Source organism: Hypomesus nipponensis, chromosome 22 (assembly GCF_054491055.1).
Source record: "Hypomesus nipponensis isolate SF chromosome 22, ASM5449105v1, whole genome shotgun sequence".
Taxonomy (NCBI): Eukaryota; Metazoa; Chordata; class Actinopteri; order Osmeriformes; family Osmeridae; genus Hypomesus; species Hypomesus nipponensis.
In genome coordinates, this window is record NC_140382.1 from 17214058 (window position 1) to 17284897 (window position 70840).

The 70840-nt window shown below is 43.1% G+C and overlaps 5 protein-coding genes and 1 pseudogene across 6 annotated transcripts; 4 read left to right on the forward strand and 2 right to left on the reverse strand.

Annotated features, from left to right (window-relative positions):
* Positions 1–1883: 1883 nt before the first annotated feature.
* On the forward strand, positions 1884–10673 carry cabp7b (calcium binding protein 7b). Of its 2 annotated transcripts, none has more exons than XM_084687412.1 (5): positions 1884–1992; positions 7522–7665; positions 8299–8411; positions 10187–10347; positions 10550–10673. In XM_084687412.1, exons 1-5 carry the CDS (start codon positions 1884–1886, stop codon positions 10671–10673), a joined length of 651 nt encoding a protein of 216 aa, XP_084543538.1. The 2 variants fall into 2 exon arrangements, with proteins under 2 accessions (XP_084543538.1, XP_084543539.1); XM_084687413.1 differs by having other exon boundaries at positions 10187–10334; positions 10546–10673.
* A 7923-nt stretch (positions 10674–18596) lies between these two features.
* zmat5 (zinc finger, matrin-type 5) lies at positions 18597–20590 on the reverse strand. Its single transcript, XM_084687896.1, has 6 exons — positions 20451–20590; positions 19983–20131; positions 19763–19825; positions 19593–19673; positions 19038–19146; positions 18597–18926 (listed from the first exon to the last, which is right to left on the reverse strand). The coding sequence occupies exons 2-6, from the start codon at positions 20107–20109 to the stop codon at positions 18770–18772; spliced, it is 537 nt and encodes a 178-aa protein (XP_084544022.1). The 5' UTR covers positions 20110–20131; positions 20451–20590; the 3' UTR covers positions 18597–18769.
* uqcr10 (ubiquinol-cytochrome c reductase, complex III subunit X) lies at positions 20563–21422 on the forward strand. The gene is made up of 2 exons (XM_084687897.1): positions 20563–20746; positions 21082–21422. The coding sequence occupies exons 1-2, from the start codon at positions 20606–20608 to the stop codon at positions 21127–21129; spliced, it is 189 nt and encodes a 62-aa protein (XP_084544023.1). The 5' UTR covers positions 20563–20605; the 3' UTR covers positions 21130–21422.
* Positions 21423–23345: 1923 nt separating this feature from the next.
* LOC146236954 (scavenger receptor class F member 2-like) lies at positions 23346–31189 on the reverse strand. The gene is made up of 12 exons (XM_084686415.1): positions 31090–31189; positions 30029–30915; positions 29645–29706; positions 29439–29540; positions 28689–29208; positions 28002–28220; positions 27673–27801; positions 27349–27452; positions 27029–27143; positions 26729–26832; positions 25808–25960; positions 23346–24699 (listed from the first exon to the last, which is right to left on the reverse strand). Exons 2-12 carry the CDS (start codon positions 30127–30129, stop codon positions 23555–23557), a joined length of 2754 nt encoding a protein of 917 aa, XP_084542541.1. The 5' UTR covers positions 30130–30915; positions 31090–31189; the 3' UTR covers positions 23346–23554.
* An 86-nt stretch (positions 31190–31275) lies between these two features.
* prodha (proline dehydrogenase (oxidase) 1a) lies at positions 31276–43670 on the forward strand. Its single transcript, XM_084686416.1, has 14 exons — positions 31276–31720; positions 32527–32735; positions 35567–35601; positions 36989–37138; positions 37500–37564; positions 37730–37846; positions 38164–38243; positions 38502–38583; positions 38898–38990; positions 39851–39997; positions 40578–40753; positions 40951–41049; positions 41469–41557; positions 42413–43670. The coding sequence occupies exons 1-14, from the start codon at positions 31361–31363 to the stop codon at positions 42601–42603; spliced, it is 1893 nt and encodes a 630-aa protein (XP_084542542.1). The 5' UTR covers positions 31276–31360; the 3' UTR covers positions 42604–43670.
* Positions 43671–70655: 26985 nt separating this feature from the next.
* The window catches only part of LOC146236956 (reticulon-4 receptor pseudogene), a 2038-nt pseudogene continuing 1853 nt past the window's right edge, over positions 70656–70840 (forward strand).

The window sequence follows — 70840 nt, forward strand, 5'->3', positions numbered from 1 at the left end:
GTCACTGTTGGAAGCAGGAGCCTGCCAAACTGGGTCTGAGGGGATGACTCAGTCTCGGAATCTTCACACATCCAATCGAATGGTGCATGAGCCTGGGCAGGAAAGCCTGTTATTCAGGTCTCATGAAGCATGCTGTCAGACTCTGAGGCTGGTGCCCGGAGAGAGCCTCAGGTGCAGTGGAGAGAAACGACCCCCCTGCATTGTGAGGAGAATAGACCTGCCAGACCAGCCCCGCGCAGGAACAAGGAGATGGCTGAGTGGTGGAGTGTCAAACTGCAGATCAAGACGATGCAGGTCTGAGTGTTTTGTCTGATGCTTCAGACGAAAGCTAAATAAATGCTAAAGAAGTTTGTGAATCTCTCTGTGGAGCCCATGCACCACTGTACAATGATCTTCCCAAAACACAAATACATTTTACAAAGGCCCCATTTAAGGTCCACATCTAGATCACATTGAACCAGCAGAGTACATCTGGTAATATGATGGAGGCGCAAGGTTATCTCAACTTGTGTCAAGCCATCTTCTATTCCTCTTACTGTGACAGTAGACTCCACCATCATCCTGGTTCTCTAAAAAAAGCATATTTGTCATTTCTGTCAGACCCGCTTTGGATGTCATTGCCCTGGAAGATCGACTTATTACAAACGTTCCAGGCAATTAGTTAAAAGCTGGAATTCAAGTGTGTTCAAAAAGTCCATTACCACCCATTTGCAGCAACGAGATCATCTTTTTTTTCATAAAGGAAGCATAGGCTTTTGCGTATTGAACCAAGCTGATTGTGTCTGAGTTGATTTCATGAGCAATCTGTTCAGCACTCAAAACAGTCTCATGCTTACATGACAGGCAGCCTGAGTTATACCACTCGTGCGCTATTTTGTAAAATAATTTAGAACGTCTTGGATAGGAATGGGAGGGGGTGGGGGAGAGATAGGTGGAGGAGCGCGTGGCTTTTGGAGTGCGCGAGCTGAGAGTGAGCCAAAATGAGACAGCGCGCGGAGAACAAGACTGAATCAACCTGCGTACGGAGAGTGCAGGCTACACCTCAAAAAACGAGTCGCCGGGGAAATCTCTTGAACATCTAATCGGAAGACATCCGAGAATTTTAAGGGTTTGGGTTTCCCCCCCTCTTTTTTTCAGCTAAAAAACAGGCAACCTATAAAACAACCGTTTGCTATTTCTGCAAGATCATTTAACTGGTTTTGAGTAGGCTAAGCAAGACGCAAAAACAATGATGTGAAAGAAATGTGAGATACAGATGACTCTTTTAAATTATTTAACCCAAAAACCTGAACCTATAGGATCCAACTTAACATATTTCGGTCCTTTGAAATGCGCCTTCTTGTAAATTAGTGACAACTTTGACAGAGAAGCCCTCGGTGCAGACTCGGGTTTCAGTTTGACCTGTTTTTAATGCATTTTCGGAATCCTCAAACGCTTCCTTCACGGATGTGCTAGGGTCTTGTGGAGGTATTTTCTTGTGAGGTCTCAATAGAGTGAGTTTATGGCTTGAAGGAGTGTGTCACCAGTTTATGATGATTATTGTTTTAGATAAGACAATGCGTCTCGTTTGTTCAGCCTGAACAAACTGTAGACTGTAGCCTGTTTGTCTTGACTATTTTTGCATTCGGGATGTAGCTTGTGTGCATTGAAACCAAAGGAGTACAGCTTACACTTTGTCACCGAGCTCGACGTTACACGTTTCTGTCGTTGGGTTTCTGAATGAACTAAAAGAACGCAAAACAACCAAGAGCACTTAAATATTTAGTTTCTGTGGACTTTTTTTCTCTTCGAAAAGCGGACAGCCTACCGAGTGGAGTTTCCATCAAAAACCACGGGGAGCTATATGACGATCGCCAAACAGGTGTTGGTTTTCCCTCGCAGAAATGCCAGTGCGTGCTGTAACTACCAGGTTCATGTACAAGGGACTTTGCACAATTCCAGATATCCTATCGTATCGAACACCCGTTACCTTGCCTGAGGATGAGGTGGAAGGTGAGATAATTACTAGTTTATTGTTTCAAACCAATACCATTTGCATGTGCATTTAGGTGAAAGTTGAGCTTTGACATCATTAATTTACTGCCACCATGAGTTCAGGACCTTGGATAGCGCCCCATCGCCTCAATAGATGTCGACCTGAAAAGGATAAATAGAATGTCTACCAACTCCCGTTCAGTATGAAACATTCTCACTTGCCCTGCTTTTATCTGTTGCAACCCAACATGTAACCGATTTATAAATGGGGATATATACAAATAAACCATCTGCTCTCTGGAAGAGAATTCCAAAAATCACTCCAATGTTTAAATAGGTTCCTTGACATATTTAATGACATGGGACCAATTGTAGTTGGTTGTTGGCTGTTGGTTTGACAGCTAAAATAGAATTGACAATTTTAGATAACATAGTCATTTTGAATAATTCCTTATTAGTTTATTATATAATTCCTTGTTTATATAATGTCAGGAAATGTTCTATTTCCGATCTTGTACACGCACCAGGTTCACAGTATGTCACTGAGACAGGTTGTCTTGCCTCTTGAAAGGAATGACTCACAGAAGCCAATTAAGTGGGACTATATTCATGGTTTGCCTTTTGCTGGCGTTTTTTCTTGCTAAGTTTATTCCTGATTGATAGCCCAAGTCACAAGGAGGTTAAAGGATCCAAATAATAATGTATCATAAAAAGCCTGTGATGGACTTATTTGTAAAAGCAGCAGTCATTGAAATTATGAAAAACCTATGAGTTAAAACAGAATGAGTTGTTTACTGTAGGACTGCCCAGTACAGTGTATCAATAAATGACAATGAAATGTAGAAGCAAAATAGCTTTTTCCTCATTGTAACCAACTCTTACTGAGTTGAGATTGATGGATACAGCATCACATCATTAAGCTCTTCTCTCTGCCCAGGGGAACCATGCCAGAGACCATTACTACACCTGTCTGAAAAGTGAATTGGCAACATACCAAGACACACATCTCCATTCACACCCATGCATTCAAACATTAATCTCCATTTGAGATTTTTTACTTAACACTAGAAGAAGAAAAAAAGACTAGATGAAAAGGAGTCGCTGGTCAGACATAAAATAATGGCACAGCTAATGTTTCTGCGGCCTGAAGACAATCAAACCTGACATCCTTTCATGGCGATGATGAAAATCAATTTTTGCCTTCAGCTGTTTGCGGGATTTCCAGGCCCCGTTTCCTGATGACCAGGCCCCCTTCCTGCCAAGCTGTCTCACCTCCCCAAAATATTTATTGCTTTGAGCAATTCATTTGTCATTACAAACCCCCATAGGGGGAAATGGATCTCATTAAAAACTCGGCTAGGAGTGAACTTAATTCAAAGAATGAGATCAAAACAGAGGCTGCCGTGGCTCCATGTGTTGCTGGTGGAGAGACTGCCAGGCCAACGGCACTGTCCCGACCGTAGCTTTGCTGCACAGTCGTTAAAACATGGAGAGGAGGCTGGCTGGACTGCTGGATGGAGAACATGAGGTTCCCCTGTGGCCCAGGAACTTATTTATGTCTGCTATAGTGGATATTGGTTTTGGTCTAGGAACTTTGGAACCATACTGCCCTCTGTGTTCGATTGTTTTGTCTTGTCCAATTGAGAGGACATCCTAAAGTGAACGACCTCTGAAATTGTAAGTTATACAGACATACTGTATAACAAATTAGAAAACTACGTGTGGTATGGCTTTCTCTTGAAAAAAAAATGTGTTAGCAAAACCCAAACACCTATGTCCAAAACCTTTTCACTGGATTTCAGGAAGTTAATTTCAACAAAATGGCCAGATAGGCTTTTACGGACATCTGTTATATTTCAGAATGTTTCAGATGTGTTTCTCAAATACCTCAAGCATCCCCTGCTATTGCATACTGGCCAAAATGTCGCAGCTAAGTGCTTCATATCCCTGCACAAGAGAAAGGCATGTCTGCCGAGATAGATAAGACTGTAGTTCAACATAAACTTCCTGGTTTTTCAGTGTAATGTTCTTCCTGTTGCTCGGTGCCTAGGAGCCAGAGAATGGTATTTATAGATCCCAGTGTGTAGAAGGATCCCCCAGACACCTGATGTAGTAGTGGGCTGCCGATCTGCTTTCATTTAGCATGCAAAGCTGTCTTTGTCACAAACAGAGGGATGTTACACAATGCTGTTCACACAGAGACGAATGAAGACGTATAATCATGCACCAGTCTTTCTTTCTGGAAGCTGAAGGATGGAGGCGTCTGAATAAAAACAATATTGATTCATCCTTCTGAGTTTACAGTAGAAAATAACATAACATAATTACATGGGGAAACTTTCAGAATGCCACTGTAAATTGTATTTAAACAAAATAAATATGCTTAAGAATCTGATCAAATGTCAACTATTCAGTTCCTCTCTGTCGCCTAACTGGAGGCCTAGGCTATGGGTGGATTTATTCCAAAGTGGGAGAGTAGTATTACAGATAAGCTTAGATTTTTACAGAATGGTAATCAGCGAATTCCCTCTGGAGACTCAGGCAGTTTAAATGAGCTCCACTGAGGGTTTGCTAACAGTGATAAATCATACCTCTCATCTTCAAGAACCCACATAACTGTGACCTAAGAGAAGCTGGGCATTCACAAAGTTAGTTACAAGACCTCCTCTACTGAACCAAATACACCTGCCTATAGTGCAGCAATTCTCCTAACCCATCAAAAGGAAGTGAAATATCTACTTATTATCTGTATCTTCAAGGGGATTTAAGACCCAAAACACCAAGAGCAAAGCTATCAAGCAAAACAAGGTCATTCCTGGAGGGAGATCATTTACTACCTGGGAACCAGTAAATACACAGAATACCTGTCAGTCAAGTTTAATAATTCTTGTTGCTAAAGCCTGGAGTGTTTCACTTCCCAAAACACAGCAGTATTATCTTGCCAATGGCCCAGACGAGCTAGGATCACATGAAAGATGAGACAACAACATAATCACAATGCAGAAGTTCATATTTCACTACCTATAGCAACATAACCTCAAATACCTAATAAGCTAATTAGCTATAAGTTATATGATCAGTTATTGCGGGGAGTCAGGTGGCTGAGTGGTTAGGGAATCGGGCTAGTAATCAGAAGGTTGCTGGTTCGATTGCCGGCTGTGCCAAATGACGTTGTGTCCTTGGGCAAGGGACTTCACCCTACTTGCCTCGGGGGAATGTCCCTGTACTTACCGTAAGTCGCTCTGGATAAGCGCGTCTACTAAATGTAAATGTAAGTTAGCCAAATGAGCACATACGTCAGTGTCCTTGAGTAATATACAATCGCAAAACGAGTTAAGGTTCATGGGTGTCACATTCGCTGAAGTGTCTCACCTTGATGTTGATCCTAGTGGGCGAGCAGGGAGTACAAAGTCCTGAGCGTAGGAATCCATTGTCCTCCGGTTAACAGTAGGACTAGGACACAGGAGAACAAAGGTTCAGAAGTTCCCATTACCTCAGGGATGACAGTGCGATCCCCTGTGTAGCTGTCTTCTATTCGGAAGACTGAACAGAACTCAATTTACCTGGAAATTAATCTCTAGTCCAAGCTTTACCAAAGTTGTTAACATGAAGGTAGTTCTATTTATGCAAGCAGCTGAATGTTTGAAATGGATTTGGACTTACAGTTTTTTTTTGTAATGGGTTTCGATTGTAGTTTGATACATTTTCCGAGAGGAGTGTTGATCCTTAAGACCGGTAAATGGCCTTGGATATATCAGACATTTATCTTGAGCACTAACAATGATAGCTGACATGCAATTTCAACTGTGGTCAAAGATCTGGTGTTGCACAATTACTCTGAAGTAAATTGACTTCGGCAGTTGGAAAGAATGTCTTTGTAGTATTCAATTGTCCAAGCACTAGAGCATGGATTCCAAATCAAATGTCTACAGCAACAACATAACTATTTTTTTTTTTTTTTTTTTAAACCTTCTGGACTGACCTTGAAAAGACACTGAAGGCTAGAATGAATGATGGGCTATTGAACCAAAAGGGGTTCCACTTTAAGTCTGACAACAGAACAGCCTGTCAGTGGATGAAAGTATATATCACTGGTGCTGAATTAATGATCTGTCACTAGTATCTGTCTGACAGTGTTCCTTTTGTTGAATGGCATAATACTGTCCCAGCTGTGAGTGGAAAGTATTAGCTTGTTATTTAAAAAATACCACTTACTGGTCTGAAAGAAATGGAACATTTGTTTTTAATGGCTGTTTCAAACTGTATTGTGCAGTGTTTCTAGAAGTCTTGGGTACTGTTTCTAACAGCATTGTGCAAGTTTTTAGCAAGAGAGGTAGAGAATGTGATTGAGAAAGTGGAGAGAGGATGGAGAAGGAAAGAGAGAGAAATGGGAGAGAGAGAGAGAGAGAGAGAGGAGGGGAGAGAGAGAGAGAGAGAGAGAGAGAGAGAGAGAGAGAGAGAGAGAGAGAGAGAGAGAGAGAGAGAGAGAGAGAGACAGAGGGGTGGGGATCACAGCTCTGCATAGATGTACCATGGTAGACAAAAGGTGAAAACCTGACAGCAGATCAGACAAAACAAACATGCCGCATGCCGGAGGCTGATGATGTCCCAAAAAAAGAGAAAAGAATCCGGGTTCTAGAATGGATCCGTGTTCTAGAATGGATTCTCAGCAAACATTCTATTGCTGTCTGTTTAGCTGAAGCAAATTTCTGCTTTGATCTGCAGCACGCTCAAGACATTGTTTAGTGCTCTGGGCCTCTGTCATGAGTAGCTGAGTCTTCCCCCGAGAGTCCTGCAGACACTTAGTGCTGCATTCAGCTTGCATTCTGATCTTTATAATGACAAGGATTCACATGGCATAGATGAGTCACTCGGGAATCGTTTTAGCTCACTAAACAAATGCCCCTATGGGCATAGAGTCATCCATTCATTCATGGGATTCATTCAGTTCTTGTGCGAAACCCATTACCACCAGGGAATAAAGAAAATAAGTAATTCCTTGAAACACGTGCTGCTCCACTTTTTAGTTAGCAGTGTGTAAGCCCCAGAGCCTTGTTAAGATTTAGCAACAGGCTGCTCCCAGAGTATCAGATGCTAAATGTGGATTAAAATATCACTGGTTAGCATTGGTTTATAGCATTGATTGGTGTAATAGCCCACAGTGTCTATTAGCGTCTATTAGGCCAACGTTTAGTTTGGTAAATAGCTTTCAGATTTCCTGTCTTATACCCAGTGCATATAAGGGTATAATAAAAATGGGCTCGATCATGTAAGTAACATGGCAAAGATGTAAAGAAACTGCTCAAAAGGGTTTGTGTAAAAAAAAAAAAAAGAATGACTCTTGACTTTTAATGACTCTTGGGTGATGTTTCGTTTTACACAAATAGCTGTCGGGCCATGAAGCATTTCATCAAGCCTGTTCACGTGATACTCTCTCATCCCTCATCCCCCTCCCCCCTATCCCTAGAATCAATAACATACTCAACCTAGCCCAATCCCTATGTCACTTCCTTTCTCTTCTCCTTCACCCTTCCATCCGACCCGCAGAGATACGGGAGGCTTTTAAAGTGTTTGACCGCGATGGGAACGGCTTCATCTCCAAGCAGGAGTTGGGCATGGCCATGCGTTCTCTGGGGTACATGCCCAATGAGGTGGAGCTCGAGGTCATCATCCAGAGGCTGGACATGGACGGCAAGTATCTCCCAGTCGCTCATCGACACACCTACAGAACATGAACTAGTTTAAAATGATTGTTACTGTGAAATATTTTACTGTTGCTTGCTTTTCTACAGGTACACTCTGTCACTTTTTGAGGTTCATGTTGTGTAATTGTAACTTGTTTAACGACATGCTCTTAGGGTTCTTCCCTTTGGCACTTATTTGGTTTTACACAATGTGTGCTTCATGTTCTGGCTACCCGCAATGTTTGGAGCTGTCTTGTTGTTATGATCAGTGACCTATGCACTTTTGTAAAACTCTCTCTTGGAAGTCGCTTTGGATAAAAATGTCTGCTAAATGAATAAATGTAAATGAGCACACAGCACAGGATGCCAAAAGTCACTTTGATTACTGATTGTACGTTTACTTACTGTGTATTGTCAAAGTGGATTTACATTTATTTTTTTCTTTATTTTTTGTTTCTTTCCTGTGTGTTGTGTATTGTTGCAGTGGATTGCATTTATTTTTTTCATTTTTTTTGCAGTATATTGGTTTTGTTACATTATATTTTAATGTACTGTACTGTACTTTGTGTGTACTTTCATGTATTGTGTATGTACCGTGTGTATCTGTTATGTGTTCATGCCTACACACTTGTTTTTGCAGGCGATGGCCAGGTTGACTTTGAGGAGTTTGTGACCCTCCTGGGGCCAAAACTATCTGCAGCTGGAATGCCCGATAAGTTCCATGGAGCAGATTTTGACTCTGTGTTCTGGAAGGTATACAAATAAGTTATCAATTTTCTTTTTTCTGTAAAGTCCCCGACATTATATCAGGGTTAATTATGATTTAGTGAAATGATTTTCCTGAGGGCTTTGAAACTATTTGGTGATAATAAACCATTTTAATTAAAATGCCCATGAAAACATGATAGGAGTTAAATATTGTGGCTGAGCAGGTTTTCCTCTGAAGTTTTTGAAATCGATTCTATTTCTTAATCAAAGGCGGTCCTCGTGCAATGTTCACTCAATTAACAAAACCCTTTTTATGAGTTCATTGTTTACGGCCCGTTGGTCACCAATTTCAGTGATGAATCAAAGACAACACAGAGTGCAAGACATTGGCACGACAACGGGCGTTTCTATACTAGTTATACTTTACAGTATTATAAATATAATGTTATAGTATACCATTGATTTATAGTCAATATTGTATATTAATAATAGTATATTATTTATAGTTTATTTCAGCATAGTGTGTAATCTGTGCAGTAGTATAACACACTTTATCCTATACAGAACTGTAGTACAAAGTAGTCTACACAGTCATATAAAATAGTTTATAAACCACAACTAACTTCAGATTTGACACATGTAACATATTATCATCGAGATATGTTGAGTTTATCACCCTGACTTGACAACATGAGCCACACATTGTCATGTTCTCCTCTGTTGCCCCAGCGTAATATTATATTATAAAGTAGTGTAGTCTATACAGTTGCATTAAAGACAGTGTTCTAAACAGTACTGTAGTATAAAGTACTATAGTACTGTAGTAAAGTAGTAAAAAGGATTGTGTTCTATACAGTACAGTAGTATGAAGTACTATAGCATAGTAGAATGACAACACTGGTTCCCGTGCCCCAGATCTCACTGCTCATTCTTGCTCTCCTGCCTTAGTCAGTACTGCAGTCAGTACTATAGTCAGTGCTGTAGTCAGTCCTGCAGTCAGCAGGACTGTTTCTCCTGTCCTCCCTCAGTGTGAGACTGTTTCTCCTGTCCTCCTCAGTGTGAGACTGTTTCTCCTGTCCTCCTCAGTGTGAGACTGTTTCTCCTGTCCTCCTCAGTGTGAGACTGTTTCTCCTGTCCTCCTCAGTGTGAGACTGTTTCTCCTGTCCTCCCTCAGTGTGAGACTGTTTCTCCTGTCCTCCTCAGTGTGAGACTGTTTCTCCTGTCCTCCTCAGTGTGAGACTGTTTCTCCTGTCCTCCCTCAGTGTGAGACTGTTTCTCCTGTCCTCCCTCAGTGTGAGACTGTTTCTCCTGTCCTCCTCAGTGTGAGACTGTTTCTCCTGTCCTCCTCAGTGTGAGACTGTTTCTCCTGTCCTCCCTCAGTGTGAGACTGTTTCTCCTGTCCTCCTCAGTGTGAGACTGTTTCTCCTGTCCTCCTCAGTGTGAGACTGTTTCTCCTGTCCTCCCTCAGTGTGAGACTGTTTCTCCTGTCCTCCTCAGTGTGAGACTGTTTCTCCTGTCCTCCTCAGTGTGACACTGTTTCTCCTGTCCTCCCTCAGTGTGAGACTGTTTCTCCTGTCCTCCTCAGTGTGAGACTGTTTCTCCTGTCCTCCCTCAGTGTGAGACTGTTTCTCCTGTCCTCCTCAGTGTGAGACTGTTTCTCCTGTCCTCCCTCAGTGTGAGACTGTTTCTCCTGTCCTCCTCAGTGTGAGACTGTTTCTCCTGTCCTCCTCAGTGTGAGACTGTTTCTCCTGTCCTCCTCAGTGTGAGACTGTTTCTCCTGTCCTCCTCAGTGTGAGACTGTTTCTCCTGTCCTCCATCAGTGTGACATGCAGAAGCTGACCGTGGACGAGCTGAAGAGTCTGTTGTACGACACGTTCTGTGACCACCTCACCATGAAAGACATCGAGAACATCATTATGACCGAGGAGAGCCACCTGGACAGCCCAGAGTGCCAAGTGGACATCGACAGTATGACCTCAGCGTTATCTATCCATAGATGTTATCCCTAAGATGTTATTCATTGATGTACTGCATGCATTTTAACATTGACATTGTGGTAAATTCATTTAGAAAAGCACGTACACATTTTTTTCTCACTTCCTCCCTCATGCTTTCTCTCTTTCTCTCTCTTTCTCCCTCCCCTCAACCCAAACCCTTCCCCACACACACACTCACACAGCAAGCCCAACACAACAGGTGAAGCATACGTGCGTGCGGAAAAGCCTGATTTGTGCCTTCGCCATTGCTTTCATCATCAGCGTGATGCTCATCGCAGCCAATCAGATGCTCAGGAGAGGAATGAAGTAAACACAGGAGCTCCATCCTCTTCCCAAACAAGTGTTTTCTTTTTGTTTGTTTGTTGTTTGTTTGTTGACATTCAACTTAATGTGTTAGAGGGAAGAAATAGAGCTGTGACCCCATCACCACATTTTAATCTGAAAAAATCTGGTCTGAAATCCATTTTAGCGTTTTTGGTATTAACAACTGTCAAAAACAGGAGCGTAAAATCTGTAAAAAAAAAAATACAAAAGTAAAATACAGATGTAAAATACATTGTTGCTTAAAGGGCTGGTAAGAATATCAGTCAACAACCTAAACACTCATGGACTTAGAGCTCAATAATAAGCCAGTGTTGTGGAAGCATGTCTCAAAGTGAACCTGTGTGGTCTGTGTCATGATAGTAACCATGTTCTCTCTATGGTTCAGAGACCAGGGGTTATTCCAGAAAGCAGGTTATGCAACACAACCGGGTAAATTAACCCACCAACTGATTCACAATGTTGCAGCAACCTACTGGCAATGTTGCTACAATGCTGGGTGTCAGCTGGGGAGTTAACATACCCGGATGTGTCAGATAACCTGCTTTCTAGAATACCCCCCAGTATGTATTAGATAGTCGGAGCAGGGAGTCAACAGTGAATAACCTGCAACTACCTGTTGTAACAGGAGTTACGCTCCTACACGCAATGTGTGGAGGCTCATAATTTGCACTATCTTTGCATAACAGTTTTCGATGAGGTGTGTTTGAGCTAGCTGCAGGGGTAACCTCTGTGACCTCATCACTTCCAATATTGCCACCAATGAGCTACTGACGTAAAACAGCAAAATACTGTACATTATTTACATTTAGCAGACGCTCTTATCCAGAGCGTCTTACAGTAAGTACAGGAACATTCCCCCGACAATGTCATTTGGCACGGCAGGGAATCGATCTGGCAACCTTCTGAGTACTAGCCCGACTCCCTCACAGCTCAGCCATCTGACTCCCTCTAAACCCCTACTCCCTCATTATGATGTTGACAGACAGTAATAATTAACTATTTGGTGTTTCCTGACCCACCACGTTGTCCCAGTAGTCACACACGGTACAGTGTCATGTAAATATGTTCAAGATAAATGTGTATTCTTAATCTATGTGGTGTCAAATGTCAAAAGTTTGATGTATCTATCCAAATAATTATGCAAATGATATGATTATTATAGCAAAAAAAAGTACTTAGTACATTAACGACTTTTGTAAATATCAGTACTATGTAAATGTGGAGACAATTCCAAAAGCTCTACATGTCTTGCAGTATTCTGTGATGGACACAAACATATCAATGTTGTTTTCTTTTTTGACATTTATGTAGAACACCAAAACAACATATTTCCACTATTGTTTAATTTGGTCTATTTTCTTATTGAGAGGAAGGACACCTTATATCTATGATTCTATTAAGAATGCAACACATTAAATATTTTGTAAATCAGGGTTATAATGTATACTTCCAGGTTAACTGGAAATAGAGGATATGTCACACAATTAATGTGTTTTAAGGCCATGGACTTACATTTAACTTAAGGGTTTTCTGTCACCTATTTATTTTCAAGAGTCAGTGCTTTCTTTACTAATGTTTGTCATAAAAAAACTTTAATGAAATGTTATATTTTTTCTTGCTATTTTTATCAAATGTTATCAAGAATATGTATCATGACAAAGATATTATTATATTACAAAGAAATAGAGCTTGCAATAGTCTTCAGAAGAAGGACAACCAGTTGCTCTTTTACTTGTTTCCTTTGACCATACAACATATGTCCATAGATTACGTTAATGCAAATAGCTAGTGTATTGAAAAATAGGCAATGCTTTATAGACGTTTAAGCAATTATACAGCGTATCGTATGTTTCAGTGGCATTGAGGTAATATGGTTGTTCTACTGTTGTTTACGATTTGCCAAAACTTAAGATTTCTCTTTTGTTTTATAACTCATAGTACTGTGACTTACCTTGAGTCAAGCTTTGAGCAGCTCTGATAAGTCGTCTCAAGTAACTATTTCAAGCTTAGTAGAGTTTGAAAAATGCACTTACCAATGATTTCAGAATTCTCCTGCGGACAATTCTTGGGAAGAACAAACCTCAAAGCCACCAAATGTATTTTTGTCTGAAGTATTGTAATTGTAAATAATGATGCAATACCTGCAAGCAAAGTGAACAGAAACACAAATATTCTAAACGTTTTGCACTTCCTATCTTCTTCATACATGGAGCATACAAAAATGTGTTTCAATTCCCCTACAGTTACAGTTGAACATCCAATGAGATTATGTCATTAATATGTGCTGTATTTGCACATATAGAGTATATTAATATCTACAGTATATAATAACATCAAATATGAAACCTGTATGTGTGTGGTATCTGGAAGCATGCAGTCAATTAAATACATAAGATTCAAGCCTTTTGTCATGTGTGGTTTTTCACAGACACAGCTTCATGTTAGTGGACCATTTTGTTCTTGGAATAGACCACTAAAATGTGACAGTCTCAACATCACATGAAGACTAGCTGACAGAATAAGGTAATGGCATTTCATTCATGAATCTAATGTGGTGTATATTTTAGGGGGTATGAGTACATAATTCACTCGCCTGGTAAACTATCACATGTCCCTAACTCCGGTTTGAGGTTCAGTCCTCTGATTGGGTTATGTGATAGCCATTGCAAGAAAACATGTCATCGTTTCTATCTGTGATTGATCGGTCAGCTGCTCCGGCCAATCCGTGACCACGTTCCGGTAACGCCCGCCGCCTCAAACGGCTTTCGTCAGAGAAATCCCAGGCCCGCTGACCACAGTTAAATGAAACATTTACATTTAGTAGACACCCTTAGCCAGAGCGACTTACAGTGAGTACAGGGACATTCTCCCCGAGGAAAGTAGGGTGAAGTGCCTTGCCCAAGGACACAACATCATGTGCACCGGCCGGGAAACAAACTAGCAACCTTCAGATTACTAGGCCGATGCTCTACCCGCTGAGTCACCTGACTCCCTTAACGCGAGCGTTTTGATCACATCTGGTTTAGTTTTTCCTGGTAGAACCTCTCTGCTGCCAGTGTGAAGGCTAACGGACGTCTCAGACTCTTGCAGCAGGGGCGACTCTAGAATCAGACCTTTAGGGGTGCTCAGCCCCCAATGAGAATGTGACATGAATACAGTGCCTTGCAAAAGTGCTAAACCCCCTTGCTATAAATCCTTAATTAAACTGGATTTTACAATTAATACATTTATGTATTATTATGCAAAATATTGAATGAAGGAAAAAACTAAGGATGTTTCTTTCTACATGAACTACCAGCATCAAATGATAATAAACAATAATATATGTATATATTTTAGGGGTGCTAAGATGAAATTCAGAGCACCCCTAAAAAAGGTCTAAAATGCAGGAACTCAAAATCCAAACTTCGGTTGAACAGCCAGTTATATAATCATCGTCAGGGCTCCACAGATACCCGTGGATCTACAGATCACAGATACCCTCGAGGAAGACGAGGAGAAACTCCCAGGGAAATTCTGCGTAGAAAATGAAAGAAACCATGGGAGGAGCCAGTCAGCCAGGGCCCAGATGGCGTTCCCCTTCCCTGGACTCGTGGGACCCGCATCCCTGTCACCTGGCAAGCGGGGGGTCCACCAAGCAGACATCATTAGAGGATCCACATCCTCAATGTCGCCTCCAGATGTTAGAAAGCAGCCCAGTTACAATTTCAACTGCCTCAGCTGGTGCTGCTTTACGTGAAGGCGGGATTGAATGTCGGTGCAAAAGAACTGGCACGGAAAACTGCCCTTTTTCAAAGACATTTGTGGCTAATTTTATCAACCCCCTCAAGCAGAGATTATAATAATGTATGCTCATTTTTGCAATTCTTTGGGAAATTTCAAGATGTCACCAAATCTGGGAGTTGATTCTTCTAGGGTTTAGATGCGAATGAGCTGACAGTACACCCACACATGAAAAATGTACAACCTGTTACTTGATATTTTTATCTCTTTTTTCCTTCTTCTTTGTAAGCTCCTACCACAGTGGTGTCCCATATCTATGCTGCTTTGCATGACAGACGCTCTGGTTTCGACAGTGTAAAACCTTGACAAACTGGCAATCCGGGTAGCTCTGACAAGAAGGCCCTCTGAATTTAGTGAGTTTAGTTCCACACACGGGCGTGTCCTCCTCACGATGACAGCGCCTGGATTCGGTCTGGGGAGAGCTCTTCCCCCTGAGGCCGAGAGCCCCACTCTCAGGGTCTAGCAGCCTGTCTGCAGTGGGGGCCTGGAGGGCATGTGGGTAGACAGCGCTTTCATGTCGTAGATAGCCCACGATCCCTCTAAGCTCTATCGGGTTTTTAAGGACGACAACCAGAGGAAGTTGGAGTCAGAATCAGACGAATCAGAAGGGATTTTATTCACCATGAATGTTTGCACAAACAAGGAATTTGCTTTGGCAGGAAGGTGCATAAATGAAACATATAGGAATCTTGAAACTTAAATATATGCTCTAATTATACAAAAGGAGCAAATTCTAGCTAATACTAAGGGGATTTAGAATGAAAAATAAAATATAAGTAGCCATAATTACAATCTAACCTTAAGTCCAACTTGATGTTACTTTTATCGAACATCGTTGTGACGTGGGAGGATGATGGTGTGACAGTTGATCCTGGTGCGTAGTTTTACATTTAGTCATTTAGCAGACACTACGAACGACCTACAGCAAGTACAGGGACATTCCCCCCGAAGGAAGTAGGGTGAAAAGCCTTGCCCAAGGACACAATGTCATTTGGCACAGCCGGGAATCAAACCAGCGACATTCTGATTACTAGCCCAATTCCCTAACCGCTCAGCCATCTGACTCCCCAGTTGTATTTCCAGTGCTAATACTGGAGCAGAGGAATACAGGACACTGAAATTAGGATTTTAACATCTGAAAGAGGGATATGAGGTTTGTTTTATGATTCAGTACTGCAGATAGGCTGAAAGTAATTAAAGTTGAGGAATGGCAATCTATAACGTTATTCTTTCTCCACACATATTTAGCATTTCTTAACTATGTATTTATTATTTGATGACAGGAAAATACATCCACTGTACTAAAGGAAGCACTCTAAATAAATGATAATGTAGATCCACTAGGAAGCTAAAAATAGATCTTATAATGAGTAAATCCAGGCAGCATTCCAGACAAACAAACGATCTGTACCCCCCCCCCGCCCCAAAAACATGATTTGCATATTTTTGTGGAATGAGATTTAAACTCCACACTTCACGCCTCAAATGTTCGTGTACACAGCATCATTCTCCCCTGAGCTTTGCATGAAACTATGTAGAGTTTTTTTTTTTTTTTATCGGATTGGATATGGGAACTCAGCCTACAGGTACTGCATTACTGAGAGCAAAAGAGCAACTGGGGTGAGGCCAAACCCTCATTTCCCCTGAGCCAATGCAAAACCTATCTTGTCTCTTAATTAAATGTTAAGACTTTTGACTCCCATGTCGGGGGGAGAGGAGATGTGCCTAGTTTCAGTAATGATTCATTCCGGCATTTTGGACTGCATTCTCATGGTAGGTGTACATAACACAGCATGGTGCAGACATTACTTAATTATGACAGAAATACATTATCATTCACCACTGTATCTTTCCTGCCTATCATTACCATAATTATAAACTTATATATTTCAATAACATTACAAGTGTAGCGTAGTTGGCATATGTAATATATAGTGCTGCTCCAGCTTAAGTGTAGTACTACTAATCATTGGTAAAAAAAACAACAACATAACTAATATTGTGTGTCAAGACAGTGTATGCTGTATGCTCTGCATAAAAGTATGTGCTAAATGACTAAAATGTAAATGAACCTCTAAATTAACACTTGGCTGAGTCTGCCTACATTCTCATAAAAACACATTAAATACAATTTCATAATGCCTCAACTGAATAATCATCTATATTACCGTGGTGACCGTACAGTGGGAGACCATAATAAATAATAACAATGTTGACATGTATAATAATAACAACGTTATTGACGTTGAAGGTCGCCAGTTTGATTCCCCGGCCGTGCCAAATGACGTTGTGTCCTTGGGCAAGGCACTTCACCCTACTTGCCTCGGGGGGAATGTCCCTGTACTTACTGTAAGACGCTCTGGATAAGAGTGTCTGCTAAATGACTAAATGTAAAATGTATTAAGAAGACTTCAGCTGAATGAGCAATGAGGAAACATTTTAGTGATGACAGATACAACAATACATGAAATGACACTAGGCCAAGCTGGTATTCACCAGTCCACAAGCATCTCTCCTCCGTTCTAGGGGAACATGATCACATGATGGCAGCCAGAACCCTGATGTTGTCTTCCCTCGGCAAACAACCGACTGGGATTATTAACTGGTCATGTCTTGCTTTCGAGGTTAATCTGCATTCAGCCATTAAACTCATTTGAAAGGCGATCGCAGTGTTTATAAACAGACAGTCATTATAGAAGACCGCCACCATCACTGTCAGGTGCCACATAAAGAGAAACCATAATGAATGACACTGACGGCTTCTTTACAACCATGGTGCCATAACAGCTGGTACGTCTCCCAGACATGGCTGTCCCTGGATTTAACACTCAAGAACAATAAATACATGCAAAACAAAGCTACAATTATTCATGCAGCTTACTTAAACAGAAAATCTATCTATTCATCTTGACTATGTGTTTAATCTATCAATCGATTGGTCGGCCCATCCATCCCATCTCTCTCTCCCTCTCTCTCTGTCTCTCTCTGTCTCTCCGGCTCTTTCTCTGTCTCTCTGTCTCTCTCTGTCTCTCTCTCTGTCTCTCTCTCTGTCTCTCTCTCTCTCTCTCTCTCTATATATATATATATATATATATATATATATATATATATATATGCTAATTTATTGTGCTTCAAAGTTTGAATTCAGTATTCAGCACAGCCTGCTCTCACTGGTAGAGGTGAAGGTCTTACAGAGCAGTGGAGATGGTGAAGAGGAGAGAAGCAGATAGAAAGGGCACAGTGAGTATGTGCAATTAAACACCCAACTGCTCCTGCTGAATACCAACAGTGTGAAAGGTAGGGCTGGTGACAGCAACTTTAGGTAGAGACAGTTGTAGATTCAAGTAGTCTTGACATTAACTTTACTATAAATCTCCTTGTTTAAAATATTAATTTTTGGTGTGTGAAGAGATTGGATTTCCCTGATGGATATTGGAGTGATAAATCAAACCAATCAGAGGTGGGGATGGCCCGCTGACACACTGAGGCTGAGACAAGTCATTTACTGTCATCCTATTTGGAGGATGGGATCCCTCACGGATTAGCTCCCCTTAAGGTTTAAAAAAAAAAAAAAAGTTCATTTCTGAGTTTTCCTGGGAGCTTTTCATTGTCTTCCTTGAAGGTTTGGGTTGGTTTAGGTGCAGTTCTATGGGCGTGTGTGAAGCCCTCTGTGCCATTGCTTGTCAAAAAGGCCTGTATAAATCAAATTTTATTTGATATCACCCAACTCTATACACAAAGCCCTTGCATGTTTCATCACAGGTCTCAGGTTGCAATACCGTAAGCCTGGCCATATTATTCCTCATGGCAGAGAGAGCCCTTTTACATCACTGAGGGATGTCATTATCATCCTGGCATCTTCCTCAGGGAACCAATCTGGAACAAATGGCAAGTTCTGTCAGGATACGGTGTTCCTGATTGCTATCTGCTTCCCTGGCAGAAGAGGCGGACAGCAGAATGGGACCATCCCAAGAGTGACACATGGCTCATCGGGACGTCCTTGACGGCACATCATTAGGACGGCAGTCACAGAAGTCCATTAGCGCCATGAGTATGTAGTTTAATCGACATTAAAATGGAAGCATTTCTGTTTTATCTATGTAATTACACAGTATGACTGCACGCGTTAAAAGGTGAGTACAAAAACGACTTTTTATTACAAAATGGTCAACATTAAACGACGCAAAGAGATGTTCCCCATCCACGTAAAAGTTTGCGGACTCCAGTGACTGGTAGCTTGAGTTCTTGTGTGGATGACATACTGCCTCAGGACAGTAAGGCCCAGACAATGACCCTTCATTAACCCCAGTCACTGTTCAGATGGGCTTTCCACCCGCCACGGGGAGGGGGCTGGAGGGAGGGAGGCAGGTCAGGGATGGAGAGAAACTGTGTGGGGACGTCGTCCGCAGCTTGACCCTCCTCGTGGTCCTCCTCCTCCTCCTCCTCCTTCAAAACCCTGCAGGGGCGGGAGTTTCACTTTAGCACTTGGGAGAGAAATTCAATGGGTGGCCATCTAATGACACAGTGTGTGCGCGCGAGTTAGCGCAGTTAGCTCGTAGCCTCGTACCCTCCACTGCTCAGGGCAGCTCTCTTCTTCTCCCTCCTGGTGAGCCAGTCCTCTATGCTGCGCTCAGGCAGTGATCTGTCTCCGGGGGATTCCCTGTGATGTCTTTCCTCTGGAAGACAAGGGATCAGATGGCTGAGCGGTTAGGGAAACGGGCTATTAATCAGAAAGTTGCCGGTTCGATTCCCGGCCTTGCGAAATGACGTTGTGTCCTTGGGCAAGGCACTTCACCCTACTTGCCCCGGGGAGAATGTCCCTGTACTTACTGTAAGTCGCGCTGGATAAGAGCGTCTGCTAAAATGACTAAATGTAAGACAGAACCCATACCTTGTTATATGAAACTAATCTAGCCAATGCCATCCCCACGGCAACTCCCGTGGGAAGCGGATCGATTTGTTGAACGGACACAGAAAGATAAGCATGATTGAAGTCAACACAAATAAACCCATAAGTCTGGATTTCTACGAAAATATTTTTAACTGCCCACAAGGGATGTGGAGTCATGCATGCAACAATTTTGGACAAGGCAGACAGCACCATCTTGTGGAAGCAACTCACCTTCGATTTGTCTTTTCAGGTTCTCCATATCCCTCTCTGACATGTGAGAGAACCGGCAGCTGGGGCCAAAGCCACAGTTCCCTGACGCACAAGGGAAGTAAGGTTATGGATTAACATTAGTATGTTATCAAACTTCAGGGACCTTCATCTGGTCCTTGTGTTGGTCGTACCTGTCTGGAGAAACTTCCGGCAAGGCTTCTTGGCTTGTTCATCATACAGAAGGGCTGCAGTGTCTGTTGAACGAGAATGAATGTCAAGGTTTACAACTCAAACCAGCTACAAGCAGGAAAAATGTAGGCATACACCTTTTTCTACCTCAGGTTACAATTTAAAACAATTAAAATGATCTTGCAAGAAAATATTACACCCTCTGTGGAGTAAATAACTTGCCTCTGAAATGGTCGAACCAAGCTTTTTTTGATCTGTGGTGCTGAACTCCATTCAAGTGTTTTTTTCTATTGTGCATGTTGTCCTGAAAGGACCTGTCGCAGTAGTCACAATAATACCGCTTCCCCATGATGAGATGCTGCTCCCAGATTCTGTAAAGGCATCGCATACTGTAAATTACCCTCGTTTTTGCTCATAATGTGGGAATAGCTGACGGCCATAGTAGCGAATGGCCGTCAGCAACTCTGACAAAATGTAGGAAACGGAAAACATATTTGTTCAAAAGCCCCTACAGCATACAATGTAAGCTAGCTTACATTGAAAGCTAGCACTACGTTGGCTAACAAACAAAGTAATGAGTTTGTACATTTCTGTTAAGCTTTGCTATTTGATTATTGACTTCATTGACTAATAAAACAATTTTATTTTGTAACAATAAACAAAACATTGTGAATTTGTGCGTCTATTTACCTTATATAAGCGCAATATTACACATCCTAGGTTATATGTTTTGTTTTGTAGGGTACTCGTTTTACCACCCGGTTCGGTTGTGACGTTAATAGTACGTTTTAAGGTGTCGTCATATCCGGAAACTGCATTTCTCCGCCAACCACCCAGCATCCACCATGTCGCTAGTGAAAGGTGTCTACCACTTGCTCTTCAAAAAAACATCTACCTTTACTGTTACCATTATGGTCGCAGCGGTACTATTTGAGCGAATGTTTGACCAAGGAGGAGACGCTATATTCGATCAACTGAATCGGGGGGTAAGTGTTGTCACCGCTATTCCCAACAGACTCGTTGACCTTAGCTAGCCATTATGTTAGCAGGAAGCTAACGGAGGACACGGCGCAACAGCCCTGACTAATACTGTAACCGGCTCCTACTAGCTCAAAGCTTTTGGCCCAGTATTCCTGTTTAGATGTAGCTAACATTCCTAACCATCTTGTTTGTTTGACAGAAAATAAGTCTATAGCTGGGTTGTTGTATCGTCTAATCCTGGAATGCTAAACCCCATAATTAGCTTTTTGGTTTACTAGGTAAATGCCCAATGACAGTCTATACTATTATTAACGCCCGTGTTCTTAAACTGTATGTATAGAAACTCTGGACCCACATTAAGCACAACTACGAGAAGGAAGACGAATAGAATGCAGCCCAATGATGCGGCGGGAAGGAGGCTAACCCTACCGTTTCAACGTCCCATTCCTCCCGAGTATCTTCCAGAATCGTCACTTCGACATTGTTTTGAATGTCCGGCTGAAGTGTTGTCTTGTCTATCAGAAATCCTGTTGGGGTTAAAAGACTGATCAGATCATCATGGAAGAGTTTCCTGTTAACTTGTCCTCTCCCCTGCCATTGCTCTCCAGACTCCTCATCCTCTTAACCTGTAAATGTACTTTTAAATGACCTCTGTCAATAAATTCCAGATAAACCTTATAATATTAGTAGGTTTGGTGTGTTCTTTTGTAAATAATGGTTCTGTTAATATGGTGACATCGAACAACCATGTCTTTCTCATAGTACAGACACAACCGTTATTGTGCACCATTACCTTCTACTACTGTGGGATCAATAAAGGGCCTACAATAGCCACTTCTCCAGTACCTCTATCCAGTGGTTCTCAACCCTGTCCTCAGGGACCCCCTGTCCTGCTTGTTTTAGATGTTTCCCTGCTCCAACACACCTGATTCAAATCTCTCTCTATACCATGCTTAAACACAAGTATGTAAAGAGTATAGTAAAATTCAAATTTACACAATCCAGTTCAAATGGATAGAACTATTTTAGCTACTGTTATTAATATCAAATTGGGGTTGCTCTGCGTTCAAATGAAATGAATATTTGCATAGTATCTAGAATGCACATCACTCACATTTGAAAGGGCTTTATTAGTCAACAATTTGGAGGTGGATTCCAAATGGATTATTTCCTGATATACATTACCAGTCAAAAATGTGTCCAAACTGTTGACTGGTACTGTAAATCTTAAAGGTTAATGTAGACTCCTGGCGTTTCTCACCCCATTTGACCTCCGATCATGTGACTTCATGTTGGGAAGCATGGAGGGTGAGGTCCAGCAGATGGCGCTGTGTGTTCTGTGTGCAGTAAAAACATTGGAACAGAACATTATAATACAAATGACCAGTAAATTAGTTTGTCCCAAAGCAATTTGTGTTCCAAAACTTTAAAGACCCCACTTTAGGTTAAAAAAAAAAGTCACTTTCTTAAATTAACCAACTCAACTGTAATTGACAATCATACCTTTTTTCTATTCAAATTCACATATGTGTTGCTGCATTTCAAGAGAATAAAACGAAATAACGTGCAACACGTTTCCAAGCCTGTTTAGTTTCCTTTGCAGTTGTTTTTTTTTTTTCCACCAACTCAAAACGTTTTTTTTTTTTCTCTCCCAAGCTATGTAATGGCTACCAGATGTCAATGCTTTCATTGGGTGTCACTATGGTAACCACTGTCTCCCTGGAGGATTCTGGGACAGGATTGAGTTGGTGGTTGTTCCTCAAGGTCTGGCATGCAGTCGCAGACCAGGCTCCAGGGATATGTTTAAACTGGCAGTCAAAAAGCCATTCTGGTTCCCCTCTCACCACCAGACCACAGGCTTTTCCCACATGGCATCTGAATCTATCTTTTTTTCAATGAGCTGCACACACGCACTCTTACTAAATCCCAAAAGCATGGTTGTTAACCCTAACTTACCTTTATACTTCGCTCAACCACTACTAATTTACTTGCTCTGAAGTAGTCCAACCAGCATGATGACCTTACATGCTGAAGTATCATTTCTAATCATCTGCTACTCATAAACTAATCATAGTTGGAAACCCACCCCCACGCCTTTAACAAACTCTTTCCGCTGTTCTTTGCTTGTGTCAGTGTCAGATGTGAGCGTGTCTGAAGATGTTAGAATCGTCGAATCAGCACAACTGGCTCCAGCTCAGCATCTGGGTCTGATTAAACACCATACGATCTGTCGGCTTCTCTGCCACTTCCAAAAAAACTGCTCATGCAGCGCCAGCAGAACACATGTCAGCCACACGGGCCTGGACACAGACCCCAGACTGTTCCACCATCAACAGGCCCCTTGTCTCCATACGAGACCTCTGGTGGCTCCATAGTTCTGGTTGCTACGAGTCAATCTAATTGTGTCAACATAGGCTTCAAAGGTTTTCTGTTTATAAATATGAACACTTGCAGTATTTGAAAAAGTTCCGTATTTCTGAAATAAGATTTTTTTAGTAAGAGTGCACCGACACATTATACTCCTGAGAGTAAAGGAAACTTCATTGTGTTTTATTTTAATAAAATAAAATTTGAAATTAAATGAAAATGTACTATAATCTCTTGCATTCTTTATAGTATTTTTATTATGAATATTTAAGTATTAGAGTACACAAAATATTGAATATAAAGCATTGTATGAGAAAAAAAAGTTCTGTAAAAAATATTAATCCAGGGAAAAAACACCGTCTTATTTGCCAAAAAATACTTAACAAATGTATCCAGTACACTGTTAAAAAAAAATGAACAAAACAAAAAAAGACAAAACAAGGCCGTTAGTTTACAATCTGTGGCGGCATCACAGCCACCTTCGGCTCAGTCTTTGTTTTCAGGTCTGAATTTCCGTCCTTGCCCTTCTTTCTCGGAGGCTTTTTAATGGGTGTCTTCTTGACCACGAGGTCTCCCTTCTCGGGTCTCTCAGAGTCTTGTTTCTCCAGAGTCTTGGCTTCTTTGGATGGGGACTCTGAAACAGATCGCTGCAGGCCACTGGACGTTGATGTTGGTAGCAGGGCCTTTCCAGCTCCAAGGTGGCTGCTTGCGGAGGTCTTTTGGGGTGGTGTGGGCTTCTTCCTCTGGCCCTGAGAGAGGCCAGCCTCCTCGCTGGTCTTGTCTTCACTTCTGCTCAGGCTCTGAGTCTTCTCCTTCAGCTGAGCAGCTAACAGAGACGCAGCCTCTGGGTTGATGTGCGGTTGAATCACTTCTCTGTTGTTGGAGGAACTGGGACTTTTCGGCGGAGACTCGGTGGGCTCTGGAGTTTTCTTACTGACACGGAAGCCGCTCATTTTCCTAAAGACACTCTGTACGGCCCCGTTTATGTGGTCCAGCTGCACCAGACCTGAACTGTTTCTCTGTGTTTTCGTCTCCCCAGAGGCACTGGCCTCATCTATGCATGCAGCCTCCTCTGGGTTCACGGTCCTGTTTTTGCTGGATTTCTTTCCCGATCTCGATCTCTCCTCCACGGTTTCTTCCTGACTTAACTGATTGGGATTGGCCCCAGTGGCTCCGTGGATCCAAGAGACTTTGGGCTTTGTGGAAGGGTCCGGCGGCCTCGGCTTGACTCTCTCTGACGACGCACACTTCCTGTTTTCTTTAGGTTTGCTCCTCCCACCTTTGTTATCGTTTGGCTTATTTATCTGCTGAGGAGGCTGAGGGGCGGGGCCTTTGAGGGCCACACCAGCAGACTCGGAGCCACTGCAGGAACCCTCGCTCTCTGAGAACGGCTGGCATGGAAACGGCTGGCATGGAAACGGCTGGCATGGATGCTCACAGCTGTTGGCTGCTGAGGCCTGCTCAGCCGCGCTCGTGTCCTCAGGCAACGTCTCCACCTCGGAGACGCCGTCCACGTCCTCGTCATCGGCAAGTATCGTTGTCTCTGTTGTGTTGTTTCTGTCTTCTTTCCTTCTGTTGTCCTCGCCAGACTCTGGACGGACGGAGCAGAAGACAGGACGGAATGTTACGGACGTTGATTTGTCTGTTTAAAAGACCACGCCCCTATATCGTCATCTCTGTCGCCATGATCTTCTTTGAAGACACAAGTTTGGCTAATCATCCAATCACTCCTGACCTCAGCTAAAACTTAACGTTTGAAAGGAAGAGGTCACGATTTGACAAAGGCTTTGGTTTTCTATCAGTTTCCTGTTATTCCTGGCTCATGTTACTGGACTTCTAATGGGATGAGATGGCTTGATTAAAATAAGCTTATCTAAGTAAGCTGAAGTTTTAAGTAAACACCTCATCTGGATCTCAGCTAAGATTAGAACCGTGCCCCAGACAGGATATGAATGTTTTGTATCTGTTTACAATACAAATTATATGATTGAAATTAGGTCATGTATTTGGGTGATTTGTTCAAATAACCAGGACCACCTCAGTCGACAGCCTACACAGAATGTTCCTTTACAAGGGAACAAAGATTTGACAAAACGTCTACCGTCTCACTTATAAGTTTCTAGGATCACAAAGTGATTCTCCCTGTTGGAATGGCACTGCTTGGGAAATCAAGGCGAAATTTGAAATAAAGCGACCTTCGTTTCAAACAGTTTTTCATGATTAGCTCAACCATTCTATGCCAGATAGAACATCTGAATGTTTTAAGTGCCTACAACATGCTTGCAGCAAATACTGTCCCCAGAAAACAGGACAGCAGCTGTCATACAGCAGAAACACTTGACAAACTCTCAGCTTCAAAGACACTACACTAATCATACATGAGGTCACAGTGGGTGATCTTGAGCTTCCTAAACTGGTGGAGGTTAGAAAAGCCCCCACTTTTCTAACCTCCACCAGTCTGGGAATCTCAAGAGTGGGTGAATCAGGCTACCAATCAGAAGGTTGCCGGTTTGATTCCCGGCTGTGCCAATTACGTTGTGTCCTTGGGCAAGGCACTTCTCCCCCAAGGCACCTTACTTGCCTTGGGGGAATGTCCCTGTACTTACTGTAAGTCGCTCTGGATAATAGCATCTCCTGAATGACTAAATGTAAATGTAAAAGTTTAAACAAAGACAGAGAAAGCTGCATTGGTCACCCACCATCCTGGGGCACGGAGTAGACGGGGCTGTCCTCGGCGGTCTCTTCAGAGGAGAAGGACTCTCGGGAGGACCAGGAAGGGGAGGGCTGCTCTAATGCTGAGGGGGGCTCAATGAAACTGCAGTTGAACGTGTTTTCATGGTCGTGGTGCAACACTTCAAAAGGATCACAAATCAGACAACAACACAGTTAGGTTTTCCTGCATAGCCATATCAGGAAATATATCAGCATATTTTGCATATTTCATCAATACGTCCATGTACAACGTATAATGAGTATATTTTACAGACAGCATCAGACTACCCTGCCCCCTTTTTCCCCCTTTCATCCCCCCAGACCCACTACCCCAGTTCCAGTAGAGAGAAATTGCAGGTTGGGATAATTTTTGCCACTTCCTGTCAGGCTGTCCAGAGGGGCCCTTGTTGGAATGAAGGGAAACGGAGGAAGAGAAGAGGGGGGGAGGAGGAGAGGGTGGAGGCAGAGCGCAGCTACAGACATGCACACATTGACCTCATCACCACAGCACTTCCTCCCAAAACCCACTAAAGACAGAGGGGTAGTGATACTCTTATCCTCAACCCTGACCTCCGACTGTTTACCTGGCATGGGTGAAAGGTCCAAGTCTGACCTTAAGTCCATTTGATCAAGTCCCCCTTTGTACAAGTTGGTTTATACTCGATCGGGCACATTAAAAAAGCCCACAAGAGCTAATTTCCAGATACTAATTCCAGACATGAATAAGCAATGCGCTTCTGATCCTTTGATTTGCTGTGCTTGCTATATGAGCTATTTCGATGTCACTTTGGATAAAGGTGTCTTCTAAATTAATAAAACGTCAATGTAATATACAGAGTATTTGTGCAGTTCATCCAACAGCCAGGCAAGACGAGGAAATGTAAGCGTTTGGTACAGGCAATGCCTACCTACTACTTTGGGTAATTTCTGCCTCCTCAGCGGAATCCGAGGCAGCTTGGAGCTTATTCTAGTAAATCCACCACAGAGCTGTCTCTTAGTCTTATTCTCCGGGCTGAAAGGAATCAACAAAAAACAAACAGTGAATTCTCCCCAGAAATGTTGAACAAACACATCAAATCCCTTTAAGAGCAGAATAACTACACTGAGTCTGTCACGGGCTCATAAAAAAAACACAAGATAACAGCGCTTCAAAATCGAAAGACGCGTCGTTTCAGATCAACGCATGTTCTGGACTGGAGGGGCCTTACTCGTCGCTGTTCTTCTGCCTGCACAGACAGCAGCAGCAGAGCAGAGAGAGGAGCACGAGAAGCAGAGAAGACACAAGCACTCCTGCTGCCATCACACCCATTCTCTGGTTTGGCTCTGAAACACCAAAAACAACATGCTGAAAACGTTAATCTGTCCGTGGCGCTTGTTACCGTGAGCTGTAGCATAAACATGTAAAGTAATCTGATGGTTGTTTGGTTTTAAGGAATCCTTTGACTTATCAGGTAGCCGGATTCACTAAGAGGCAGGGTGTGCTTTTGTGTTATTGGCTGTTTGAGAAGGGAACACGGAGGCTTCTTACGTAGGTTACATGCTCCAGAAACGGGGTGGCAGTTGTTGTCGTGACAGGAACAGGTCTGGGCACAGTTGATGCCATATTGACCAGGTGCACAGCTTGTGTTACAACTGTTCAGAGACGAAGGATGAATCACACATGCACAACAGAAAAAAAGTCAAAATCATAAGTCACTTTCATCACTGGTTTTGAAACTTCCAGTATATGTTACATTTACATTTCAATATTGTATGTCTACACTATAGTGCAACAATAACATCCCAACTTCATAACTTCAGGATGTTATTTAATTCACTATCACAGTTAACACAAGGAATATTTTTAACTCACTGAGTTCCATGGAAACCCGAGTCACAAAGACATTCTCCAGTAGCAAAGTGGCAAGTCCCATTGAAGCAAAGCTTGCATTCATTGGCACAATTTTCTCCAAATGTTCCGTTTGGGCACTTGAATTCACACCTGTCGATATGAAAGTGAACACATTTTTTACTTAGGAATTGATACCTGAGTACAGAATATCATCTTTTTATAATGAAACAACAGTACTTTGCAAAAGTTTAAGGCACAAAAAAAATGTATATACATATATATTAATGAGTACGTATTCAATATGTATTTTAATGGAGTTTACATTTATAATCCGGATCTAGTTTCAGTACCTGTCTCCCATAAACCCAAGGTTACAGTGGGGGCATTTGCCATCAATGCGATTGCAGAAGTGCCCGTCTTTGCACGGCGGGCAAATGTCGTGGCAGTTCTCACCAAAGAATCCGGGGGCACACAACTGGTCACACCTAGTGCCGTTCCAGCCTCGCTCACAGGTGACACAGCGCCCCTCTGTCACCTTGCAGGGCTGCTGGCCTTTACAGTGGCCACACCTGCGACAAGCACAGGTACAATGCAGGACCTTTTAAAGTGTTTTGTTTCACACAGGGAGTGCTCATGATGATCAGAGTGGATCTGTGGAAACACTCAAGAATTCAAATGAACATACCTGGCGTTACATTTATTTTGAATTTGGGCGGGGACCTGAATGATACACCTTGAACGAGCACAATGTGTCAGGATATTTTTTTTTGTAGCTGGTGGCTAGTCTGTGACCAACACCATTGGATTTGCTTTCTTGTTGGGTCATGGGAAAGACGCCTACTGACTTTAGCTGACCAACACTATTGGCTACGCTTTTCTATTGGGTCATGGGAAAGAATATACTGTCTCTAACTGGGTCACACCTCAAAAGGGATGGCAACCACATTAGATCTGCATGCTCGGCTACCCGGTGACATCACCGCACATGCCGACACTGGAGCGCCCCGGCTGTGAGGCGGCGAGCGTGCGCGCCTTACCGGTTCCTGCAGTTCTGCCCGTAGAACCCGGCGGGACACGGTTCCTTGCAGAACTTCCCCCTGATGCCCGGCCTGCAGGTGCAGGATCCGTCGGCCTGGTTGCAGCGTCCGTGGATGCACTGGCACACGTTCTCGCAGTGGGTTCCCCAAAGACGCTCCCGACACTGGCAGCGGCCTGTCAACTGCTCGCACGGAGACCTGTTGCAGGAACACTGGGCGCTGCACAGCTGTCCGTACCAACCCTGATAGCACTGGCACTGGCCCGTTTTGGGGTCACAGTGAGAGTGGCTGCTGCAGTAGCACTTGTTGGAGCACGTGTCGCCCCAGAAGCCCTGGTAGCACTTGCACGCGCCCGTGTCTTGGTGGCACGAGCCCTTCTGACAGCCGCACGGGTGCTCGCAGTTTGGCCCCCAGCGATTGGGCTTGCAGGTGCAGGTCCCCGTGACGTCGTCGCATTGGCCGTTGGGGTGGCAGGTGCATTTGCCTTTGCAGTCAGGACCCCAGTACTGGGAGGGGCACTCTGCAGCAAGGTAGGAAGAAGAAGGAAGGGTAAATTCAAATATGACACTCTTCTATTGAAGTCTGTACATGACTCACACTGAGCCAACTTGTATTTAATATAAAAAATATTTAAAAAGTTAATACGAAGACATGTATAGTAGTATACATCAGTATTATTATTAATATTTTGGGGGGGATAGGCAACAAGAAAATTTATAGTTAACAAAACCAACAACAAAAGATACTTACTCATATCACAGGTAGCACCAAAGTAACCATGACGACAACGACATTCATTGGGGCGAACACAAAGTTCGTTCTCGTTGCAAGTGAAGTTACCCTCACAAAGTGCTGTGGAGACGAAGGCGGAAAGGATCAAAAACTTAAAAACACTTTACCTGTAATAAAGTTAGCATTTGAAAGTGTAAATGAGTTTTATGAGTCTATGTACACACGTGTTACGCATTCCTCTCCTAATTGAGCCCAACCACTGCAACATTGTAAACCTCCTTCAGATCTTATAAGAGAAGCAACATTTTAGTTAGTAGATTGTTGTAATTTAAGTAATTACAGTGTTATTACACAGATTGGGGAGCAAAGTAATGTAAAGTTACAACTCAAAAATAGCACATTCAACTCTACACCATGACAACTGCCAAAGTCACAACAAGATAAGGAGAAGGATACCGTGTTTATTTGTTATAGTCTTGTAAACATACAAAAAAACACCAATCTTGATATTTAACAACCAACATCACTTTTTGTTGTAAAGATTCTGTTGATTTTGCAAAGTGAAGTTATATATATAAAAACATTTTATTGTGTGAAAGATATCTTACCCAGATTCGCAAACATTTCTACCTCTGGGATTTAGTCCTTGACTCCAACAGAGAAGTACACTCAAAAGAAACACAGTAACTGTTATATTCCTTGTTCCCATTTTGATAAAGAAAGCATCACTGAGTGTTTTCCAGGGAAAACAGACAACCTTTTTTTCCAAGCTCCACTGACACCTCCTGCTTTGAGTTTAACAAAATATTTGCCCATGCAGCTCTCTGTTATCAAGAGCTTTCCATGCGCTGAAGTGTGAAAGAACTGACGAAATGTTGCAAAAACGTGCAACTCTACCAGCTCCCAAAACTTCCAGAGTGGCAGAACAGCATGGAAGCCCTCCTCCGAGTCCTCCCACGCCTCTGGGAAGCAACTGTCCAATGACGGCATCGCAGTCTGAGACTCCCGTCATCCTCAAAGACCAAGATACCGATCTTAAGTATTTTGTTTAAATGTAGACAACTGCCATCGTTTTCTATAGCTATTCTGTACACATTATTATTATTTTGACAAGAATAGGAATTAGTTGCTGACTTGAAATTATACTTCAACATATAATTTCGAAGTTGGCAAACAATGATGGCATAACTGCAACCTAAAGTAGAGATATGAACGACTATTATAAGAAGTAGGCCGACTAGTTTTGGTTTAAACATGAAGTAATTACACAGATACTATGTAAACAATGAATACGTCAACTGATACACTGAAAATGTGGTCAAGGGCTCCCTCTGTTGCTAAAAGATTGTGTCTCACTCCATGTTACAACAGTCCCCGAGTCTGAAAAGCTTTATTTAGTAGGCTAAAGCCATAAACTGCAGGTTATTCTTCATGTTCACAAACGACAAGGCGCCACATATTTCCAAACTGGCCACCACAGGGATGATTTGATGTCCTGTAGATAATTGTAAATAAACCTTAAAAATGCATATTTTAGGATGTATACAATAAACCACCACAAAAACGCATAATGCTCGGCTATGGTACTTTTGCATCGCACCAGCAGCGTGAAATTAACGTGCATATAACCATTAAATAAACAAGTAGTCTATTTAAAGTACTTATTTACCATGCTGTAAACTTGGCCTCTGCGCCACGCTATATAGGGTCTACCACGAGCCTAAGCGCTGGTTGTGCTGGCTGTGATGAGGTAGTTCCTGAATAATAAGTGTTCAGTGCGTCAGAATGAGTTTTATCCAATCGCTGTGCGTGGTGCCCGTGCTTTATAAAGATTCTCGCCGCAGTCCCTGACTCGAGGAAGTTCTCCATCAGTTGATTTTTTCCGCGTGTACTCTCGAGACCAGAAACTTTAACTTCACTTGACTTCCATATATTAACTGATGTCTTACACTAAATTAGTACCAGCTCTAATCAGGGCAAATTCGGAAAATGTCAAGAGAATACGTTTTTCTTCGTGTCCTGGGAGGTTTCGGTCAACCGTTGCTTCAACGCAGAGGACAGAGGTTCAGGGTGGGGAAAAAGACCCACGAATTGATGGTCACTGTACGGTGGCGAAACCGGTTCAGGTTGACCTCATAAGCCAGACAAAAAATGCTGCAGATGCTCACACACTTAAAATTGCAATTGACTTTGAGAACACCCTGGAAGCGTACAAAAGTAAAACCAACATCGAGCTACTGAGAAGTCTTCTGGTGTTTAAGCTATGTACATTCGACTTCCTCGTTGACAAGAACAAGGAGGTAGGAATCTTGATATCCATCCTTTGTAGGCTACAATGGCACTGTTCAGGTTGGCTACTGACTAGGTACTTGATTGTTCTGAACTGATGGTATTTAGTTCAGAACAATCAAGTACCAAGCCATATATATATATATATATATATATATATATATATATATATATATATATATATATATATATATATATATATATATATATATATATATATATATATATATATATATACATATATATACATATATATACATATATATACATAAACTGTGTATATGTATGGTTAACCATTGGTAATGGAAATCAATGTGTAAAAAAAAAAAAAAAAAAACAAGGTCAAAAGTAACGTTTTGGGAATCAAAACGTAAGATAAAACTTTTGTTTACTCGGAAAATACTACTCTTATCATGTAATTTGCATTGAATATGGAGGCTAGATTACCTCAATACTTCTTCAAATGAGGTATTTTAAATAACATTGCCCACATGACACACTGTAGAGGGAGTCAGGTAGCTGAGCGGTTAGGGAATCGGGCTAGTAATCAGAGCTGGTTCGATTCCTGGCCTTGCAAAATGAGGTTGTGTCCTTGGGCAAGGCACTTCACCCTACTTGCCTCGGGGGGAATGTCCCCGTACTTACTGTAAGTTGCTCTGGATAAGAGCGTCTGCTAAATGACTGAATGTACAATGTAAATATAAGTGTGTTGGAAGTGCTCATTAGGTCCTATCATGCCCAGTAACGTCAAAACTGCCACATGGGTCTTCTACTCAAACTTGGACAGTACCTTCATTCATTTGTTTTTCATATACAGTTGATGAACCTCACCAAGAAGGTCTTTGGCCAGCGACTGTTTGAGAAGCTGATGAGGATGACCTTCTACGGCCAGTTTGTGGCAGGGGAGGACCATAACACCATAAAGCCGCTGATCCAGAAGAACCAGGCATTTGGTGTCGGGGCAGTGCTAGACTACAGTGTGGAGGAAGACCTAACCCAAGAAGAGGCAGAGAAGAAGGAGATGGAGTGAGTTTTTTCGGATACATTATTTTATCAAACTGAATGTGACACGTCATTTGTTGATAGCCCATTATTATTGAGGTGTCCTAAGCACATCCTTAAGACTGCTAAGGGTAGCCTGGATTTCTTGTTAAGGATGTGCTCTTGTTTCACTTTCAGAAAGCTAGCTCAAATTGCTCAGTCATTGACTGACGTAACAACAATCATTCTGAATTTGGCTGTTGCATTTGGAATGATGAAACTTGGCAGAAAATGTAACAGTGACCAATTCAACAGTTCACTATGACATCACTGTCCGGTTTGGACTTGTACTTTGGAGTAAAACCCGTTAGGACTGGTTTCAGCTGCCCATGATAAAAGCTTATATCTCCAGCACAGAGAAAATGTGTTTTATGCGTAACAGGCCTGTGTGCAATTACTCTTACTAGATTGATATTGACAATCTTGCACATAAACATCCCAGGCCATTTTTCAGGTTGTAAACAATTACTTAAAATCCCTTGAATTGTTCTGCCTATACCCAGTGTTTATTGGCCAGCCTTGACTGACCTCTTATTCCTTATTGGTTGCTTCTGGGGGGCCTGTTTCAGCCACTCTGTCACAGACTGCTGTCACATGAGTTGGCACATGGCAGCCCTGTGATGTAACACCCTTTCACAGGAGGCTAAGGGGGTGCAGCTTTATAGGAAGTGTTTTGAAAGGACCTAGGGAGTGTATATTTGGGAAGGGATTTTCTTACACGATACGCCCACATTCTAGCTGTGCTAACTGAACACTGAGAAGGTCAACCAAAGAATGTTTTCTAAGAACATACACAGCTGCAGCTTGGATGTTTACCTTAAAAAAAATGCATTTGCATTCTGATAATACAGATGGAATATGAAAAACATTTCCCAAAATATGTCAAACTAAAATCATGACATTTAAAACCATTACAAATGTAATTCATATCAAATTGTGATGAGAGTAAATGTCATGAATAACATTTAGGCATTGCAGACTGTATAATACGTTTGAGGCAAAGTGACTGCAAGTCAAATGTCATGGAACACACTGGATTGAGCTTGTCTTGTCGGTTACGTATCTCCGTTAGTTACGGAACACCCACTCATTACACAGGAAGTCATTACACTGGGTTGCAGGTGTCTTAGTATTTTGGGTAACACATTAGTTACTTTAACCCTGAACCTGCATTTTATTTTTATAGCCCTTTTGACAGGTCACATGTCACAGAGGGCTTCAGACTTGCCCAAATAACTGCTCCCAAACCAACTTAAGTCCCTCAAAATACACGGAACGAATGACCCAGAGAGGTCGTGCTCATGTACCAACGCAATTAGGAAGGAGTTGCGACAGAGATCTCTTGGATTTCACCGGGTCAAAAGATGAGAGGGTTAGGGTAGTGAAAGGGTTTGCTTTTGCCTGATTGTACAGGAATGTTCCAGATGAACAAACACATTCAGGAGTCTTGGAGATTACATCTCATTCTCTGTGCCCCCTACTCTCAACAGTTTGTCTCTGGTGAATAATTGAGATAAAAGTTTTTGTTCAAACTGGTAAGCAGGTTTTGCATAATGCTAAGCGCTTGGGAGCGGCCCATACAGGATATTCTTTTTCTGTGTATTGTGGGTGACAAAGCTAACGTGTTTGCACAGTTTATAATCCAAGGTCAGAATACAAAAGGTTTTACTTAAAGGGTTTCACAATGCTGACCCTGTCACATGCTGGCCTGATTGAAATGTTGACACACAACCCAAAATTGTACTTGTTATCAGAATCAGAATGGGGTTTTATTCGCCATGAAAGTTTGCACAGACAGGGAATTTACTTTGGCAGGAAGAAGCCTACCGAGGCAGCCATTTTCTGCGCCATCTTATCACTAATGACTGTTATATTTATAATGATCCCAGGTCTCTCTACATATACACTAATGACTGTTATATTTATCATGATCCCAGGTCTCTCTACATATACACTAATGACTGTTATATTTATCATGATCCCAGGTCTCTCTACATATACACTAATGACTGTTATATTTATCATGATCCCAGGTCTCTCTACATACAACACTAATGAATGTTATATTTATCATGATCCCAGGTCTCTCTACATACAACACATTTGGGGTGGTCAAATATTTCTAATACATTGCTCTCTGCCAAGAAGCCTTTTACTGTAAAAAAGACCTCTCGAAGTGTTTTAAATTCTAAAAAGAAATAAGAACAGATTATTTGCTCATTTGTAAATTGCTAGGTTTGATTGGAAGATCAAATATTACAAAATGTGTCCTTATAAAATGTTTTGTGTACTTTAGCAGATTGATACAAACTGTACTGTGTGCTATTGTTTGGATGAACATCTTACTGACGCACACAGACGCACACGCACATTCAACCCTTGGACTTAGGGGGACCCTTGGCTCGGATACATTACCAAAGACTCACACGCATAGCTGATCAAATAACAGACTGTTTGCCCTTGTGCATATAGCGTGAGTCTCTCTGCTTGCTGCCAAACATGCCAGAAATAGAACACGAGGGTGGTCACCCTGGATGGGCTGTGAAACGCCAGGCTCAAACCAGGCGTGACATGAAACGTGATTTGCTCAAGCACACCTTGCTTGGCTAAAACATCGTTTTTGCAACTCAGTTTTCCATGCTGTCACCTGATTCGCCTGGTCATGTGTTCACCGGTTCATGTAGCTGTCGCTCGTGTCATGCACCTCATCAGCCAGTCTAAATACTGACCTGGTGCATGCGGTCCTGACAGGACTTCATCCATCCATTCACTATGTGTTACTCATCTCTCTCTTTCTCCAATCCCCTCTCTTTCAGTGCATGTGTATCTGAAGCAGAGAAGGAAAGCCCAGGTGTGTATTCATGGACTCAACTCGTACAATTTCAATTCCATTCTGTGTCATTCATCGATTTATTTGCATGTGATGTGTTGCCAGCTTTAAAATCTTCAACAGCTTAACAGAACCCATGCAGAAAACTCCACAAGTCTCCTGAAATCTAATTTAAATGTGTTAAATGAGAGCTTAATACATCAGTATACAACAGTCATTATATAAATGTTTTCCAATACAATTGGGAGGATACTTAAAACTTAACTACACATACGTTATGTATGTTTGTACATACTTTGTATGTATACTTTCAGTAGAATTGTTTTACACTTAGTAAAACAGCATGAACTAGATTTCAGGGCTGCATGCAGCATGTTGATGGTCCAACATGACCACAGCGAATATGGCTTGACCAAGGTTTTAGTTATAATAGGTATTATAACTCAACAAAAGTGAAGGATGTACCAGTTAGTTGTCTTAAACACATCTCACTGACCATTCTTTGCAACCATTCGTAAAAGTACCTTTGTGTAATTCCGGACGAAATATATGTTACCAACCTCTTGACATTTCAAGGTGGCTAGTAAGTGTATTTTGGGGTTTCGAAGAGAGGCCCCTCATCAACGTGCCTCATGTTAACATGCCAGTGAGAGGACAGCCTGGCAGGCTTGACTGCCCCGGCACAGCCTGCATTCCTAGCGCCCCGACTCCCCCTGCTGACATGGAAGGACACAGAGTCTGGCTGACATGTGGGTTTGCTTGATGGCCCAGGCTGGTTCTATCTGGCTGTCTCCTGAAAGCAAGCTGGAGCAGGCCAACGAGGGCATGCCTGTCATAGAGTTACAACGCAGATGAGGCCGTGGTCAAGGCGACACAGACTCTGTGTGTCGTATATACCTTTCAGTCTCCTCTCCCTTCACGACTTTAATATGGCAGAATACACTTTGGAATATCTTGTATATCTTATCTATATGTATACAGTACATGCTGTATGTATTAAAATTGAATGTTTTTTAATTATAAGTCGATTCTATATATTTTGTCCAGAATTACACAAAGCAGCTTTAACAATTGTGAAAAGGGTTAGCTAAGCTAAGTTTCCAACAACAACCAAAAAAGGCTGATAGTTGCTTTGTTTGTAACCTGAATCTGAAAAAAAAATTGAAAGTCACATCTCTGCTTGGGAGCATTTTACCCAGAGACATTTAACCATCCCAGTACAAACAAGACTGAACAAGAAGATCTCTTGGGATCTGTAGGCTACAATCATATAATTCAGGTGGTTGTGTCAACAGGAAAACAGAAACCTGCTTGTGTGTTGTCCTGGTGATGTTATGCACTGGTTAGACGGGTACAGAGTCTCGTTGCCTTCGTGACGTCACACGCCATTGTTGTCCTTCTTCTCCAGGCGTTGGCCATCGCGAGAAGAAGTACAAGGCCCACCGACAGTTTGGCGACCGACGCGGTGGGGTGATCAGTGCCCGGACGTACTTCTACGCCGACGAAGCCAAGTGTGACAGCCAGATGGAGACCTTCCTCAACTGCATCAAGGCCTCCGGTACGCTGTTGCTTCTGTTCTTTTGAGCTTAGGGAGGTATTTACATCCTCAACTGATTCAAGGCCTGGGGATTTGAATATAGTGGTGGACCACGTAGTACAGGTTTGCAAGTGATTTAATTTAAGGCAAATGTTCAGTGGACATTTTGTCCTCATCTGCTTCAAAGTCTCAGGCAGGAGACACACCAGAGGTCTGGACACTAAAGTTATACTCACAACAATGTTACACTACTAGATCTTTTGCATATAATAATTATTAAAATAATAATAACAAAGTATTCATTCAGTAGACCTGCAGTTAGGTGTTCTAACCACTGAGCCATACCTGACCCCCCGGTACTTTACACACATGTGGTTCCCAGGAGGGAGTTCTGTAGATGGATTTTCTGCCATTAAGATGACTGCACTTGGTCGTCCTCAGTTCCTGGTGAGTGTTGACCGTTACATTCAACTGCCTTCAGTTCCATCATAATTGTGTTAAAGTTATTTAAAATACTATATAATATATAGTCGTATTAAAATACTTTTGGGGAGTTATTTCCTCTCGGTTAGATCTTTTTTTCCTGATCCTCTTTGTTGTTTCCTCCACCAGCTCCAGTTCTCAGAGGTGTTGGTCAAATGGAGGCAGTTCTTCAACCTGCTCGCAGCACATCAAGGCAAATCGGACATGGCAGCTTTGGAGCAGAAACTGGACCTGGGGCAACTCAAGGTAAGCAAGGTTGCCCTGGGCAACAACTGAAAAAAGGGTTGTTGTGGAAACAGACTCTGCGTGTCTTGCATGAGCAGGTTCGCTCTTAGTTACCTGTTGTCTTGAAGCCCACCGTTTTGAATGTTTCTTGTCAAAAAATGCTGTGAAGATGCCGTTGAAGTGTGAAGGCTAAGGAGTGTCATTTATTAAGAAAAAATAATCCCCAAAACTATGTTTCTTTCTTATGAAAGCCAAAACAACTATACCCCACCACTTTTTTACATTGTTAACCATTATCTATATGATATTTAGTTATACATTTTCATGTTTCTCTTCAGGATAGTTTGACTAAGTTGGGGGTTGGGGCCAGAGATGACATTGAAAACTGGTTTACAGGAGAGAAACTGGGCTCATCAGGGTAAGAATCTCACCCCTCACCCAAAGAGCACGTACACTAGTTCCTCCTTACAGCAGTTTAAATCACACTGTAGTTGTTATTTAGCATTATAAAGAGCTTTTAAAGGACCACATATCTTAAGCTTGAGTAGCTTTTTTAATCTTAAGAATAATAATATTCCTAGTATTATTGTCATTAACAACAAAAACAACAAATATTAATTCTTGATTGTTTTTATTATTCTATGTGCTTATGGTTCTCCACCCTCTCATGTTCCAGGACCATAGACCTTCTAGATTGGAACAGCTTGATCAATGACAGAACCAATATCTCCAACCTGCTCATGATTCCGAACTTTGAGGTGAGCTTAGCTAATGGACCACGCATTTACATGCAGAGGTTAAACAAAATAAAAGGTAATCACTTAAGTAAAAAAAATCAACATCAATCTTTGTGTTAGTCTTGGTTATTCAACCATGCCAATGTTGAGAAAATGCAAATGGGTTTGGGACAGGGTATATCTCGGTGTTAGTGAATTTGACTGTGTCTCCACATGGATGTCGCTTTGACTAAAAGTGTCAGCTAATTTAACACATTATTAGTATTATTTGTATTAGTGTTTATTAAAAAGCTCAACTTACAATATGAAGGATGCATGCTTCTTCCGCCCTACAGACAGGCAAGCTGGAGCCTCTGTTGAATAAGTTCACCGCCGAGGAGGAGAAGCAGATGAAGAGGTTGCTGCAGAGAGTGGACGTTCTGGCCAAGGTACCGTCATCACCACATACAACAACCCATCACTTGCATGGTTTCTGATACAGTGTGTCAACCCAGATTTCACAATAAAAGTCCCAGATTTCACATTTAAAGTCTCACATGAATACATTCTCACATAAATAGCCTCACAAAAGACTAAAAGAACCAGTGCATTACTGATGAACCAGGGTACTGTTATGTGTAACAAAAAAAAAATATATATATCCCAGCTAATACTATACCTCTTTTAATTAAGTTAGTTCTCATACACCAAGTTATTTTCATTATCACAACCTATTCTACAGAGTATAGCTCAGCGGTAGAGAATTTTACGACAGAACGTTTTAAGTTGGAATCCCCCAGGTATGTTGCGATAGATAAAAGCGTCTGCTTTGTAAACACATTAATACACAACATCCACCATAGAAACAGTGACCTGGTGGCCCAGTATTTTCAAATGATATTGATTTGTCTGGATTCCTGGGTTTCCGCAATCGTTCCTCGGGCCAAACTCTGAAAGGACTACTACACAGCGTATCCCAGCCCTGTTTACTCTGTAATCGCTGTGGGAGACCTGAGAGGGGACCACCTGGAGATTGCACCAGCCAAAAAACAAAAACGAGAATCTGCATCACCTGACCAAACCAAGTACCTCAGGACACAAACAAACAAACACACGCGTGTTGGAAGCCGACACGCCAACACCGTCAGAGTCTCACAGTAACACATGTATGTCCCAGATACATGCGTGTACACAGCTGGTGAAGCGAGGATGGATATTTTCCCCGGGGGGGGGGGGGGCGGTGGGTGGGGGGATGTCACGCGGTCGTAGGGGAAGGAGAGGTGACCGCTGTGTGGCTCTGGTTTCTCAGTACGCGATGGAGAACGGGGTGAGGCTGATGGTGGATGCAGAGCAGACGTACTTCCAGCCCGCCATCACCAGACTGACTCTGGAGATGCAGAGGATCTTCAACAGGGATAAACCCATCATCTTCAACACCTTCCAGTGCTACCTCAAGGTATGCCCCCCCCCCCCCACACACACACACACACACACACACACACACACACACACACACACTACACTGACAACAGTCCGTGTTGGCCCTGTGTGTGTGTGCCCGCTGAATACACAGAGTGAGCATCGTATCAGCCTCTAGATCCATTTAGTAGTAAAACCATTGTGACATCACTTTCCACTACAAAAGCAGCTATACCACCATGACTTGGCACATTAGAGTGTGGCCCGCAATATCTGCAACACTTCTGGTTTTATCACGCAATACACTCAAGGTTATGATTTCATATGACCAGAATAGCTGTTACTCATCTACCATGTTTACAACAAATACAATAGACCCATGTGACTTGAGATCACAAGGTGTGTGGAGTGTGTCTATGTGTGTGTGTGGGTATCATGTGTTTGTGTGGGTGTGTTTATATGTATCGTGTGGGGTGTGTTCATGTCATGTATGGTGTTTGTGTGTGTATGGATATGTATAGTGTGTGTGCATATGTATCATTTGTGGTGTGTGTGTGCATGTATTGTGTGTGTGTGTGTGTCCTACACATAGGTGACCCCCCTCTCTGTCCCCACAGGAGGCCTATGATAACGTGTCAGTGGACGTGGAGCTGTCTCGGAGGGAGGGCTGGTTCTTCGGCGCCAAGCTCGTCCGAGGGGCGTACATGTACCAAGAGAGGTCTCGGGCCCAGGAGATCGGCTACGAGGACCCCATCAACCCCGACTACGAAGCCACTAACAGGATGTACCACAAGTAAGTTCCTGTAAGGCGCTGGGTGAGCCTTATCACTTTTCACATGGATCTGTATCCACTCCACTGCTGTGTGAGTCGGTTGTGTTTGGGAGTCGGTTGCTCGTGAGTCGTTTGCTCGTTTGAATCAGTCGCCTGTGGTGAGTCGGTTGGGGGTGAATCCAAAAGTGAACTACCCTTCTCTCCCATCTTCTCTGAAGGTGTTTGGAGTACGTGCTGGAGGAGATCAACCACAACCGCAGGGCCAACGTCATGGTGGCGTCTCACAATGAGGAGACAGTCAAGTTCACCCTGGAAAAGTAAGACCGCAGTCTCTCTCATGAGCCACTGTACAGAATGAGAACTCCAAGGGCAGGGGTATAGCTCAGGGGTTTGCTGTAGAGCCTGTGGCTGCAGATCAAGAGACCCCGGGTTCAATTCCCCCCTGCGCGTCTTTGGATGAAAGCATTTGCCATGTTAACATCCAGAACATAATGACAGACAATTGAACGAGTAATGACATCTCATCTGCTTCATCTCATACTCATACAATACCACATGGACAAAGGAATTTTGGCCTGTGGTTGGAGAAGTCAACTGCAGGTCACGGGGTCACAGGTTCAAATTCCCCTTGTAGAGAATGTCACTTTGGCCAAAAAGCATGTGCTCAATGAAAACACGAGAGGAGCCCATGTGTTCCTCTCTTGTGTAACTGGATGGTGTTTTTCTCTCACACCAGGATGAACGAGATGGGTCTGTCGCCCACAGAGAACAAGGTCTACTTTGGACAGCTGCTCGGCATGTGTGACCAAATCAGCTTCCCACTAGGTACTGAATGTAAACAATTGATTGTTGCGTAAAAATCACAGGATCTTTCGTTCAAAGGTGGAGCTTTTTCACCCCTGGAGACTTGAGGCCTGTTGCAGGCACGTCCTTTCAAGTTGCTCCTGCAAACAGTATTCTAGATATTGACTTCTCGTGTTGTTGTTAAGAAATGATTTTTTTCCCCCCCCAAGACAACTGCCAGGAATAGGTGTAGCTTAGTGGTAGAGCATTTGAATGCAAATCAAGAGGCAGAGATAGGAAGTAACAATACTTTGTTACTGTACTAATGTAGATTTTTGTGGTATTTGTAATTTAATTTACTATAAATTTTTCTGACAACTTTGATCTCACTCCTTACATTTTTGACACAAATATCTGTAGTTTCTACCTCTTAAATGTTCTAGCCAGGATCGCTAATTTAGTTTTAATCTAATTTGGGCAAGATCTCTCTCCTTTCACTGTGTGTGGAAAAAAAGTTGGGATTAAAAAAGTTTAGAAAGGTTGAAAAAATATTTTTTTAATAATTTGTTTTGGGGGGGGGAGATGTAAGAAAATGTAAGAAGAAAAAAAAACTTTTCAAAAAGTTTTGGAAAATAATTTCCTAAAGGTTAAATATTTTTTGAAAAAAGTTAAACAAAAAAAGTGTTGAGAGGTTGAATTTTTTTGTTTAGTTTTTCAATTACTTGAGTGAAGGATGTGTGTCTTTTTGCCATCTCTGTCAAGAAGTCCCACTTTCAAATCCGCATTGTATGGCTAAAAGATCCGCTAAATAAAAACAGTACCTGTGTTTGTCCAGTTCTCACTGGCTCAAGTCAGGCAGGTTCCTCTTACACCTGTGTTTGTCCGGTTCTCTCCCAGGTCAGGCAGGCTTCCCGGTGTATAAGTACGTTCCGTACGGACCGGTGAACGAGGTCATCCCCTACCTGTCGCGGCGTGCCCAGGAGAACCGTGGTTTCATGAAGGGCTCCCAGAGGGAACGCAGCCTGCTGTGGAGGGAGCTGAAACGCAGGCTCGCCGGCGGGCAGGTCTTCTACCGGCCCGTCTACTGAGCGGACAAGCTGACCAATCTCTCCCCCCTTCAGCCAGGATGACCTCCGTCCTCCATCCAGGCTACCTCCATGGAGTATCCCCCCCCACCTTCACCCCACGCTGACAGTCTCCCTCCTTTAACCAGACTGACATCCCCCTCCATACACACTCTGCCCCACCCATACCGATGGTCTCTCGCTCTATCTCCCCTCCACCCAGGCTAATTCACCCGATCCTTCCAAACATTCCAGTCTTTAACCTTTACTGTACCTATGTGCCTATAGCAGAAAGGTCTAACTATTTATTGCATTGCTGAGTTCAACTTTGTTTTCTTTAAACTTTAGCCGTGACTTATTGGTGTATTGAAAATGCCTCTGCGATTTGGCCTCATCTTTGTGCTCTCAGAATGATCTCTGTAGTTTTGTTTTGGTAGACACTCCTAACAGACTCGCTGCCAATTTACTTAATAATAATAACACTTTATTTATATAGCACATTTCATACAAGATTTGCAGCTCAAGTTACTTTACATAAAAACAATAATACAAGTAATACAAGTAATAAAGGGTTAACTGAACACAGGCCAGTCTTTGTGGTTTCCCAATATAAATAAAAATGTGACTCTACAAAACACAGGCCGCAGTCTTTGCGGTAATCCAGAACACAAAAGCCGCAGTATTTGCAGTATCTCGTGCCCCAGTCTTTGTGGTTTCCCAGTATAAATTTAAAAAAAATCAAAATAACATGTTTGGTTTATGTCAGGGTTCTATAGTTCTGTATGTCCGTACTGTGGCAACTGGCTGTTGCTTATAAATGCACTGTAGCGCTGTGCAGTAGAGTTTACTCTTAAGTCTGACTGAGAATGAGCCAAAACGTCGACTTTAAAGACTGCTTTGGGACCTACATTTGTTAACCGTGTTAAAGTTTTGTTTAACCCATGATTAACCCATGATTGTCTTTTAAAAATGTATATAATATATTGAATGTACAGTTTTAATTGTTGGGTGAGAGTTTTTTGTGAATGATATATGCATGTGTGTACGCAAGTTTTGTTTCGCTGATTATTAAAATACATTTAAAAAAAAGATTCAATTAGAGATCACCTGTGTTGTACACATCACGTATCCTGGACAATGTTTTCATCCAAAATGTAACAGTTGTGACTGAGTGTAACTAGACCAGACCCAGGAGGGATTCAAGTGCGGAGGGTGTTATTTAGACACAGGGTAGTCAGGGAACAGGCAGAGCTTGCTCAGGCACACAGGTCCAGGCAGACAGGGCTATAGACACAACAAATCATAATCTGAGTACAGGCAAAGGGTCATAATAGCCGCTAACGGCAAAGAAGAGTATCCAATAATCGTAGTCAGAAGGCAAACAAATGGTCAGAAATACAGAAGACTAGGGGGATCAAGGCTCAGACCGAAACTACGACTTTGCAACCAGACTAAGGAACACAGGGTGTAAACGGGAAACAAAAAGGGGCAAACAAGCAACAGATGAAACCAATGATTAAATCAGAATTTAGGAGAAGCAGAGCCTGGCCACCAAGCAGGCTGTTTGTGTGCCTCAGTGTGACACAGAGCGTCTACGGAGGTACCTAGCTACTGCATGACAGCACAATTTGCTTCCTGGTCTGTGCACAATAAAAAACGCAATATTGTGTTTTCTTGTGAACTCTGCATGTTGCAGATATCCTTCTATACACTGCAAAGGATCGTGTTTGAGGTCACAGAAGAGTTGTGTGTTATGCTCTGACTCGTAAACATTTCTTGTCATTTTTCCTTGGATCATAAATGTAATCATGGTTATCAAACACATACACAGGGACACATGTTTCCTAACCTTATTATGACTTTAGTCTACAGGATCTGTTGATAAAACAGCTACACCACAGTTATTGTGCTCAGTACAGATCAGGAATTGTTCTCTAACAATGCTGTTGAAAGGGGATGATTACATAACTTATGTGCTGCATTCCTGTTCAGTAGGGTCCCTTTTACACTTTATTGCCTTTATTGCTTTTGTTGGGACAGTGTTTTATCTTTCTGTTACAGTACATTTCACTCTGACTTTTAATTAAAGGCATTCGCAATATGATCTCAGAAAGAGTTAGACCACATTAAGAAAGCTGAAAGGCAGAATCGGTAAGTTTTGAGGGCGAGGGACCCCCCCCCCCCACCCCATTTCAAAGCCACTCCCCCAAAACTCAATAACTTCAAGATTTTGAATGAACTCATACCTATAAAATGTTTGCTGCTTTCTGAAGCCATATGTCACACATCCTTTTCACTGCCACTGCCCTCTGGCACGTTACGCCACCTTGAGGTCAACACATCACGGCCAAACTAGTGATACAAACCAAACTGGACGTTGTGTAAGGCACTTCAGCTTACTTGCCTCGGAGGAATGTCCCCGTCCTTAATGTTAGTCGCTCTGGATAAGAGCGTCTGCTAAATGACTAGATGTAAAATGAAACAGTATTGAACAGGAATATTTGTATTATTATTTTGTCATTTAGCAGACGCTCTTATCCAGAGTGATAACAGTGAACACAAGCCCCTAAGACATTGGCGTGACAGTTGTGTCAGCTTCAGAGCTTCCAAATTCACATGATCTCCTTCTATAAACAACATGTCTGGGTTCAGCACATAGCATGGCACAGTACTACGTAGTTTGTTATTGGCTGATTATATGGGACACATAGGATCATGGCACAGTACTACGTAGTGGGAGTTATGTGGCGCAGTGAGGCTGTTATTTCACTGTGTTTTACGCTGGCCCAGGCTTGATGCAGTATACACCTACACACAAACACCTACACAATTCACACACGCACACAAACACCTACGCACAAACACCTACACACAGTATCTATACACACACATAGCACACACATGGTGTACACCCAAAAATACACACACACACACACAGTAAGACTCTCGCACATGCACATACACAGACACAGTAATAGATAAGAATAACAACAACATCAACAACAGTGTAAACAGACTGAGGAGTGTGGTTGGAATTATTTCCATTCACTAGCCTTGCTGGCAAACAACTCTTGGCTGCAATACTGTAACATGGTTATTTATGTCAGAACGGAGAAACAATCTTATTTGTTTTTATTACTGTATTTTTTATCCCAGCACAAAAAACTAATATAAACGCAATTCTTCATAATGAGTTGTGGCACAAGTGACAGAGTGATATTCTATAAATATTGATGCTACCTTTCTGAATGTAGCCTACTATCAAGAGATGTTGCAGTATTAGCCCATGTTGTACACAGTGCAGTACACACTATGAACACTAGATGGCAGTCCTGTCTCATCCTGGTCAGAAGTGTGTATCACCTGACTTAGTAATACCCACAGTGTGGTGCTTTCGACATGAGAACAACACACACATACAGGCACACAAATGCACACAAACACACCCACACAAACAGACACACACAAACAGAGAGAGAGCGGCTAAAATGTCAACTTGAAAAAAGGATTCACAAATGATGCCCCAGTTTCAATTTTTCTTGCCCTGTTTATTGCGACTGCTGTTGTCTGGTTTGTTAATCAGCGTAATCACTTTAGACCATGCCAGAGAGCCTAGAGAGGGGAGTGGCACGTGACCCAAACTCAGTTCACTCTGTGAGGAAATGACTGACAAAATGTTTGTATGTTGGAGTGGGGAATAGTAACATCTGGACCAAGTCATTACTGGAGATAATGTGACCTCAATGTGTGTGTGTGTGTGTGTGTGTGTGTGTGTGTGTGTGAGAGAGAGAGAGAGAGAGAGAGAGAGAGAGAGAGAGAGAGAGAGAGAGAGAGAGAGAGAGAGAGGGGTGTTAAGTGTGTGTGTGTGAGAGAGAGAGAGAGAGAGACAGACAGACAGAGAGAGAGAGAGAGAGAGAGAGAGAGAGAGAGAGAGAGAGAGAGAGAGAGAGAGACAGAGAGAGAGAGAGAGAGAGACAGAGAGAGAGAGACAGAGAGAGAGAGAGAGAGAGACAGAGAGAGACAGAGAGAGAAAAAGAGACAGACAGAGAGAGAGAGAGAGAGAGAGAGAGAGAGAGAGAGAGAGAGAGAGAGAGAGAGAAAGAGAGAGAAAGAGAGAGAGTGGACTGTAACTATATAAAGTAGGCAGGCAGCCCCGTATCTGGTTTCAATCTCAGCATGATCCCAGGGACAAAGAGCACTGCTCCATGCCTGCTTACTATGGGAGAACATGATACTAATCCAAACAATGGGAGATGATACTAGGCTACTAATACAATTATAATGTGCTCATCTAGCGGACACTATTCATCCTAAGAGATGTACAGGCGCGACAGAGAGTGTGTGTGGAGGGGGGGGGGGGGGGGGTGGCATGACGAAGGGGTAGACAACTGTTTTTTACCAAACAGTTGTCTACCCCTGTGTATTGTGCAATGGATCCATTTTTCAAAAAAACTCTGTTGCGGAACCCTGTCTTCCTGGATAATTACTCGTTAAAGTTGTCTGGGTGGTGTGAACCATTGCTAGGATCTGGACACATTTCCTGAGCTTTAAAAACGCAGGGGACCATTAGAGGGAGAGACTGCAACTCCTGCTGTACCTTATGACTCATTTGGGGCTTGTGCTCGGCTTAATTGCTATGCGATGGAGTGCACAATTGCTTTAGTATTGCCTTGTTTAGCAGCAAACAACCCCATTTGAAAGTGATCATTCTTCACATTGAAATAGATTTAAATTGGAGAAATGCAAGCAGCTAATCTGAAAGGCGATTGATGCTTCGATACTTTTGTCTAACCGTCGTTCGTCGCACGTTTCATAGCACATTCATTTAGTCACACTGTAAATTACCTAGTTAGAAACCCATTATGTCCGCTAAACTTCATTCTCATTTGTTATTTTTGCCACATATCTTCAAGCCCTTTACACATACGTAGGCTAAGTGTTTTGTTTATTTTTGATGGGAAAACGAAATCAACCCGAACCAGACCTATTGGTTGTCACCACTTTGTCGTAATGATCGTCGCCTCAAAGCGTAGTTTGCATTATTGAATATCAGCATAGAGAAATGTGAAATGGATTGCAGAGCAGACATTTTCACCTGGGGTGGCAAAGAGGTGAAAGGAGGTATTTATGGTGTGGCGCGGAGCAGGCGCGGGAAAAAAATACCACCATTAACACTGTAGTTCTAATGATAACAATAATATTATTTTAATATGGGCTATGATTTAATAAAATGTACTATAATGTACTAATAATATATTTTAGCATAGCGAGATTGGGGTGACAAGTATTTTATGTTGGGGTGACAGCTGCCACACCTTGCCATGTCCAATGCTGCAGAGGCTAAGCCTTTAGCCCATCATCACTAATGCCCTGCTTTGTTTAACCTGCTTGTATTTGTCATTGCTTTTTTATTGCTTTTTTGTCTGTACTGCTGTGGTTTGTGTGCTGTTGTGCTTTTTAACCAGATTTTTCTTCCTCAGCCCCCTTCCCATCTCCCTCAAAAAGCTTCAGCTTTTTGCCAGGCCATCACTGAAAATAAGAATTGGTTCTTAATGATTCTGCCTGGTTAAATAAATAAATTAATCATTCTGTTCCTCGGCTGTCTTCACTAGAGCTGTGTCTGCTCTCTCTCAACCCTCAGCTGAGGGTAAAGCTCAACGGTTAGAGCACTTGATTTCTACAGATTTTGCAGATTCCTTCTGTACGTCCGCTTTGGATGACCATTTACATTGAGTCATTTAGCAGACGTTCTTATCCAGAGCGACTTACAGTAAGCACCGGTGAAGTGACTTGCCTTGATTGTGCACGGACTGGAACCGAACCGGCAACCTTCTGATTAATAGCCCGATTCCCTAAACGCTCAGCCATCTGACTCCATATGAAAGCAGATGAAAGCGTTTGTTAAATGATTACATTCTTCTGAGTCACTCTCAACCCGCCAGGCCCTACAGGAACGCTCCCCGCAGAGTCCGAATGACTGTTGCCCGATAATGAGTATTAAATTGAATGTTGTTTACAATTCTAACCGGGGGAGGGGGAAACACATTAGTACACGAAACTAAGGGAAAATAAAAGGTTATCTCTAGTCTGTGAGCGTGTTTGACAGGCAGGATAATCCTCTTGGCGTTGGTAGACCGACCATGGCCTTTGTCTAGGTGTCAGAATGAATCGATTGATCGCACAACTGTTTGCTTGTGTCTGAAGACTGGTGATCTAAGCGCTGAAAAGACGGCTAACAGGACTCAAAATATTAGCCTTGACTTTGCTGTCTGTCCTTATCACTGTACTCATCCACGACAATACTGAAACGACACCAAGGATTGCCTTGTAAACCACCACTGTAAAAACCACAGTCATCTATTAAGTTCCCTCTACCCTGGTTAATGTCCATTTACATATAATTACAACCAGAGCAGTTTTTTTTACACAGCTACCGGGATGGTTTGCAAAAATACTAAATCCCTGAGTGGATAAAGTAGTATAATAATTCAAAACTTTTGTGTGTGGGAAATGATGACTTTGGTGTCCTTTCTGCAAAATATTTGTCCTGTTTTTTCACTGGTCTGTATGTAGGGCAGCTTGACAGAGGCATGGGTCCATGAGCTCTCATCCAGAACCTGCTCTGTCCAGTCCTGCCGGGCCTGTGGCTGCCTAGACAGCATTGCTGGGACTGAGATTACTATTCTGACTCTTGTTCTGACCGTGACAATGTTCTTCTCTCTGCGCTGTACTGACTGTGCTGTTATCCCATGTGGATAAATGTGCAGGTATTTTTATGTCTGTTTTCAGAAGAGCGACCTCATGTTCTGAACTTCTCAGCGGAAAGAAAACAAATGAATATAAAGCCGAATTCACAGTCGCACGGAACATATTGTTTTCACATGTTTTTTAGCCCTGGCCCTTCTGTGACATGTACATGACAGCACGAACACAAGCGAGGTCCTCTTCATCCTTTCCTGTTTGTGGTAATGGTCTTATTTGTGTAAGTGTGTGAGTGCACGTGTGTCTCTCTGTGTGTGTCTCTCCAAGTGTGTGTGTGTGTCTCTCCAAGTGTGTGTGTGTGTCTCTCCAAGTGTGTGTGTGTCTCCACCTGTGTGTGTCTAGGTGGGATTTTGTCTTTGTGTGCGTGTGTCCAAGTGTGCCTGTCTCCGCTCGCGTGTATGCGTGTCGGTGAGAGTCACAAGGGAGATGAACCACGGCACTACGGTTCCTCGCACACCGTTCCCGACTGTCAGCACGACCGTAGGGCACCTGCCTCTCCTGCTAAACCCAAGAACAAATACACCGGGAAGTCCTTGAGGCGGTCTCAGAGGCCTTGCTGGGTGAGAAGATTGACCTCAATGCCTTCCTCCACTGGATTGAAACCCTCAGAGGACGCGTTGTCTGTGGATGTCGTTATCTCTCCCCCGCAGGGAGGCCTTTCATCACAGATACATTGACAGTGAGTTTTTATTCATTACAAGAACAATTACATTAGGGAATAACTTTTGACTTGTCCATGAACGTAACATATCAAAGATCTCCCACCAGAGATGTTAGACTAATTAGGGAGAATGAAGAGATGAACATGAAGGATAATTACTTGATGTTCTTTGACAGTTCCCTTTTGATTACATAAAAAGTGATTGGATTGATATGGAAAGGCAGCCAAACACGAGAGACTTAAACACAACACATAATAATCCCTGTAACAAAAGAACTGACATCTAAAATACAGACTGACTTCAAAAGCTGCCCAACTTCACAAGGGCATGAATCATACACACGCTTACCAAAACAACAATATGAAATCTCTGCAACACTGTATGCTTCCTAGCATAGCATACAGTGTTAATCAACTACCAGCAAAAGGCTGTAAACGGATCGAAATGATTAGTTAATGATGAGTAACGATGCAAACAGAAACATTATGAGGCTAACACGGATGGACCTCACAGACAGTTATAGAGCTGTTCCGCTGGAGAGAAACGTTCCACTGGAGTTGTGTTGGGGGGGGAGGGGCTGAGAGTGAAAGGGCGCCGCCATGGCGACGCCCTGTGTGAGTCGTGGGAGGGGGTCTCCTTGCCACTGTGAGTGTGAACCATGTGACGCTCTCAGCCCCAGCGTGGGGAAAGTGACAACGGATCAATAGTGGTGATTAATTAACTTCTGTGGAGATCTTTGGTGGGTGAAGAGGGATGGTGTTACGTCCTGTGGCCTCTTCTCTCCAGTCGGACACCCAACACCGTCAGTGTCCTGTTATAATACACCCACGGCCCTCCTTCCCTCCCTCCCTCCCCCGCCCCTCCCTCCCTCCCCCGCCCCTCCCTCCCCCACAACCCTCCCTCCCCCACCCACGCCCCTCCTTCCCCCTCCCCTCCCTCCCGCCCCCCCCAACCCTCCCTCCCCCACCCCTCCCCCACCCACGCCCCTCCCTCCCCCTCCCCTCCCTCCCCCGCCCATAACCCTCCCTCCCCCGCCCCTCCCTCCCCCACCCACGACCCTCCCTCCACCGCCCCTCCCTCCCTCCCCCGCCCCTCCCTCCCCCACCCACAACCCTCCCTCCCCCACCCACGACCCTCCCTCCACCTCCCCTCCCTCCCGCCCCCCACAACTCTCCCTCCCTCCCCCGCCCCTCCCTCCCCCACCCACAACCCTCCCTCCCCCACCCACGACCCTCCCTCCCTACCCCGCCCCTCCCTCCCTCCCCCACCCACGCCCCTCCCTCCCCCGCCCATAACCCTCCCCCTCCCCTCCCTCCCCCGCCCACGCCCCTCCCTCCCCCGCCCACTGGTCAAGGTCACCTACATGTCACCTCCACCCCACTGGTCACCTCCACCCTACTGGTCACCTCCACCAGCGACAGACCCCCTAGTGGTACCCCGTCATCAGTGCCTCCCATCTCCTAACACTGGCATCAAGGGTCCAGGCACAGCCTTGGAGACTGGACTGGTCCTTTTTGGTCCCCAACTACATTGTGATTTCCCCAGGGTAGGTGTGATAGGATATTTGGAGCCGGTAGCTGAAGAAAAGGTGACAGGAACCAGAGCACACGTTGCTTAAACAGCATCTCAAAACACACAATGTTTGCAGAGGTCAGTAGAAGAAAACACTGTTAAAAGTTTCATTCCAGGCATTTTGCCATCCATTCTGTGGCTAGCGATCAATAGCAAAGACACCTCCCTCTGGATAATACGCAAAAAAATAAACGTCTCTCTTCAACACCACTTCATCAAAAGTAAACTTTGCACTTTTGGAGTCAAACCCCCCCTCCCCCAAGTTCTACTGGAGTCAGCAGAAGATGGCACAGTGTGTTCCCTCTCCTTTTCTCTCTCTCTCTCTCTCTCTCTCTCTCTCTCTCTCTCTCTCTCTATCTCTCTCTCTCTCTCTCTCTCTCTCTCTCTCTCTATTTCTCAAGTCTGACTCTTTGCCATTAATAATTCTGAGATTCCAAGACACAGGAAGAGCGATGCTGCATTTTGAGCATCTCTCAACTCTTTGAGGGGAAAAAAAACCCAGTTCAGAAACAACCGAGAAGTTTTTGCACGGTCTTGTCTCTTGTTGTGCAAAAAGACCTCTGCATGATGGCAACAGGCTAGTCAACATTACTTATTCACTGAGTAAGCAGGACCAACATAATACACAATGTCTCCAAACACACATTTAAACACATTTCAATGTGAGAAGACATTTACATGTATTCATTTATCAGGCGCTTTTATCCAAAGCGACTTCCAAGAGAGAGCTTTACAAAAACGCATAGGTCAATGATCATAAACAATACGCGATAGCCCCCAAAACATTGCGGGTAGCCAAAACATGAAGCATACATTGTGAAAAGCAAATAAGTGCCAATGGGAAGAAACATAAGAGCATGTAGTTCAACAAATCACAAATTAAACAACACAAACCCCAAAAGTGCAAGAGTGTTATACCTGTAGGAACGGAAAGACAAGACCACACTGAGCCTCCTCCTCTACCACCATGGACCAGGATCTGCTGCCTGGCGACACGACTACCACAGGAGGAGCCGTCAGACCTATTCCAGATAGGAAAGGAAGCGAGCGGTAATTACGTTTGGATTTAACAGATTAACGTGTTTGGAGGCCCCTCGGGAACACACATCAATTTGCCCGAGCAAGAGAAGGCTTTAGAGCACAAGTAGAAGGGATTGCACTGATTTTAGCATGTCTAACCGTCTAGAAGTGAAGGGGGGGATTAGATGAATATCAATTACAGCCGGGATCAAATATGCCCGTGGTGTGATGCACGTTCACCAGCCAAGCCACTTTGCCACGGTGCTGAATGAAACCGCCCATGCTATTTGAAGTGTGCGTGTGTGCGTCTGTCAATGTGTACATATTATGTGTATGTGTGAGTCTGTGTGTGTGTGTGTGTGTGTGTGTGAGAGTGTTTGTGTGTGTGTGTGAGTGTTTGTGTGGGTGGGTGAGTGAGTGGGTATGTGTGTGATAGCACCATTATGAAAAGGGACAGCCTAATTAGGTCTGAATGAAAACACTGGTGGCAGTACGTGCAATAAACATCGCTGAATATTTGCTGACAACCTAGATCAAATCCCTTCTTTTTCCAACCCATGTTGTGTAGATCTTTTGCAGCCTTTCTAAAACACTGAATACCTGCAGCAGGATTTAATCTCTGACTCATGCTTCCTGGAATGTTCATATGACAGCTTTGTGCTTCTTGTCACACGTCGCTGACTTCTGTTTCACAGAGAAGCAGAGAGGACCACTTTTAGTTAGTAAGCACGACCCAAGGTGGACCCACACACAAGCAAACATTTACAAAACATTTTACATTTAGTCATTTAACAGACAACTCAGACAGCGCCAGCTCTCGGCACTCTCTCCCTGAATGTTGGAAAGGTCAGACAACCAATAAAGACAAAGCACCTTGACAAAGGTAATGGACTGTGAAAAAGGCCTGGACCTGGTCATACGTCTGTGTCACTTGCACATCAGGGTTGAGAAATCGCTGATCTCCACACATACAGCTTTGAATACCCCCTGTTTCCACCTGAACATGAACCCACGGTAGACTGATCTAGAAGCTCGTACTATTATGACATCACTCACGTATGATTCCAATTAGTCTTTTTTTTTATTTTAGTTAGTTACGTTGAAATGACTTATTTTTCGATGAATTCCAGTACTACAGAATACAGGATTGACTTGTTCAATAGCAAAAATTATGTATTTAGCAGGTGCTTTTTATCAAAAGCACTGTACAGTACTATAGTGGGGGATTTGAACCTGCAACCTATTGATCTGTAGTGAAATGCTGCCATTGAGCTATACCCACACCCGGAAACGAGAAGAATGGCTAATGTTAAGGACAAGACAGAGGGAGTTAGCTACATCTACATGACTAAGAATAGCCATTCCTGATCACCCATAGCAATATGAGGGAGATGTTCGAAATTGTCGGTGTACTAAAAAATTTATTTCACTACTTTTCGGACAACTTTTACAAAAACAAGTAGTATCAAATCAAATTAATTTGTGTAGCCATTTTTTACAAGCAATGTCACAGAGGTTGTCTCATACACCCATAGAAATGCCCTTCAGCCAACCTCAAACCTCAAGGAAGGAAAAACTCTCAGAAAAACTAATTATTGAAAAAATGAAAGAAACCTTGAGCAGCAATTCAGTGAGGGATCCCCTCCTCCAGAGACGGTTGGTGAAAGTGAGGTGCAGAACACAGGCTAAACATAGTCATTCATCAAGAAAAATGTGTCAGTGGGTGTTGAAACAAAAAAAAAAACAGAGTACTACTTTTACCTACGTAAGTATATGTCAGAAACCATAATTCTTTATTTAACTTGAGTGAAAAAGTGGCAATACTTCAACTTTGACCAGAATCTTTTATATATTAGTATCTGTACTTCTCCTTGAGTGAAAGGTGTGTGTGTTTTTGCCATCTCTGGAATGTACAGTGCTGTATCTGTCTTCTACAGCAGAGAGGAGAGCGGAGAGGAGAACAGATGTGATCTGTGCTTCTCCGTCAGCAACAGATGGGAAGATCTCCACCTCTCAGAGCTGCAAGTCATCTGTGTCTTCCACTCACGTTCAAGTTTAAGTCTTTTATTTGTCAGATGCACAGAACAACACAGGGTCAGACTGGGCACTGAAATTCTTAGCACAAGACAACGCAAAGCAACCTGGCATAACATAACATACAAGTGCACATAGCATAGATTACATCTATGATAAGCTCACATAAAATAATATACAATATTCAATACAGAATACTAAACCTCTAAATACACATAATACACATAATAACCTATACTAACCCTATAAACCTATACAAACCTAAGACAAGTGAAGTACTAGAGTGCAATATTGCTGATAGTGCAACCAGTAGCTGAAAGTGACAGTGTGTAAAGTGACTAGTGAGAAGTGTATCAGTGTCCATATCAATGTCCATTCAGAAAGCTGATGGCCCTTGGAAAGAAACTGTTGTCCAATCTGCGTGTGTGAGACCGAATGCTTCGGTATCGCCTGCCAGAAGGCAACAGGGTAAAAAGACTTAAGGATGGGTGGAAACAGTCTGGTGGTAACAGTTTTCTTGAGGCATCGTGTGTGGTAGGTGTCCTGTAGGGCTGGGAGCTTTCCACACAGGAAGTCTCCCACCCCACCACATCTGAAACATATGTGTTCCTTCCTCATGTGTACACCAAAGTAATTAATGACTTGACACAAAAACGCTGGCCTGGGCGCTCATGTTCTCCTCCACCCCAGAGGAGATCGAGACCGGTTAATTAACATGGACCTCTCCTTCTCTGGGGCTAAGGGGCTTGGAGTTCCCTATCTGAGCACTGTCACATGAATATTAATAGTTGGGCATCCGAAACAAGGTGGCTGTTACCACCACTCAATCTCCGTCTTGATCCAATCATAGATTCGGCTGCAGAAGATTACGCAAACCCCCCTCCACCACCCCCAACCTCATAAGGGCAGCACAGTAGCTCTATGTAGAGTATAGGTAAAGCCTACAACTCCACCACTGGAGGAAATCCAGAGACTCCAGAACAAATACGCTGACTATGGAATAAAAGCACACAGGCATCTCAGAAGGTCTGATTCACAAGCACTTCCTGTTCTGTGCTCTGCTCAGATAGCTAAAACACCCACAGTGATTCTCCTCAGTCTATCACAACAATGTGTATTATTGGTTAAGAGTGGGAGAGAGATAGGTGCAGCTACAGAGACGTTCTAAATGTCTCGGAGATCCATGATTCAATCATTTACTGCAAGAGGCTACAACACAGTGCTGCCCATCAACCATGAAAAATAGCAACAGCATTCCAGAATGCAGATCAACTTGTATGAATATAATATCAGTGTTTGTGTTTTTGTAAAAGGTGTGAAAGGCAACGTGACTTTGTAAACGCATGTGGCAATCTGTTGTTTCTGACATTTATATACATCCGAATGATACGCATTCCTTCACATGCCTTTATAACAAGTCCCCGGATAGATGAGGCAACGTGCTTAATTTATGAAGACATCATTAATTCATGCAGGAGAAAATGGACCTGGCAAAGACTGTTGTTTACTGATGCTGAGCACAAGTGAACAACCCGAGGAGTCAGAAAGACAAGAAATAACAAATATATTACAGAAGCATACACAACAGCCATATATTACGCTTTATAACTATAGGCCTACAGTATGTATATAAAAATACAATTTCTCCATGTGAGACAAAAGTTTTGTTGTGTTGGATATAGGCTACTGTGTCTCTATCCTGGCAGCCTAAAAATGTAGCCGTGCATGGCCATAAGTTTTGGCAATGACAAATGTTGTGTTTTGAAAAGTTTGCTGGTTCTGAATTTGAAGAAAATGTTTTCACATGTTTCTATAGAATACTGGAATCACAATAAGGCACATTTCATATTTTTTCAAGCTTTTTGGAGGCGAAGAATTTCAATATATGCTAAAAGTTTCCTCTTTTACAGCAGTCAATCTGCTCTTAAAATCCAATCAGAATGAGAGTTATTTCACCTGGCTCAAACTAGTTAACACTTTCCCCTGTGCTGATGATATGACTTACTGAAATTATGTTAGCAGGCCCAGCAAGCTTTGCGAACACAAAATGTATGTCGCTCCCAAAACTTTTGGCCACTGCTGTACATTAAGCTAAACCACTGTTAAATCTAACCATATACAAATAAGGCACAATGGATGGAGTGATAGAAAATGTTATATGATGCCGTCATGACCGTCGTCCGCATACAAGGACGTCTAAAGGTGTGAGGCAGGTATAATATTATAAACGATTAAGGTGGCGTTTTCTATTACGAAAAGCATCGGGATGCGAGGGCTGGGCTACTGCAATGATTTGGTCATTATAGACCGTGCATGTTTTAGGGTTCAATTTCGTTGTGTGTTGCCTGGATGTAAGAGCTCAACCAACTTCACTTAGAGCTGATAGCATTGGTACACCCCAACACAGTGCCTCTATTTAAGGCGCGCGCGCACACCGGGCTCCCTTTAACTCCGGAGCAGATCCGCGTTGGAGGGGTACATGTGATGCTACCTTCGCGCGCCCATCTGCAGTGCACACTCACAGGATAACTCCCGAGTTGGACAACAAGGGACGGATGGATAGATATGCTCAAATTCAGTGGATTACACTGTGACGGTTGTTTATGTATTCTTGCCATTTTCTTACCATTCGGTCGATTCCGCCCGTGGGGTGAGGGGGTCTGTTTGGAGACGCTCTGGATTGTCTGGATGTAAATAGAAGATTTTGTGCCGCGCACCCATCTCAAATGACAGAGCGCGGAGTTATAGGGAGACCGCGTTCTCCAGTCCGCTTCAAGGTAAAATCATCGGGCTAAACTTTTTCTGGACGCTGACCTGGGTTTGTCACCGTTTCCTTTTACCCGGATCGCGGATTTCGAAGCAGAGACCAGTTTTATTCATCCGCGCACACAAAAGGAGGCTCTTTGGGATTATACTTCGAAAATGAAGTCCATTTTAACCCGAGGTAGGTTATCAAATTGAATAGATTGTGGTCGTGATTCTGATCAAGACACCTTGACACAATTCATACAAAATAAATTGATTGTCATATTAAATGGGGGGAATATTAAGTAGGTTATTTTAATTGTCGTTGTAATTTAGCAGGTTATGCTACCTAGTTATACTGCAAGGGGATGCGCACGTATTTTCGTACATTCAAATAGCAACAACATGTAGGTTAACATGTCAAGAGAAAAACTAAATAAACTGACAATAATTCACTTAAAATACTAAGCGCCATACCTATATTTAACGAGTATTTTCAGGAACGTAAATGGTTTTGTTAGTATTCTATTTTAACCGTATCACACTGCGTACAGCCTGTCTGTTCTGTTGAAGTTGCATCTAGTCTCGCAGCGGGGAGTTGGGGATTGGGCGGGGCGTTCGGACTCTTTGACACGGCTCGTCAACTGCCATAATAGTCTGGTCGCTTGTTAGTGTGGGTGCTTGTATGTCAGCTTCCGTCCATAAGGAGCCTGTTCCAGTCCGTGTGACAGACCAGAGTGTAACTAAATGGGGCGTGGGTTTCTCACCTGAATTGTTCTTTCCACGAGTATATATGGAGCTAAAGTCCTGAACAAACAGCGGTCTATGATTCATTCTAAAAGCCCTGTACGTGATGTACAGGGCCAGGTGGGAGAGCAGGGAAGAACAGCCCTGAATAATTAACAGTAATCCCAACCAAACGCCCAGTGCTGAAAATACATCAAACAGTCCATAGCGCACTGGAGGAAGAGGTAGGGAAAGAAGGAGAGAGTGGGAGAGTGGGAGAGTGGGAGAGTGGGAGGGAGGGAGGGAGGGAGGGAGGGAGGGAGGGAGGGAGAGGGAGGGAGGGAGGGAGGGAGGGAGGGAGGGAGGGAGGGAGGGAAAGATGGAAATAGAATAAGAAATATGGTGAGAGATGGAGTGGTGGAGAGAGATAAGGAGAGAGAGGGAGAAATGGAGAGAGACAAGGAGGAAGAGGGATAGTAAGCTTGCAGTAGCCTACACATAGTGTGAAATAATAGAAGACTGGAAGAGTGTGTGTTAGACTAGCGTGACGTGCAATCTGTCTCTCCATGTCTCTCTTCCTCTCTCTCTTTCTTTCTCTCATCAACTCTTTATCTCTGTGTATCTCACTCTCTCTTTTGCTCTCTCTTTCTAGCTCTGTCTCCCTTTGTTTCTCTCTTTACCTGTGGGAGAGGGAGTGAGAGAGAGAGTACAGCTGTTGAAAGGTGTTCACCATGGTACACATGAACACATCCAGCAATCTTCTAGAAAGGTCAATTCTTGTCTTAACAGACAGACAGAGCCAATAGTCACCTTGTATAGCCTTCCTCATGCCCTCTGTCCCTATTCAAAACAGTCGATTGACATGTCCACAGTTCTAGCCATTGCTTCTTCTCTTAAACCACTCTCCCTCTACAGTACGGGCCAGCACACATAAATCACAGTTTGGGGCGTCAATCCTGCCTTATTGAAATCCATTACGGATGCGTTTGGCCTCCGATTAGCGGTAATTGCAAAAGGGTTAAATCCATTCCTGTGTTTGAATGTGCTGGTGGGTGGGCATCTTTCTTTAAGTGAGGTCCATAATGGTTCAATCAGCCATGAACCATGAGGAAGCAGGAAGGGGTCTCTGGGACTGAAGAGGAGTAATGAGGAGCATATGCTGCTGATCCTGTTGTTGTGGGGTGGGTATGGTGGGGGGATGTTGGTGGTCCAGGGCCTGGTCCAATGTTCTCTGTCTCCTTGATCCACACCAACCTTATACATAAACACTTTACTGAGGTCGCTTTTGATAATGATCCTGTGTATGTGTTGATGGATGAAACGGTGGAAAGCTAATGAGGTAAAACGCCCTGGAAACACTGTGTGAAAACACAGGTTCACTGCATTGCTGTCTGTCACCTTCGGTCCCTCAAGTTGCTTTTGATATCGACGCTCTGTTGATGGATGAAACAACGATTAGCTTCCTTGGCCGGTCACCCTGAGGCCTCTCTCGATGATCACTCACTCCCTGACATCCGAAAAGCGGGAGACTCTGTCTCCCTGCATGTGTTTTCAGACACACTCCAGAGTGTCAGTTTCGCTGTGAAAGGCTGTCTGATCATGATGATGGTGATGGACATTATTCCAGTCAGTAGATGATCGGGCCACAATGAATGAGCGCCGAGGCATTGAGACAAGCTCTTTATTGTGCTGTTGTTTTCCCATCACGCAGCAACCTCGGAGCCCAAAGCCACACATTTAGCGTTTTATTCACTTAGCAGATGCTTTTATCCAAAGCGACATAGAAATAATCAAGGACTAGAAGTGGTGCGGTTCTAGCAGTATTTTTTTTTTGTATATAAAGTCAAGGAACCGTATGTGGTTTAGCAGACTGGTTGTGAACACGCTGAGGGTGAGGTAGCTTTGGAGGGAGGTTCCTGCCGGGGGGGGGGGGGGGGGGGGCTAGGGTTTCTGCCATGCGTCTGCAAAATACTCTCTAAATCAAACCTTTTCAGTCTTAAATTTCACTTGATGTCAACAGCATCCACTGTAAACCGTGGCAACTGTTATTTTTCTAATGGGGTTGAATGAGCTAAAGGGACAACGGATTGAGAGGTACACCGGATTGCTTTCCACTGATGATCAGCGGTATTGATTGAAAGACACAAAAAAATAATGTCATAGATAAATAAATAAACTTCACAAACACCTATAGGTATACACCGAAAATCAACAATTTCAGCTCATTATAACACACCCGTGATTCAATTTAACAACTTTTAAGGTGTGCGTAAATTATTCTACCTTCTCGACTCCGCTTCCTCAACAATCACGCTAACACACCATCATTAGAGCTCCATTCCACTCATTAAATGACGTCTGAGTACTGTGGGGGATATTTTAGTACATTTGACCTCATGCAGTACATTGGAACAGATGGACTGCATGCTGTCAGTGAACTGTGTGAATAAACTAGGTACAAGGGCACTAAGACTGTAGCCAGAACATGCTGTGTGAGATCATGGTCATATTCAGCAGAATCTCTATGATGCCATACACAGCGTAATATACACCACAGCTTAATGCAGGAAGTTGCTAATCTCTTAAAAAACAGAGGAAATGTTTCAACTTTTCTGCCGCAGATGGAAAAGTATCACTTTTCCATCTGCCTTTGGAAAAGCTGTCATTTTCAGCGTTGATTAATAGATTTATGGGGTTATGAAACTGAGCCTGTGAAAAATGTCAATTACAAATTAATTCAGTGACAGTTAAGTTAACATAGTTATCAGAAAAGACATGTTGGAGAGAAAAGCAAATTTAGTGAAAAATATTGCCTTTACAGAAACGTGGAAAAAATGAGGTGAAATGTTTGTGAAAAAATGACCATGGCTGTATGGCTGTCCAATAGGGGTGGGGATCTTTTGGTACCTCACGATTCAATTCGAATTGATTCTTGGGTCACGATTTGATTAAAAATCGATTTTTATTTTTTTATCGAATTGTGAATAGATCTGAATCGCTAGCAGACTGAATCGCAATTCAAATTTGAATCGATTTCTCCCCCCACCCCTACTATCCAATCCTCTTTCCAATAAGACATTTAAATGTTGCAGTGGTGGTCGCGAAGTTAGACGAGTCAAACCCCCATCCATTTCAATTCCAGGGGAACTCTACCAAACATCTTTGACAATGTGTGTCATTAATAATGACCGAAGGTTAGCTTTTTTTTTTGTTGTCTTTAATGAATTCCTCTCTAAAAATACTGCACAGAATTCATTCCCTGTGAAAGAGCAGGACATGGCAATGCTCTGGGGGGAGAGAATATTTTGTCTAGAGAACAGAAGATGCACTAAGCCATCTCGGGGGAGAATTCCCAAGAAGAAAGCTAATGGAATATTGATGCCCTCTCCTCATGCAGCCTGCTCTAGAACCTGCTATGACGCTCCTTATGCAGCCTGCTCTAGAACCTGCCATGACGGTACGACAACGCTTCCATCTTTGACTTGCTGACCTCATTGCCAGTCCTTGCTCAAGTATTCTTCCCGTGTTCACCAGAAGGTGGGGGGTCACCGTGCGAGGGATACGCTCGTCCTGGGGGAAGACCCCTTAGCATGCAGGGATCTCTGGAACATGTCCATGTATGTCCGTCGACAAATCACAGTTCTACGGTGCTTGGGTGATGATAATGAGCCCTTAAAAAGTGTATGAGATTCAAGCCATGTTGGCACTGATGTGAATGATTGACCCTTGGATTTGCTAACGAGAACGTTCTGCAGTAAATCCCTGAGCTTGGTAGTGTTGAGTTGCTATTTTGGGCGTCTTTGATAGACTTGAAGATGTTGCACTGAAGATTAACATTCTGAGTAGTTTTATGACACCGCCATTTTTGTTCTTAAATGACTTACCTTACATTATGATGGAAACCTTATCTTACTGCTTGATATTCAGTATTACATGTTGCTATTAAAATTATTTATCCAAAGCACAATACCAGTAGGAGTTCATTTTACCAATACAATTCACTTTATAACAAATACTGTATATGCACACAGATTGTTGTTAATTGGACACTATAAATCTTAATTTGTTTTCAAGGACCATTAAGACTGCATTCTTAAGTTTTGGATTCCTATATAATTTACAGTATATACATTTTGGATTCCTATATGACATGTAGCACAAAATATTCTGCCACAGTGAACAGCAGCAAGATAACAGAAGCAGAGGACAGAGTTGTCGTTGCTATGCTCTGAAACCTCATTTTGGTGGGAGCTTTATTTGAATCATTCAAAGTGACATTCTCCGATGATGCCTTCATCAGCAGGGTGTGAGAAGGGTGATATCTCTTCTCACTAACTGACAGATGAGCTGGGGAAAATCTCAGGTGTTCTCACTACCCAGCTGCTGTTGCAGCAAGTCTGTAGAACTTCATAACAAGGTCACAAACAGAATCTAGATCCAGAAATATAGCTGAAGCTCTGTGCCAACTCAAATTCAGCTCACACACTGTCTCGTACCCATCTGATTCATGCAGCCGCTGCTAAGATGTTTACCTCAGACCGGATACCATTTGCACTCCACAATTAATTCTGTTCGGGACTGTCAATAATGTATAAAATAATGTATTTGCTTTGCAGACGCTTTTATCCATATCTGTCTTTCCTCAAACTTAGCTTGTCTCATTAACAACTTCAAACAACATATTATGGCTACAGTACACTGAATGCTCTTTCAAAATTGTATATCTTATTATTTTTCAATTCTATTTACTATTATATTGATGTGCCTCCATTAACCAAATTAGCATGTTTGCCCTTGAATCTTGAGTCCGTTTTTTTTAAACAGTTCTCACATTTACGAGTGAATGATTATGTCAATAATTGCGGTCACATTTTTATTTATTGTGTATTTGAAAAAGCGGCTTGGCCATTAGAACAGTCTCTTTAAGGAACGATGGGCCAGGCAACCCATTTGCTCAGTCGAGTGAAGCGCAATGATATAATGAAGTGGGCTGGCACTGTCAAGTTGTTCTGTGAACAGCGTTTGCCGTCCCTCTCATGGCTAATCACTTGACGGAGGAGCAAAGGACATCAGGCCATCCACATGTTTACATAATTGACAGTGTGTTATTGCTTAACCGGAAGTGTTTTTGTGGCCGTGTCATTAATCCAATTCCCCCCCCCCCCCCCCCCCCCCCCCCCCCCAGCCCCTCTCCCCTCTGTGCTGTAGAGTTGTCTCTGGGGGGTCCAGTCTCCAGAAGGATTACCTTTTCACTTTGATGTTCTCCCATGGCATGGTGCAGAAAATTCAGCCTTTGAATTGCAGGCTTTGTGAGAGAAATACACAGCATTGTCTCTTTGGAGAGGCCCCATTTGTGTGACATGCAGATGGTTAGAGGCAGAAAGTCCTTACCAATGTTAAGAGACCATTGGTCCCCACCAATTATTAGTGGGAGAGATGGGATAGACTAGTGTTAGCAGGGTGATAACAATATGTATCCCCACAAATGTTCAAACCAAACCATCATCCTTGTCATAACAAGGTTCTTAAGGTTTATGCATTCGCCGCCGTGAGACTCACGTAGTTCAACCATTTCACACGCTAGCACGCAATGTTGAGTGAAATACAAGGTGTTACCATGTTACTTCTCACGCTGAGGAGTAAGGGATAATTCGTCCTACATGTAATTAATGGACGAGGCACAGGCATAAGGAGGTATTTTAGTAGTCAAACGTTGCCAGGGATGGTAATCTCACGCCAAACTTTTGATCAAACTTGCTTGGTGTACACTCATACTTAGCGACCAGATTAGCCTACATAAATAACACCGACCGACTTCCAAATGTTGTCATTATTATTCAAAATCATACGATGTCTGTGACCTTTCCCTACGTGCTCTGCGAAATGATAACTGGTGGGTCAAAGCTCAAATTGTGTGCGGGGAGGCAAGAATGTACTGGCACGACTAGCCAATCAGTGCGTAGGACTTGATCGAGCGTTCAGTAAAGTAAGCAGTGCTTTGCGTCTATGGAGCTCTAATCGTGTGGTGCACGTGCGCAGCACGTATGGCTGATGGGGAAAAATCTAGGAGACATTCATCTACCATCACCAATACCTCCGCTGAATACGAGAGTGCGAAACCTTCAGAAATTGACTGAGGAAAGAGGGAACGGGTGTATGCGAGGAAGGGTGGGAGGTTGTTTAAAAAAAACGGTCTCGGTATCGACTTGGTACCGAGCCTACCGATTTCTGATTGGAGCGCGGTGTTGTGAAGAATGGATGAACGGGGGAGTAGGGGTCACGAGCAAGGCCACTGCGAGTGGGAACAAGACTTAAGGAGAATAAAGACGAACGGAACTGACATATGGTAGAGAGAGGAGGATGTCAACGTGGATTCTAATTCTCACAGCCGGAGATAATAAAGGGAGATCCCTCAGCGGTTTTCGCCAATATGGTGTGTCCGGTATTTTGTCTTGAGTGGATGTGTTCGATTCAGCCACCACGCATACAGCGTAAGGCCAGGTTTCTGAAAGCTATCCGTGGTTTGGTCCAGCTCATGCGGTCTTATTTCCCTCGCTGTCCGAAGTACGCAATCACTGTATGTCTTGTGACGTTGGGCAGGAGATCAGCTGGCTTGTGGCAGCCAGCGGCTCCGGCGGGAAGTGTTGGGCACGGGGCTGGGATCCTCGTCAAAGTGTCAAATGTTATTTTGTGACTACGAGTAAAGGCAGTATGTGGTCCCATACAGTACATTATTAGAGCTGTACAGTACATTATTAGAGCTGTGCAGTACATTATTAGAGCTGTGCAGTACATTATTAGAGCTGTACAGTACATTATTAGTCATACAGTGCATCATTAGACCTATAGTATATTATTACAGGTTAAAACATTATTAGAGCTGTGCAGTACATTATTAGAGGTACAGAGTACATTGTTAAAGGTATAGAGGGAATTATTTGCGGTATAAGTACATTATTAGAGCTGTAGCGTAATTATATTACATTAGAGATATACCAAAGCAGATGCTGTCTCTCTGGAGTTCTTACTTTTGCTAATATCTATTGTCACATCTGTGGATTGTCACCATGTGAATGCCCAGCCCAGTGCTGCATGCACTGCCTCCCTCCCTCCCCCCCTACCCCTCCTCCCCTCTCGGTGTGACAGCCAGGAGGAGTGTGGATGCCTCCTCTCTCCTCTCCTGACAGGCTGAGCAGGTGAGGAATCTGACGGAGCTTCTCACAGCTGTGCCTCCCTCCAGCAGGCGCCCGCCGCCTGTCACACGCACACGGTTATCTGATCACCGCCAACGCCGTCCTCAGTCTCGCTCGACACTCACTCACTTCCTTTTTGGGGGGGGACGGGGGGGGGACGGGACACATACATTTCATGTTGCACTGCATTTCATTTTTTGCCAACACCAAGTTAAAGGAACGAGAAATCTGGAGGGGAGTAGGAATGAAGGGTGACCAGTGGGGGGCGCTGTGGAGAAAAGGGTGCCCCTCTAACCAGCAAAGGTGATGGATCAATAATGGTCTGTAGCTGAGAAGCCTGTTATCAGTCCAGGGATGAGAGACTCGGCCCAGCGGAGCCGGGATCCAGTAGAGGTGTGCATCAGGGTTCAGAAGGCTCCTTATAGCTGCTCCTTACGACGGAGTCCATTTTCCCACCATGGGGGTTTAGTGCATCCAGGCGCACCCAACAGGCACCGCTAGTCAATTATGCAGCAGTTTTTTCCCCTCCATAGGAGCAGAACACTATACCGTGTGTTTTGAAAGCCTTTTAGAGCAGTCAAACTTTAGTGTGTGCGTTTGTTTTTGGTGCGGTGGTTTAGAGCCCTTCCATTGCTGGGTCACAGTAAATGTTTAATGGAGATTTTTCCAATCACACCTGATTGTAATCGGGAAATACTACCACAGTGACAGTTATAATGAGGCTGTGGCACTTACTGTCTATAATATGTTGTAATTTGGGTTCAGAACCATCAGTCTGGTACCAATCACATCTCCAGCACATGCTACTGTGCACGTAATGAGATTTGGCAAGCAGATTGTTTGTTTATAACCTCTCTAGTTTTTTTTAAATGACTATGAAACATCACTTCCTGGCAAGCGTCACATTTTAGAACGAAGCTTTTTGTGGCAAAGAGCCTATGGATCTTCTGTTCTCCTTTCTGGAAAAAAAAACCCCCAGTGAGATTGCTGCCACATTTAATAGCTACCGACTCCCAAATGCTGCGGAGATTGGTTTCCTATGAGGAAGTACCGCACAGTCTCATGTCTCCTGAGAATTGTGCAGGGAGCAAGCAATCTCATGTATCTTTATAGGTCCTCTCTCAATGGTGCAAAGTAATTACAAAACTTCCTTACCACGGCTCCAAGTAGCCCATTGTAGATTTCATAATCTTTTCACTTTCAGTACCAAGATTTTGAAGCTTCATGTGTATGAAGTAGGTAAATACGTCTACAAAACACACACTGGGCTGTGTTCTGTGTTGTTGCTTATTTCACTAAAAAGTCCCTAGTACACGAGCAGGGATGGAATGTGGCTTTCGCGATCGAAAAACGCGTCAGAAGAGAAACTTCTAAATTCTTACTTTCTTCTCCTCCCTCGTGCATGACAGTGATATTAGATTTTTAATGTTTTGTTGATGTAAAAAAAGAAGGTTTTAGCTGATGTGCCGGAAACAAGTTCCAGAAGCTTGTAATGGCTGTAAACTTACCAAAAGTTGAGTTCTCTTCCCTTCTCCCTTGGTTCTACCCTTGTTAAGTTGTAAAAGGCAGAACCAAGAGAACTTACTTAAAGGTTCAATAGGTCAGATTTATCCATGTAAAATCAAGGTTCTGTCCCCTTTAAATATGTTGTGTCAGCTGATGAGCTGAGCTCAGTTTAGAATTTGGGAATAGCCCACTACTTTCCAGCCAATTGTGTTTCAGCAATCCTGTTCCAGCCAATAGCCTTTGGCAAGGAGGGTCTTTTTCCTTCGTTAGTTTGTGAAACCACTGTCAATCAAACTCTTGCTGAAGGAAATCACGAAGTTCAGACAAGAATCGGGTTCGCTGTTTCTCACATTAGTTTTTATTTCATTATATTTAGGGATGCACCGATCCGACTTTTTCAGTCCCGATACCGATGCCTGCTTTGTGTATCTGTCGATACCCGATACCAATCCAATACCGTTGTTGAATTAATAATAAACTGTATACCTTGTACCTTCCTTCTACCATGTGGAAAATACTAAAGGCACCAGACTTTCCTAATAAGACAAAATAACAGATGTAATCTACTGCATTCTTATTTATTTGTTATTTAAAAAACAATTGTGCATTCAAAATGTGAAAATAGAATGTAATCAAACGTAGGGCCTATTAAAATAAATAAAATGTAGCAGTAGAAACAAAATAGTGTATTGGCCAAACATACAATAGTAATCAAACAGCTAATTGTAAACATGTGCAAAATATTTGAATTTTTATGTATTTGTTGTCGCTGGTGTGTGAACCATGGAGGTTTTAGCTTGAAGCATTGCACCGTGCGGTTTACAGCTCGTGTTCAACCAGTGGACAGAAACTTAAAAGCAACATGGAGCGAGCCAAAGAGTTGGCTGTGTGGAGATATTTCACGCTTGCAACGCCAACGAGTTCGTCGGCTGTTTGCAATGTCTGCAAAGTAAATGTTTTGAGGGGTGGTGGTAGTAGGCTACTGCAAAGTACTATAGTACCAATTTAATCAAGCACAATGCTAGGAGCACACCGAATTCCTGCAGCTCAAAGGCTCTACTATACTGTAGAATCAACAGGGTAGAACGAATAGCGTCGCACATATGTGATCGTTCGAATGCGGGTCTCACAGCTTGCATATGCAATTTCGAAAATTCCAATTGAATATTTTCCTATTGACAAAAACTATGCGACAAACGCTGTATGGCTTCAATATGTACTAATGAGAAGGCTAACAGGTAACACTAGCATGCTAGCATTGCTTTGAGTATTATGCTTGCTGTGGGCACCGTCTGAAATATTTAGAACTCAAGCATCTAAAGGTTCGGTTAACTCATGCTGCTGAAAAATGACATAGAATATGCTGTGAAAAAAAGGATGGATCGGCCAGTGGATCGGCTAAATTTTCCGATCCCCGATCCAGCTATTTTGTCAATATCGGGGCCGATATCCGGTCTTAGTATCGGATTGGTTCGCCCCTAATTATATTACCTATTGCAGGTTTAAACGTCTGGTTTAAACAATAGACATATATTTACTCTAAACACTCTAAAGGGTGTAGAGCTAAATAATTAGGCTACTTGCTTTACATACAGTACCAGTCAAACGTTTGGACACATTTTCACTGGTACTGTATTTGAGAACCTTTCCTTGTTTTCGGATGAACAGTCCAAAGGGTGTAATCCGTTGGGCTTCCTGATGTTTAGGGAGTATTTCTTCCTCTATAAGCCTGAGAAAGGAATTGTGATGGTTTAATTTACATGATAATTAGCAGAGGGACCTTAACACAACAGAACAAAATGCTCGAGCTGGGAGCATCCTACAGAAGGTGAAGTGTCTCTGAGTCCCAGCGCTGCCACCTGTTCCAGAGGAAGATTTCCCTTCCAGCACCAACTACTTCCCCTCCTTCTCTCATGTTGAACGACAAGGGACTCAACCTATGTCCTTTCTGTGTCCAACAAACCGCTGCAACGTCGAAATGGAATCCATGACTCCAATCCACGATACGACCCCTCTCCCATCCATCCAGTATACCTTCCATGCACATTGCATCACTTTGGTGGATAGGTTAGTTGCGTCCCCCCTCTCCTTCCCTTTATCTCCCTCTTTCTTTGTTTCTCTCTCACTTTGTCATCCCCCTCTCTCCTTCCCTTTATCTCACTCTCTCTTTGTTTCTCTCTCACTTTGTCATCCCCCTCTCTCCTTCCCTTTATCTCACTCTCTCTCTGTTTCTCTCTCACTTTGTCATCCCCCTCTCTCACCCCTTTACTTATTTAGAGTCTGTGTGGTTTAGTTATTCATGTGCCATCTGGTTTGAAGATGTGTTGTCTCTACAAATGAGAGACAGAGCCCTTTCTTGTTTTCTAACTGTTGTCTATTAAACATCACCTTCACCATGGTCTCTGACAGTCTTCAGAAGCTCAGCTGCAACACCTCTAAGGCTTTTCATTAGAGCAACGTAAGTTTCTTCTTCTGTGGAGGGTGGGGTGGGGGTGCGTCTTAGCCTTGAGTAGCAATGACAAGACAACATCCGAATAAAGGAGGAGTCACTTCTTTGTTACGCCAAAGCTGAGAGCCAGTATCTGCAGCATCTTAACAGAACAGTGTGCATCAGCTTGAATGCTGCTGACAGCATTGAAGGTGGTCATTGGATATCACGATTGAATGTGACTCGTGGTAGAGGACAGTCAATATAATCACTCCCAAGAGACTACTCACAGACTAGTCAGATCACGACTCATTGAGACATTCACTCGTCCTGCCAAAGATCTTATAACTAAATAACACGCGCCACATTCTTTTTCTTTTGTGTGCACACACAATCCATGAAACTAAAAGGATTTGTCGAGGAGAGGCATTCTGGCAGGGTGAGGCGGTGCGAATGGATGCGTGTACGACAAAGAAACCAAAGGATGTCTGTCCTGTGAAGATATTGTATCAGGAGGGAAGGGAAACTGCAGTAAATCTTGGAGAGCAGCCCATCTAGCACAGCAAACTAGTTCTGTCTGAACACTCAGCATGTGTCTGTCACACGTGTTCACAGGCATAGTGAGAAAGTACTGTGTCAACACCCTCTCTTTCCCACCTCACTCCAAATCCCAACCAACCATGAAAATCACCCAGGAGATCTTGAGATCTGTCCGGCTGGGCAATTCCCTGTTGTCCTCGTGTGATTAGTTCCATTTGCTCGGCTAGTGTGAGGTAATCCTTTCCAGACCACACATCCTATTTCAAATTAGTGTGTGGTGCGTTCAGCAGCTGTGACACAATATTAATGACACTTGGGCTCCTTATACTGGGGGATTAACACTGTTTAATTATTCATTATTGTTTCTTCATTCCTAATTTGTGAATGTGGATTCGCCTCGTGGATGTATTTCATGGATTTATAATTAGGCTTCAATGACTAGGAATGTAGAATGTACAGAGAGAGAGAGAGAGAGAGAGAACAGAGTTCAGTTGTTTTCAAAGATCAACACCGTTCAGAGTCAGCAGAAACACAACCCGCATCTACGCTGATCCACTTGAAAACCGAGGATTGCATGGCAGAGACATGGGCTAATCAAACTTACGAAATGCATAAAACTGGATAATCTCCCACATAAATGTAATACTTCTGACAGGATTTCAATATAAATGATCTTTGTGACAGACCTGTGAGCCTTCAAATGATAGATATCCTTTCACTGAATATCATAAATCCATGTCGTTTTGTGGGTTGGACTAAACTCTTTTTTTTTTCTCAATCGCTTTTTTTAAAACACATCGACCCCCTATTTACGCATTTTTTATCAAACGTATCTTTTAATCAACAAGGCTATTGTCTTCTCACCGTCTTCTTCTTTGTTGCAGTTGGCGAGCTCTACTTTGTGGTCCTATGGCTGCATTCAGTTCCCCTGATGTCTGGCTGCCCGGCTCCATGCATATGTCACAGCGAGCCTCGGCCCAGCCTGGCGTGCCAGCAGCAGGGCCTCTACTCCATCCCCACGGAGATCCCTGTCCACACCCAGCGCATCTTCCTCCAGAACAACCGCCTCAGCG

Excerpts from the sequence above, each read along its gene's own strand:
- prodha (XM_084686416.1), top strand. The coding sequence starts at position 31,361 with ATGTCTTACACTAAATTAGTACCAGCTCTAATCAGGGCAAATTCGGAA. Across the intron at positions 31,721-32,526 it reads TCGTTGACAAGAACAAGGAG|TTGATGAACCTCACCAAGAA; the intron begins GTAGGAATCTTG and ends TTTCATATACAG. Across the intron at positions 38,991-39,850 it reads GAGTGGACGTTCTGGCCAAG|TACGCGATGGAGAACGGGGT; the intron begins GTACCGTCATCA and ends CTGGTTTCTCAG.
- uqcr10 (XM_084687897.1), top strand. The coding sequence starts at position 20,606 with ATGTCGCTAGTGAAAGGTGTCTACCACTTGCTCTTCAAAAAAACATCT. Across the intron at positions 20,747-21,081 it reads TCGATCAACTGAATCGGGGG|AAACTCTGGACCCACATTAA; the intron begins GTAAGTGTTGTC and ends CTGTATGTATAG.
- LOC146236954 (XM_084686415.1), bottom strand. The coding sequence starts at position 30,129 with ATGGGAACAAGGAATATAACAGTTACTGTGTTTCTTTTGAGTGTACTT. Across the intron at positions 29,707-30,028 it reads AGAAATGTTTGCGAATCTGG|ATCTGAAGGAGGTTTACAAT; the intron begins GTAAGATATCTT and ends TTCTCTTATAAG. Across the intron at positions 24,700-25,807 it reads CTACTCCGTGCCCCAGGATG|AGTCTGGCGAGGACAACAGA; the intron begins GTGGGTGACCAA and ends CCGTCCGTCCAG.
- zmat5 (XM_084687896.1), bottom strand. The coding sequence starts at position 20,109 with ATGGGGAAGCGGTATTATTGTGACTACTGCGACAGGTCCTTTCAGGAC. Across the intron at positions 19,826-19,982 it reads TTGGTTCGACCATTTCAGAG|ACACTGCAGCCCTTCTGTAT; the intron begins GCAAGTTATTTA and ends CTCGTTCAACAG. Across the intron at positions 19,147-19,592 it reads CCTGAAAAGACAAATCGAAG|AGGAAAGACATCACAGGGAA; the intron begins GTGAGTTGCTTC and ends CTTGTCTTCCAG.
- cabp7b (XM_084687412.1), top strand. The coding sequence starts at position 1,884 with ATGCCAGTGCGTGCTGTAACTACCAGGTTCATGTACAAGGGACTTTGC. Across the intron at positions 1,993-7,521 it reads GCCTGAGGATGAGGTGGAAG|AGATACGGGAGGCTTTTAAA; the intron begins GTGAGATAATTA and ends TCCGACCCGCAG. Across the intron at positions 10,348-10,549 it reads ATCGACAGTATGACCTCAGC|CCCAACACAACAGGTGAAGC; the intron begins GTTATCTATCCA and ends TCACACAGCAAG.